A 71,281-nucleotide genomic window follows, 5' to 3' on the forward strand; every position below is an offset into this window, starting at 1 on the left:
ATTGTATCAAGGCTTAAAAATCATTCTCTAACTTGTCTCCTTCCCTTCATCTGCAATGATTGAAGTAGATTTAACAAGTGACATCAATTAGGGATCGTAGCTTTCACCTGGATTCACCTGGTCAGTCTATGTCATGGAAAGAGCAGGTGAGCCTAATGTTTTGTACACTCAGTGTATAAATACACTCTACTAGTCAGCAATGGGCTACAAATATATGTAAAATGTACTAACAAAATTAGACTTTAACTCTGTCAGACAACAGCCTTTCCCACATTCCCTATAAAAATTTAAGACATGCCATTTAACTGTAGTTAAATTAACGGACAGACATTTTCACAACAGAAAAAAACATGGTCAAGACAAACATGTCAAACAAGACCTTGCTACAGTAACCTGCAAGTATATAGTCACGATAGACCATCGTAACGATGTCGCGATTGTAACGAGTCGTGGGAAACAGTTTGGTCTTTCACTTTGCACAATCTGAAAATTGTAGCATATGCTGGCTGGATTGTGTGACATGTAGAAAGAAATGACACCGCGAGGGGCATGGCCAACAACTTGAATAACATCTACAACTGACACTTGTGGAAGCTTACCCGTGTTCTTTCTTGCATTCAGCCATTGAGGTCCAAATGACCTGAATTATTACATAAATCTAATAAATAAACATTGGAATCAAAGTTCATTTTACATGACCTGTCATAACAAAATGTTAACTTCCTGGTTCTCTGTACCGCCCCCTACCCTTAAAATTAGAAGTCTCTTTCAAAATAAAATGTTACAACTGGTTTAACACTCCTGTTGTGTTCTGGTCGATTTGGACCGATTTACAAGTTCTCTCTCTCTCTCTGAAAGAAATGTAGTTCATTTAATCGGATTGTCACAAGATTCCACGACTTTGTCCACACAGGGCACACACAAAATACATTTAGATTATTTTCATTACATTTTGGGTCAGAATTGACCGGCCATTAGATATAAATGGGTGAGACTACAATTAGTGTATAAAATTGAGTTCAGGCACATGCCCATTCATCAGATGGTCACACTTCCTCTCCCAGACGCCCATATGGATGTGTGTTTGAGCATGCACATACCTCACTCCACTTCTTGGCTTCCATGGCAACCCCCACAGGAACCATTCCCCAATAGAATCTTTCCCCCATGCCACACATGTTGACATTCTCACAAACAATCACAACTTTTCTCACAGCTCTGGCACATAAAGCTTTTTTGAGGCCTTGCTCACAATTCCCCGGATATTGTGAGGCGGTACAGAGGATAGGGGGCGGTACAGAGAACCAGGAAGTTAACACATGACACAGGTCATGTAAAATTAACTTTGATTCGAATGTTTATATCCTTCCTGTTTGGCCCTTCCGGGGGTATCATCGGATGGGCCACAGTGTCTCCTGATCCCTCCTGTCTCAGCCTCCAGTATTTATGCTGCAGTAGTTTATGTGTCGGGGGGATAGGGTCAGTTTGTTATATCTGGAGTACTTCTCCTGTCTTATCCGGTGTCCTGTGTGAATTTAAGTATGCTCTCTCTAATTCTCTTTCTTTCTCTCGCTCGGAGGACCTGAGCCCTAGGACCATGCCTCAGGACTACCTGGCATGAGGACTCCTTGCTGTCCCCAGTCCACCTGGCCGTGCTGCTGCTCCAGTTTCAACTGTTCTGCCTGCGGCTATGGAATCCTGACCTGTTCACCAGACGTGCTACCTGTCCCAGACATGATGTTTGCAAGTCTCTAGAGACAGCAGTAGTGGTAGAGATACTCTACCGGCTATGAAAAGCCAACTGACATTTACTCCTGAGATGCTGACTTGCTGCACCCTCGACAACTACTGTGATTATTATTATTTGACCATGCTGGCCATTTATGAACATTTGAACTTCTTGGCTATGTTCTGTTATAATCTCCACCCGGCACAGCCAGAAGAGGACTGGCCACCCCACATAGCCTGGTTCCTCTAGGTTTCTTCCTAGGTTTTGCCCTTTCTAGGGAGTTTTTCCTAGCCACCGTGCTTCTACACCTGCATTGCTTGCAGTTTGGGGTTTTAGGCTGGGTTTCTGTACAGCACTTTGAGATATCAGCTGATGTACGAAGGGCTATATATCATTTCATTCTGTGGCAGCACAATGACCAAACAATATACTGTATGTGAGGCTCTTGATCATATCTTCGATCATGACACTGGTGAGGAGGAGAGAGGCCAGGAAACTGACAGTGAAGATGCATTAGAGGAGGAAGTGTCAGAAGTTGAAGACAACACAGAATATGATCCAGACCAAGAGACAACCGATGTGGAACAAATCAGTAATGAGGAAGAGGGCCCTGCTGAGGTTGTTGTTACATGTATTTATTTACTTTTCTTCTCTTTTGCGCACCAGTATCTCTACCTGCACATGACCACCTGATTATATCACTCCAGTGTTAATTTGCTAAATTGTAATTATTCGCCTACCTCCTCATGCCTTTTGCACACAATGTATATACTCTCTTTTTTTTCTACTGATATTGACTTGTTAATTGTTTACTCCATGTGTAACTCTGTGTTGTTATCTGTTCACACTGCTTGTGTGTTGTGAATGAGAACTTGTTCTCAACTAGCCTACCTGGTTAAATAAAAAAAATACAAAATAACATTCCGGACAAAGAATGGGAATTTGTCCTGGTCTTCATCCCCACCTGAGAGGAGAGGTCAGCTGAAAATGTTATCAGGATGACCCCAGGGCCAACGAGATACGCCATACCCCGGGTTGATGACATAATCCTGCTTCGAACTGTTTCTGACAGAGTCAATCGAAGCTATAGCGATGAACATGACCAACTTGGAGGGGAGGCGCATTTACAAAGACAACTGGAAGGAGGTAGAAAGACGTGGGTCTCTTGATTTGGCTGGTGTGTACAGATCCAGAAACTAATCGAACACCAGTTTGTGTGATAAATAGCACAACGTTTCATCTGAGTATTTGTTATAGTCAAAATAATACATTCATTAAGCTTTTTTTTAAAACTCAAAAACAAGTTGTATGAGTTCAGGTCAATGAGGCCTATAAATAGCAAATAGAAGTTCAAAACTTGTAATGTTCACAAGAACTTAAGTTGATTAAAAGAGCTAACACAACATTAGGTGATAATATATGTATCATTATGGATTTACAATCAGCTATAATGGGGCGGTCATTTTGGACCGGGAACACAGAATTAACGAACACAACAAGAGGGTTAATGGAGCAAATTATACACATGTTACAGGTAATATTATTTCTTATAGCACTGATTTTCAACTCACCTTACCTCGTCCATTTGATTAAAATGCAGCTTTCAAATCATTTAGCAATTCAGCCGTGTGGAACACAAACAAAGAACACAACACTGCAAAGAAGGATTTCTGGTTTACATTTATTGAACATGTGTCAATTTCACTGCTGTAATAAAATGCCTTTCGAACAAAAAACAGAAAATGTGCACAACCACCTTACATCCCATGTGGAAACAGCATAATATCTTTGGCATGATGTCCATGATTCACAATAGAATATCGTCACATCATTCAATAGGTCATTTAATCTGTGCATCGAGTTCCCTGTATCTTCACCTTCACACTCGTTTGATTGATTGAAGGAGATTGAAGGTTTCAAGACTACAACAATTCTATACACAACAAGAAAATAAAAATGAATCATTCACTAACTAAAAAAACTAATGATTGTAGACTGACATTTTGCTATGACAGATTTAAATGTAGCTCGTTTGGTTCATTAATGCGTTGTATGATATTATAATACACAAATTTTCCAATGTCGATCAAAAGCTTTACAATTTCATTAGACAAGTTGACAAAGACATCCGTCCAAAATGCAGAATAGTTGACCTTTGTTGTACCACAATTCTAGAATATTCTATTTGTTTCTACAAAATGCATAATAGGCCTATATAAAGCACTTATGATAGCTTGGTTCGTTTCTCCTACGGACCTGTAGGTTTCACTAACGCACAATCATTGCGGGCGATCGCAAACATGACAGTTTCTCAGAGATGCACACTACAATCATGTAATCAATATCTCTGAGAAGAAGAACCAATCACGTCCTAGACTCCGATAGAGGCCCATACTGTGTGGTAAGCGTTGTTGTTTTTACCCATGTAGAATTCATCTTAACGACACATTAGAAAACCATCCTTTACAAAACAAATAGTAACATTCAATTTCAAAGAAAAAAAAAAGGAAAATAAAGACAAGATTCACAGATACAACTTTTTTTTTATGTTTGATTAATTTCTTTATCTCCATTATTAGAGTTACATATATTCATGTGCAAAATAAAATGATTGTGTCACACAAAATGTGTTAATGCACTTGGGTCCCTGTGACAACAGGGTTGTAGGAGAGTAAAAAACAACATAAGGCTGAAAGGTCTTATGTGGAACAGTAACATTCACACACAGTGTTTAGCGTCAGGCTCTTCCTGTACAGTATACTCCGAGTCAGTATTCATGTCATAAGAATTAACGGTCCTCGACAACGCCCACCAACTGGGGAAAACAAACGTTCTTTCCCCCATTGACCCCGACTGTAAAAGAGCCAACTTCGTAGTACATTTTTTGTTATACAAATGTAATGTAGGTCAAAAATTTCGACCTACGGTTCACGATGCTCCCACTTAGGGAAATAGAGCCAGCGTATTCAGTGTGGAAGAGTGAGAAATTGTGGGGACCCGGTGTCAAAGGAGGCTACACTTTAGCTACGTGTGTGGAAGATATTTTATCACAGGTAAAACATTTAACTTGATTAGTACAGTCCGTTTGGAACTCCACTCACTTCTTGTAGCTTTATAGCTAGTCCGTGTGTGTTGCCTAGCTTAATGTTCTGGTTCAGGGCTCCCCAACCCTGCTCCTGGAGAACTAGGTTCACTCCAACCCTAATCTAGCACACCTGATTCTAAAAATGAGCTGTTTATAAACTGAATCAGATTAGTTACAACTGGGTTTGCGATTGAAAACCTACAGGAGGGTAGCTCTCCAGGAACAGGGTTGGAGAGTCCTGTTCTGGTTGGTAGCTAGCTAGCACGCAGTCACTCACGTGGTTAACATTAGTGCAGTCATGAAAACGAAGCAAGCGCCGACAACATTACATTTTTCTAAGTAGTGAGAACGCTCAGGAGCAGGAAAAGTTGACTAGTAATCTTTACACATGTTGTACTTTTCTTAAATGTAGTTTTGTAATTGACTAAAACAAGCAGACAAGAAAATAGCTTTTGGAAAAAGGTCAAGTTTTTGCTGTGAGCCAACGGGGTAACCAAAGTAACCATGGGTTGTTTTCCCCACAGGCAGGCAGGGCCACCACGTTCTACTTCATACCGACTGGGACTATCACATTACATAAGCACACATCGTCGCCATGACGATCCACACTGCACTGCTTGACAATGTTCCTGTACCGCTTCAGTGTATTTGTCCAGGATGTTACTTCCTGTGAACAGACACAGGAAGTAGCTGCAATGATTTCCAGTAGCTTGGTACACTGAGCATAGGAGTTGGCAAGACAGCACAAACTGATCTGGGACCAGGCTAGAGTTGCACAAGTGTGTACTTACACTATACTGCAGTCGCACCAAACGTCAGGTCAGCATCCACTGACCAGACTATCAATCTCCTCCAGCTTGCATAAGTCTTTACACAATCTCCTTTCGCCTCCTCTTGGCCAAGGCAGTCCAGACTCTGGGATAAAATACAACTTCCTACTCGTCACACACACAATCTCAGACAGTCACACACACACACACTAAAGTCTTGACTCCCACTCCTGGTTCTCTCTCCCTCCTCTGTGAAGATGTGCTTTAGCCTAGCGTAGCTCAGCCCTGGGGTTCTGTGCTGTTGCCATGGTGAGGGGGCCCCTCAAGCTCATTGATGGTGTGGAGGAGCAGGCACACCGGGGGCTGGGTGGGTTGTGTCATGGCGGGTGGTGGCAGGGAGGTGGAACCTGTCGCCGACCCGCACTCCGACCTACTTTCGGGTCCATCCAGGGCTAGCTCCTCTTCTACTCCCGGAGCGGGATGACCGCACCCATCGCAGAAGTCTCCTTCTTCCTGCTCCTCAACCTCCTCCCCCATTAGGCTATCCTTCTCCCTCAGCTCCTTGCCCTCCTGGCTTCCAATACTTGTACTACCACCACGGTCACATACGCACACCTCGATACCTGAGTCACCCGTGAAACGGCGCCGCCGCCCAAGGGCCCCCCTATTATCCTTGTCCTCCTGGGCACCGCTCTCGGGCCCCCCTAGGTCCCTGAGTAACAGGGGCTCCTTGCAACTCTTCTCTGAGCCTCTAGGCTCCTCTGTAGAGGCCTCCTGGGGTCCTAGCCCTGGTCCACCATCCTGGGGCTCCTGAGGCTTATTGTCTACCTTGTGTCTGTTGTAGCCAATGGTGGGAGCCCCAATGCAGTGGGGCTCTTCCAGGATCGGCCTGGAGCAAAGGGTGTCGGACACTGGGGGGACCGGAGTGGTCTGGATGCTCGGGCAGTGTCCCAGTCCGTCCTGTGGGTCCGTGGGCAGGGGGCTGACTGTATGGAAGACACTGTAGGGAGGGGGAGGGGTGGGAGGGCGGTTCACCACCTCCTCATAGTCAGGTAGGAGGGAATTTGGAAGAAACCCTGGAAGTGAAGAAGAGAGGGACACAAAGGACAGTTAGGATTAACTGAAAATGATTGCAAGGAAAACATGTTGCAAGGTTGGCATTGAACCAAGACCCGGTGGCATTGAACCAAGACCCGGTGGTATTGAACCAAGACCCGGTGGCATTGAACCAAGACCCGGTGGCATTGAACCAAGACCCGCTGGCATTGAACCAAGACCCGCTGGCATTGAACCAAGACCCGGTGGTATTGAACCAAGACCCGGTGGTATTGAACCAAGACCCGGTGGCATTGAACCAAGACCCGGTGGCATTGAACCAAGACCCGGTGGTATTGAACCAAGACCCGGTGGCATTGAACCAAGACCCGGTGGCATTGAACCAAGACCCGGTGGCATTGAACCACAACCCGGTGGTATTGAACCAAGACCCGGTGGTATTGAACCAAGACCCGGTGGTATTGAACCAAGACCCGGTGGTATTGAACCAAGACCCGGTGGCATTGAACCAAGACCCGGTGGCATTGAACCACGACCCGGTGGTATTGAACCAAGACCCGGTGGTATTGAACCAAGACCCGGTGGCATTGAACCACGACCCGGTGGCATTGAACCACGACCCGGTGGTATTGAACCAAGACCCGGTGGTATTGAACCAAGACCCGGTGGTATTGAACCAAGACCCGGTGGTTAAGGTTTCCTGCAATCTGGGGCATGAAACAGGGCTGTGTTTCATCCCATACCAAAACGAAACCGCAACTCCTAGTTCAAACAAAGGACTGGAGTTGAGTCAAGGTAGCGCTGCCAGGCAGTGACTGAACTCTGTTTGATGCAATAATTGCTATTGAGAAATATCCCCCCTAGCTGAGAGGGAAAACCACAAAAATTCACCCAAGGTACAATGTTTGAGTAAGCTTCAGCACTGGGGAATAACAATGTAATGTATTCAGACAGAAACGCAGAAGGAGAGAACTACTGTGGCTGAAGTTGAGTATGCATGAAGCGTTAGTGCTCGTGTTTCACTGCGCCACGGTAACGATAGGACTGAAATAGAAGGGCATTGCGCAATAATGCCATGTTGTTGACTACTATCAGTATAACACTGTATCTGTGCAGGTCCTCCTAAGCTGTATCACACCGTGCCATGTTGTTGACTACTACCAGTATAACGCTGTGTATCTGTGCAGGTCCTCCTAAGCTGTATCACACCGTGCCATGTTGTTGACTACTACCAGTATAACACTGTGTATCTGTGCAGGTCCTCCTAAGCTGTATCACACCGTGCCATGTTGTTGACTACTACCAGTATAATGCTGTATCTGTGCAGGTCCTCCTAAGCTGTATCACACCGTGCCATGTTGTTGACTACTACCAGTATAACGCTGTGTATCTGTGCAGGTCCTCCTAAGCTGTATCACACCCTGCCATGTTGTTGACTACTACCAGTATAACACTGTATCTGTGCAGGTCCTCCTAAGCTGTATCACACCGTGCCATGTTGTTGACTACTACCAGTATAACGCTGTGTATCTGTGCAGGTCCTCCTAAGCTGTATCACACCCTGCCATGTTGTTGACTACTACCAGTATAACACTGTGTATCTGTGCAGGTCCTCCTAAGCTGTATCACACCGTGCCATGTTGTTGACTACTACCAGTATAACGCTGTGTATCTGTGCAGGTCCTCCTAAGCTGTATCACACCGTGCCATGTTGTTGACTACTACCAGTATAACACTGTATCTGTGCAGGTCCTCCTAAGCTGTATCACACCATGCCATGTTGTTGACTACTACCAGTATAACGCTGTGTATCTGTGCAGGTCCTCCTAAGCTGTATCACACCATGCCATGTTGTTGACTACTACCAGTATAACACTGTGTATCTGTGCAGGTCCTCCTAAGCTGTATCACACCATGCCATGTTGTTGACTACTACCAGTATAACACTGTATCTGTGCAGGTCCTCCTAAGCTGTATCACACCATGCCATGTTGTTGACTACTACCAGTATAACACTGTGTATCTGTGCAGGTCCTCCTAAGCTGTATCACACCGTGCCATGTTGTTGACTACTACCAGTATAACGCTGTGTATCTGTGCAGGTCCTCCTAAGCTGTATCACACCGTGCCATGTTGTTGACTACTACCAGTATAACGCTGTGTATCTGTGCAGGTCCTCCTAAGCTGTATCACACCGTGCCATGTTGTTGACTACTACCAGTATAACGCTGTGTATCTGTGCAGGTCCTCCTAAGCTGTATCACACCGTGCCATGTTGTTGACTACTACCAGTATAACGCTGTGTATCTGTGCAAGTCCTCCTAAGCTGTATCACACCATGCCATGTTGTTGACTACTACCAGTATAACACTGTGTATCTGTGCAGGTCCTCCTAAGCTGTATCACACCGTGCCATGTTGTTGACTATTACCAGTATAACACTGTATCTGTGCAGGTCCTCCTAAGCTGTATCACACCGTGCCATGTTGTTGACTACTACCAGTATAACGCTGTGTATCTGTGCAGGTCCTCCTAAGCTGTATCACACCATGCCATGTTGTTGACTACTACCAGTATAACGCTGTGTATCTGTGCAGGTCCTCCTAAGCTGTATCACACCCTGCCATGTTGTTGACTACTACCAGTATAACGCTGTGTATCTGTGCAGGTCCTCCTAAGCTGTATCACACCCTGCCATGTTGTTGACTACTACCAGTATAACGCTGTGTATCTGTGCAGGTCCTCCTAAGCTGTATCACACCGTGCCATGTTGTTGACTACTACCAGTATAACGCTGTGTATCTGTGCAGGTCCTCCTAAGCTGTATCACACCGTGCCATGTTGTTGACTACTACCAGTATAACGCTGTGTATCTGTGCAGGTCCTCCTAAGCTGTATCACACCCTGCCATGTTGTTGACTACTACCAGTATAACACTGTATCTGTGCAGGTCCTCCTAAGCTGTATCACACCGTGCCATGTTGTTGACTACTACCAGTATAACGCTGTGTATCTGTGCAGGTCCTCCTAAGCTGTATCACACCGTGCCATGTTGTTGACTACTACCAGTATAACGCTGTGTATCTGTGCAGGTCCTCCTAAGCTGTATCACACCGTGCCATGTTGTTGACTACTACCAGTATAACGCTGTGTATCTGTGCAGGTCCTCCTAAGCTGTATCACACCAAGCCATGTTGTTGACTACTACCAGTATAACGCTGTGTATCTGTGCAGGTCCTCCTAAGCTGTATCACACCGTGCCATGTTGTTGACTACTACCAGTATAACGCTGTGTATCTGTGCAGGTCCTCCTAAGCTGTATCACACCGTGCCATGTTGTTGACTACTACCAGTATAACACTGTATCTGTGCAGGTCCTCCTAAGCTGTATCACACCGTGCCATGTTGTTGACTACTACCAGTATAACGCTGTGTATCTGTGCAGGTCCTCAAAAGCTGTATCACACCGTGCCATGTTGTTGACTACTACCAGTATAACACTGTGTATCTGTGCAGGTCCTCCTAAGCTGTATCACACCGTGCCATGTTGTTGACTACTACCAGTATAACACTGTATCTGTGCAGGTCCTCCTAAGCTGTATCACACCCTGCCATGTTGTTGACTACTACCAGTATAACGCTGTGTATCTGTGCAGGTCCTCCTAAGCTGTATCACACCGTGCCATGTTGTTGACTACTACCAGTATAACACTGTGTATCTGTGCAGGTCCTCCTAAGCTGTATCACACCCTGCCATGTTGTTGACTACTACCAGTATAACGCTGTGTATCTGTGCAGGTCCTCCTAAGCTGTATCACACCGTGCCATGTTGTTGACTACTACCAGTATAACGCTGTGTATCTGTGCAGGTCCTCCTAAGCTGTATCACACCGTGCCATGTTGTTGACTACTACCAGTATAACGCTGTGTATCTGTGCAAGTCCTCCTAAGCTGTATCACACCATGCCATGTTGTTGACTACTACCAGTATAACACTGTGTATCTGTGCAGGTCCTCCTAAGCTGTATCACACCGTGCCATGTTGTTGACTACTACCAGTATAACACTGTATCTGTGCAGGTCCTCCTAAGCTGTATCACACCGTGCCATGTTGTTGACTACTACCAGTATAACGCTGTGTATCTGTGCAGGTCCTCCTAAGCTGTATCACACCATGCCATGTTGTTGACTACTACCAGTATAACGCTGTGTATCTGTGCAGGTCCTCCTAAGCTGTATCACACCCTGCCATGTTGTTGACTACTACCAGTATAACGCTGTGTATCTGTGCAGGTCCTCCTAAGCTGTATCACACCCTGCCATGTTGTTGACTACTACCAGTATAACGCTGTGTATCTGTGCAGGTCCTCCTAAGCTGTATCACACCGTGCCATGTTGTTGACTACTACCAGTATAACGCTGTGTATCTGTGCAGGTCCTCCTAAGCTGTATCACACCGTGCCATGTTGTTGACTACTACCAGTATAACGCTGTGTATCTGTGCAGGTCCTCCTAAGCTGTATCACACCCTGCCATGTTGTTGACTACTACCAGTATAACACTGTATCTGTGCAGGTCCTCCTAAGCTGTATCACACCGTGCCATGTTGTTGACTACTACCAGTATAACGCTGTGTATCTGTGCAGGTCCTCCTAAGCTGTATCACACCGTGCCATGTTGTTGACTACTACCAGTATAACGCTGTGTATCTGTGCAGGTCCTCCTAAGCTGTATCACACCGTGCCATGTTGTTGACTACTACCAGTATAACGCTGTGTATCTGTGCAGGTCCTCCTAAGCTGTATCACACCAAGCCATGTTGTTGACTACTACCAGTATAACGCTGTGTATCTGTGCAGGTCCTCCTAAGCTGTATCACACCGTGCCATGTTGTTGACTACTACCAGTATAACGCTGTGTATCTGTGCAGGTCCTCCTAAGCTGTATCACACCGTGCCATGTTGTTGACTACTACCAGTATAACACTGTATCTGTGCAGGTCCTCCTAAGCTGTATCACACCGTGCCATGTTGTTGACTACTACCAGTATAACGCTGTGTATCTGTGCAGGTCCTCAAAAGCTGTATCACACCGTGCCATGTTGTTGACTACTACCAGTATAACACTGTGTATCTGTGCAGGTCCTCCTAAGCTGTATCACACCGTGCCATGTTGTTGACTACTACCAGTATAACACTGTATCTGTGCAGGTCCTCCTAAGCTGTATCACACCCTGCCATGTTGTTGACTACTACCAGTATAACGCTGTGTATCTGTGCAGGTCCTCCTAAGCTGTATCACACCGTGCCATGTTGTTGACTACTACCAGTATAACACTGTGTATCTGTGCAGGTCCTCCTAAGCTGTATCACACCCTGCCATGTTGTTGACTACTACCAGTATAACGCTGTGTATCTGTGCAGGTCCTCCTAAGCTGTATCACACCGTGCCATGTTGTTGACTACTACCAGTATAACACTGTGTATCTGTGCAGGTCCTCCTAAGCTGTATCACACCGTGCCATGTTGTTGACTACTACCAGTATAACGCTGTGTATCTGTGCAGGTCCTCCTAAGCTGTATCACACCATGCCATGTTGTTGACTACTACCAGTATAACACTGTGTATCTGTGCAGGTCCTCCTAAGCTGTATCACACCGTGCCATGTTGTTGACTACTACCAGTATAACACTGTGTATCTGTGCAGGTCCTCCTAAGCTGTATCACACCATGCCATGTTGTTGACTACTACCAGTATAACACTGTGTATCTGTGCAGGTCCTCCTAAGCTGTATAACACCATGCCATGTTGTTGACTACTACCAGTATAACACTGTGTATCTGTGCAGGTCCTCCTAAGCTGTATCACACCATGCCATGTTGTTGACTACTACCAGTATAACACTGTGTATCTGTGCAGGTCCTCCTAAGCTGTATCACACCTTGCCATGTTGTTGACTACTACCAGTATAACGCTGTGTATCTGTGCAGGTCCTCCTAAGCTGTATCACACCGTGCCATGTTGTTGACTACTACCAGTATAACACTGTATTTGTGCAGGTCCTCCTAAGCTGTATCACACCCTGCCATGTTGTTGACTACTACCAGTATAACGCTGTGTATCTGTGCAGGTCCTCCTAAGCTGTATCACACCGTGCCATGTTGTTGACTACTACCAGTATAACACTGCATCTGTGCAGGTCCTCCTAAGCTGTATCACACCCTGCCATGTTGTTGACTACTACCAGTATAACACTGTGTATCTGTGCAGGTCCTCCTAAGCTGTATCACACCGTGCCATGTTGTTGACTACTACCAGTATAACGCTGTGTATCTGTGCAGGTCCTCCTAAGCTGAATCACACCATGCCATGTTGTTGACTACTACCAGTATAACACTGTGTATCTGTGCAGGTCCTCCTAAGCTGTATCACACCATGCCATGTTGTTGACTACTACCAGTATAACGCTGTGTATCTGTGCAGGTCCTCCTAAGCTGTATCACACCGTGCCATGTTGTTGACTACTACCAGTATAACGCTGTGTATCTGTGCAGGTCCTCCTAAGCTGTATCACACCGTGCCATGTTGTTGACTACTACCAGTATAACACTGTATCTGTGCAGGTCCTCCTAAGCTGTATCACACCGTGCCATGTTGTTGACTACTACCAGTATAACGCTGTGTATCTGTGCAGGTCCTCCTAAGCTGTATCACACCGTGCCATGTTGTTGACTACTACCAGTATAACGCTGTGTATCTGTGCAGGTCCTCCTAAGCTGTATCACACCCTGCCATGTTGTTGACTACTACCAGTATAACACTGTATCTGTGCAGGTCCTCCTAAGCTGTATCACACCGTGCCATGTTGTTGACTACTACCAGTATAACGCTGTGTATCTGTGCAGGTCCTCCTAAGCTGTATCACACTGTGCCATGTTGTTGACTACTACCAGTATAACACTGTATCTGTGCAGGTCCTCCTAAGCTGTATCACACCCTGCCATGTTGTTGACTACTACCAGTATAACGCTGTGTATCTGTGCAGGTCCTCCTAAGCTGTATCACACCATGCCATGTTGTTGACTACTACCAGTATAACACTGTATCTGTGCAGGTCCTCCTAAGCTGTATCACACCATGCCATGTTGTTGACTACTACCAGTATAACGCTGTGTATCTGTGCAGGTCCTCCTAAGCTGTATCACACCATGCCATGTTGTTGACTACTACCAGTATAACGCTGTGTATCTGTACAGGTCCTCCTAAGCTGTATCACACCCTGCCATGTTGTTGACTACTACCAGTATAACACTGTATCTGTGCAGGTCCTCCTAAGCTGTATCACACCATGCCATGTTGTTGACTACTACCAGTATAACGCTGTGTATCTGCGCAGGTCCTCCTAAGCTGTATCAGGCAGCACACCGTGCCATGGTTAATACGGGCAGCACACCGTGCCATGGTTAATACGGGCAGCACACCGTGCCATGGTTAATACGGGCAGCACACCGTGCCATGGTTAATACGGGCAGCACACCATGGTTAATACGGGCAGCACACCATGGTTAATACGGGCAGCACACCGTGCCATGGTTAATACGGGCAGCACACCGTGCCATGGTTAATACGGGCAGCACACCGTGCCATGGTTAATACGGGCAGCACACCGTGCCATGGTTAATACGGGCAGCACACCGTGCCATGGTTAATACGGGCAGCACACCGTGCCATGGTTAATACGGGCAGCACACCGTGCCACGGTTAGGTTAATACGGGCAGCACACCGTGCCATGGTTAATATGGGCAGCACACCGTGCCGTGGTTAATACGGGCAGCACACCATGCCACGGTTAGGTTAATACGGGCAGCACACCGTGCCATGGTTAATATGGGCAGCACACCGTGCCGTGGTTAATACGGGCAGCACACCGTGCCGTGGTTAATACGGGCAGCACACCGTGCCGTGGTTAATACGGGCAGCACACCGTGCCGTGGTTAATACGGGCAGCACACCGTGCCATGGTTAATACGGGCAGCACACCGTGCCATGGCTAATACGGGCAGCACACCATGGTTAATACGGGCAGCACACCGTGCCGTGGTTAATACGGGCAGCACACCATGCCATGGTTAATACGGGCAGCACACCGTGCCATGGTTAATACGGGCAGCACACCGTGCCATGCTATGGTTAATACGGGCAGCACACCGTGCCGTGGTTAATACGGGCAGCACACCATGGTTAATACAGGCAGCACACCATGCCATGGTTAATACGGGCAGCACACCATGGTTAATACGGGCAGCACACCATGCCATGGTTAATACGGGCAGCACACCATGGTTAATACGGGCAGCACACCATGCCATGGTTAATACGGGCAGCACACCGTGCCATGGTTAATACGGGCAGCACACCATGGTTAATACGGGCAGCACACCGTGCCGTGGTTAATACGGGCAGCACACCGTGCCATGGTTAATACGGGCAGCACACCGTGCCATGGTTAATACGGGCAGCACACCGTGCCATGGTTAATACGGGCAGCACACCGTGCCATGGCTAATACGGGCAGCACACCGTGCCATGGTTAATACGGGCAGCACACCGTGCCATGGTTAATACGGGCAGCACACCACGCCATGGTTAATACGGGCAGCACACCGTGCCATGGTTAATACGGGCAGCACACCACACCATGGTTAATACGGGCAGCACACCGTGCCATGGTTAATACGGGCAGCACACCGTGCCATGGCTAATACGGGCAGCACACCGTGCCATGGTTAATACGGGCAGCACACCACACCATGGTTAATACGGGCAGCACACCACACCATGGTTAATACGGGCAGCACACCATGGTTAATACGGGCAGCACACCGTGCCATGGTTAATACGGGCAGCACACCGTGCCATGGTTAATACGGGCAGCACACCGTGCCATGGTTAATACGGGCAGCACACCGTGCCATGGTTAATACGGGCAGCACACCGTGCCATGGTTAATACGGGCAGCACACCGTGCCATGGTTAATACGGGCAGCACACCGTGCCATGGTTAATACGGGCAGCACACCACACCATGGTTAATACGGGCAGCACACCATGGTTAATACGGGCAGCACACCATGGTTAATACGGGCAGCACACCGTGCCATGGTTAATACGGGCAGCACACCGTGCCATGGTTAATACGGGCAGCACACCGTGCCATGGTTAATACGGGCAGCACACCGTGCCATGGTTAATACGGGCAGCACACCGTGCCATGGTTAATACGGGCAGCACACTGTGCCGTGGTTAATACGGGCAGCACACCGTGCCGTGGTTAATACGGGCAGCACACCGTGCCGTGGTTAATACGGGCAGCACACCGTGCCGTGGTTAATACGGGCAGCAAACCGTGCAACAACGCAATATGACGGTAACGACATCAATGATGGACTACCACGAGTCTGACACTGTGTACAGAACACGGCGCTCTCTCGTGTTGTGGGTGTCGCGCCGTGCCACACGGGGAGCTCTGATAGGCGGGACTCTTACTGAAGTAGAACGGAAGGGAGGTGTAGTTGTGCGCCTCGCGGTAGGCGATGAGGTTGATCTCGTGCTGGCGCTGCTGCTGCTGCAGCCGGTGCTTGGTGCGCCGGTGGTGACACACGCAGCAGCAGCTCAGGATGAAGATGATGACCCACACCAGCCAGAACCCTGCCGGAGACAGAGACACAGTAGAAAGACTGTGAAACATAGACATATGTTAATACGTGTTATTCATATCTCTATGGTGAAACTACTGTAAAAGTACTGCTGAATAGAAGGAGTGACATATTGTTTTTGAAAGCAACAGAGAGCTACAGTACATTACTACTGTAAACATCTAGTGCCTGTACAGTGAATGCCAGTAGTGACAAATTGCTAGTGAAAGCAATAGAGAGATATAGTGCACCACTACACAGTAACAACATGGAGGCAGAGCCATAGATATTGGCCAACGACCCTCCAGGTTTGTTCTAAACGTTGTTCCATAGCAAGGATGTAACTACATTGGAACTTTTGCTACCAACAGTGTACCATGGTGTCGATTGGTATTCTACATCCCAATCGGAGTTCACAGTTCATGTTGTAGCTCATTCATCACGGCAAAAATCAGAGGACCTATCTCCTGGGATGGGGGATGGGGAGGCAGTGATATGCAGAGGACCTATCTCCTGGGATGGGGAGGCAGTGATATGCAGAGGACCTATCTCCTGGGATGGGGAGGCAGTGATATGCAGAGGACCTATCTCCTGGGATGGGGAGGCAGTGATATGCAGAGGACCTATCTCCTGGGATGGGGAGGCAGTGATATGCAGAGGACCTATCTCCTGGGATGGGGAGGCAGTGATATGCAGAGGACCTATCTCCTGGGATGGAGGAGGAGGAGGCAGTGATATGCAGAGGACCTATCTCCTGGGAAAGGGGGAGGAGGAGGCAGTGATAGGTCCTCTGCATATCTCCTGGGATGGGGAGGAGGAGGCAGTGATATGCAGAGGACCTATCTCCTGGGATGGGGGAGGAGGAGGCAGTGATATGCAGAGGACCTATCTCCTGGGATGGGGGAGGAGGAGGCAGTGATATGCAGAGGACCTATCTCCTGGGATGGGGGAGGAGGAGGCAGTGATATGCAGAGGACCTATCTCCTGGGATGGGGGAGGAGGAGGCAGTGATATGCAGAGGACCTATCTCCTGGGATGGGGAGGAGGAGGCAGTGATATGCAGAGGACCTATCTCCTGGGATGGGGGAGGAGGAGGCAGTGATATGCAGAGGACCTATCTCCTGGGATGGGGAGGAGGAGGCAGTGATATGCAGAGGACCTATCTCCTGGGATGGGGGAGGAGGAGGCAGTGATATGCAGAGGACCTAGTACAGTAAATAAGCTTTAAATGGGTGTCAGAACTGACTTGTCTTTTTGAAAAATGTGTGGCGTGCATTCAGAACATGTACTGTATGTTCAGTACATGCATGTTCACGTGCAGTGGTGTAAAGTACTTAAGTATAAATACCCCCAAAACTACTTAAGTAGAACTTTAAAAAGTATCTGTACTTTACTTTTTACTCCACTACATTCCTTAAGAAAATATACTTTTTACTCCATACATTTTCCCTGACACCCAAAAGTACTTGTAACAATTCAAATGCTTAGCGGGACAGGAAAATGGTCAAATTCACACACTTCTCAAGAGAACATCCCTACTGCCTCTGATCTGGCCGACTCACTAAACACAAATGCTTCATTTGTAAATGATCTGTTAAGTGTGCCACTGGTTAACCGTAAATAAATAAAAAACAAGACAATCGTGCCATCTGGTTTGCTTAATATAAGGAATGTGAAATGATGTACACTTACTTTTGATACCTAAGTATAATTCAAACCAAATACTTAAGACTTTTAGTCAAGTAGTATTTTACTGGGTGACTTTCACTTGAGTCATTCTCTGGGTGACTTTCACTTGAGTCATTCTCTATGAAGGTATCTTTACTTTTACTCAAGTATGACAATTGGGTACTTTCTCCACCACTGTTCAGGTGTACAGGTGAATGTGAGGGGACACTGCTATATGACTAAAATGCAAATGTATTTCAGAGCGGGAGAATGAGAGTGAGAGGTAGAGAGTGTGTGTGTGTGTGTGTGATAGCGTAGAGAGAGAGAGAGTCCTTACACCAGAGTTCATAGTAGTAACTGCAGCACTGTGACTGCCCGCAGCAGTGTCCTGATTCGCAGACGTAGCTCTGGTTGTTCAGCCCCTCACAGTGCAGAAGGCTCTGGAAGACAAGAAGAGACAAGTCAATAACAGGAGTGTAAAAACCGTATGTCCACCACCTGGGTCGTGTTCATTAAGTCACAACGTAGCGAAACCTTTGCAATGAACAACGGAAATAAGCGTTTCATATCGGACAAGCCCAGGTAGTCTCTTGCCGTGTCAGTCTGTGTTCTTCCGTCTGTTGCCTAGTGAATATGACCCAACACCCGCCACTCAAATACTGATGTTCATTTTTGTTAGTCATCATCATCATCATCATCATCATCATCATCATCTTGATAAAAGGTGCTACCCCTAGAATTTCTCAGAATTTCTTCCCTATGTGGAAGCTAGGTGTATTGCAACATCACTAGGCTGCATTCAAAACAAATCTCCCCCTCATCCCCTTTTCCTGTAACATGGCAGAGACTCGCGCTCGAGCCTTTCACTTTTGGTCCACCAGCTTCAAACAGCTGGAAAAACTATACTGAACAAAATATATATATATATATATATATATATAAAAAAATGTTTTAAATCGCAACATGCAAAAAGGTCTAACATTTTACTGAGTTACAGTTCATATAAGGAAATCAGTCAATTCAAATAAAATTCCTTATGCCCTAATCTATGGATTTCACATGGCTGGGAATATAGATCTACATCGGTTGGTCACAGATAACAAAAACAAAGTAGGGACTGGATAAAAAACGGTCAGTATCTGCTGTGTGTGACCACCATTTGCCTCATGTGACATCTCCTTCAGAATTGACCAGGCTGTTGATTGTGGCCTGTGGAATGTTGTCCCACTCTTCTTCAATGGCTGTGCGACGTTGATGCATATTGGCGGGAAGTGGAACAAGCTGTCATCCATGTTGATCCAGAGCATCCCAAACAAGCTCAAAGGGTGACATGTCTGGTGAATATGCAGGCCATGGAAGAACTACGACATTTTCAGCTTCCAGGAATTGTGTACAGATCCTTGCGACATGGGGCCGTGCGTTATCATGCTGAAACATGTGGTGATAGCAGCAGTTGAATGGCAATGGGCCTCAGGATCTCATCACGGTATCTGTGTGCCATCGATGAAATGCAAATGTTCGTTGTCCGTAGCACATGCCTGCCCAAAGCATAACCCCACAACGTTGACATCAGAAAACCATTTGCACACAAACAACACTATACAAGTAATGTGCAGTTGTGAGGCTGGTTGGACATCTGCCAAGTTCTCTAAAACAACATTGGAGGTGACTTATGTTAGAGAAATTAACATTCAATTATTTGGCAACAGCTCTGGTGGGCATGCCTGCAGTAAGCATGCCACTTGCACACACCCTCAAAACTTCAGACATCTGTGGCATTGTGTTGTGACAAAACTACACATTTTAGAGTGGCGTTTTATTGTCCCCAGCACAAGGTTCACCTGTGTAATGATCATGCTGTTTAACCAGCTTCTTGATATGCCACACCTGTCAGATGGATGGATTATCTTGTTAAAAGGAGAAATGCTCGCTAACAGGGATGCAAACCAATTTGTGCACAACATTTTAGAGAAATAAGCTTTTAGTGCATATGGAACATTTCTGGGATCTTTTATTTCAGCTCATGAAACATGGGACCAACACTTTACAGGCCGTGTTCATATTTGTCTTCAGTGTATATATTTTGTTGTTGAAAGTATATTTCACAGCGATTTAGATTACACAATGATTCCATACACTTTTTAATGCTTGTTTTCACAAACTGAAATAGAGCGAACAGTGTAGAATTTTAGCAACCAGGAAAAAAGTGATTTCTACAATGGCCACTTGACTCCATTTCCACTAAATACACAGTCAAAGTCAAAACAGCGTTCCTATTTTGACAATCGATGTCACTCCGCGGGAGAAATCAATGGGGTGAATATCACAGCTATTCACAACACTGATGGGTAAGTAATACTGTGAAACACTATCATTCTACTATCACTGCATGCATATTTTATATATATATATATATATATATATATATATATATATATATATATATATATATATATAAAAATAATGGACATCTCCTGAAATTACAACGCAAAAATAAATCCTGTGTGTAGCACCTTCAACTCATGATAGCATTATGGAGCATTAACTGAAACATCAACTATAAGATCGCAACATACAGTGGTTGAGCTATCTTTACAGAAATTGCTCTGGCGATTAGACCTAGGTCACCTGAGTACTACACTCTCACAGACACTGTAACTGTACGGGACCTGAATAACAAATATGTATTCATCAAACAACTGGTTAACAACTAGTTAGTATAGCCTATAGACTATATCAAGACGTTCAGACAGTTGATAGACTAGTGATCGCTCATATTTGTATGTTGCCCTCTAGGGTTTAGGCTAGGTCGCTTTATCAGCACTCACAGATACTGTACCTGACCAGAATAAATAAATAATGAAATAAGTCTCTCTAAAATAAAAACAAAGATCAATAACTGATTAGTCGTGTTCAATGTAACCTATAGGGTCTGGAAGAACTGGGTCCAGACATAAGTGGTAGTATTGAACCTCTCAATCATCCCTCTTATACATGGGTGCTAAGCTGCTAGAATGTCCACGGCTCAGATTTCCTCATCACTTACCAATCAGGCGCTAGTAGCCTCAGCCTCATACAACATTCAATACAACAGAGTGAACAGACAGACATGGCCCACACTGGAACAAACACACCAAGTTAGTCTAGCCTAGAGAAACACAATGTACAAGACACAAGCTGCTTGTTTGCGTAGATGACGGCCTAAATGTGCCTCCAGTCAAACAGGACAAACAAACAAACAGCCTGTTAGCCTACATCAGAAGCTTGTAGAACCTGACACATCAAAGACACACTTAAAAATCAGTGGCAATACAAACATTCTTTCAATCATTCAGTTTCTACTTTCCAAGGGGACAGCAGGAATAGCCATTGATAAAGAATGAACTAAAAACCAGAAACCAGACAAGGAAGACAGCCAAGGAAGCCTCTCATCAAAAATGGCTTCAGAATGTATATTGATTTATCAGGCAACCCCTACCAGGCTACACATTATCTACAAGATTAGATTATGGATTAAATCCTGAGGAGAAATGTTAGCCAAGGTTTTCTATACCCGTTTCATTTCCAGCTGGAGAGGCATAGCTGTCCAAAATTCCTAAATCCCAAGGAGCGCAAGTGCTTTCAACTCAAGGGTCGTTATCCTTCCAGTCCACAGATGAAAAAAGTGAAAGAGCGCACACACACACCAAGCAAAATAGGGGACAAGGATTTCTCTAAGGAAATGTCCAAGCGGCAGTGGAGTGTGAGCTGCCAGCCAGAGTAGAGGACTGCATGGTAATGAAGAGTGGAGCACCCTCTGTATTCAAAACGGCAGGCGGAGTTTGTGTGTCCGAGTGAGGACAGTTATAACACAGGAATAGTGAAACCCAGCCACAGATCAACTTCACGCACACACTAGCCTATGCGTTTCCACTAGGAAAGTCTGGAGCATTTCCACAGTGCATCTTTTTAACAACCTCCCACAAAATTGTTTACACCATACAACTACATTGTATGACATGGCATAAGCCCATCACACAAAAAAACAAACAGGTTAAAGCAGAAAACTGCAGAGAAACTAGGCTACTGTTTGGTTTGGGGGCATTTTCAGTTCTTGCGCTGAGGAGATTACACAGTCTCAGGTCAGAGACCTTTGGCTTTAGAGGAGATCAAGAACTCCCTGGCTCCCAGGGGCTGTTGTCGAGAACCGAAGTGCAAAGATATAACCCTTAGGCCTATGACGTGATGTTTTTGTTACTTGTTGTTGTATTTGTGCTAGGATGTTGGATCCAGTCCAGTTAGCACGATAGGCTAGGCCTAGAAAAAAAAAACTAAAGCCAAATCCATGTAAAAATACTATTTGGACAACAAATTGCCTAAGCCTAGGTTAAGAGATAAAAAAAGCCAAGGTTAAGAGATGAAAAAGCCAAGGTTAAGAGATGAAAAGTTGTTTTTTTAGGCGTCTGAATTTTCTATCGCCTAGGAGACGTATCAGACAAGACATTGAGCCAACAAAGAATCTCGACAGACAACATTCCTCAGTCTCTCAGCCTTCGACAATAGGCTGCTGCAGGATGGAACAACCATCCCTTCTCGTACTACAGTAGAAGATTAAGGACGGGTGGATTGTGTTACTAACTCTGCCAGAGCCTACAGGCATAATAGAGATTCATTAAATGTAAAAATCGACCATAATGAGAAGGTGCTGAAACAACCAGACATACAAGAACAGCCCGGTGTCACTGCTTGACTATCAGAACATGTTCTCTCTTGGACAGCTGCTAAAAAGTGACTAAGTGGATTCTTGACCGTGTGCATATGATATAGCATTCGATCTGGCATGAATATGCACAAACCTGCCATACTATTGATGCTGTATACTAGCGTCTAAGCTCAATTATTTATGGAGGATCTCTACCTTTTCATGCAAAGAAGCATGTTAGTTTCAAATTCTTAGTAGGCACATCGCTAAAAACTACAAAATGTCTTGAATGAAAAAGAAAACCCAACTGAGTCTTTCTTAGGCCTGCAAGCTACATGACAGGCAAAGAAGTCTCAACCAGCATAGCATTCTTTTGGACTGACATATTGCATAGAGGGTTCGCTACTGCGGCCAAACCAATCGGAGATGTTTTATTACCTGGTAACGTTAGTATTAGGTTCACTATTAGCTTTCTTATTATTAGCAGGATTTATTCAAACAGTAATGTGCAATTGAGCAGAAATATAGCTTTCTGAAGAGGCAACAATGGCACAGGAATGCCCCAGTCTGTGTCAGGGCTTGACATTCAGGGGAGGTTTAGGATGCACTCGTCAGTGGCTTGCTTGGGCCAGTGATTATTTTTTTTATAACGCTATTTTAATCTAGGCTATATAATTGATCTATAGAAAAACAAAAAGATGGATTTCCAAAGCTGTTTGTTCGATATGTTGATTATTTACCACACACACGCTACACACATATAGCCCACAGATAATCTGTCGGGGCAGAGAGCTTGCGGAGCTCAAATTGCTGGTCGTTGCGTGGAGCCAAGACCGACAGTCACCATGGAAGTCTGCCTTTAAAAATCAGACATTTCCTCTAGAGCAAGGCTCTCCAACCCTGTTCCTGGAAAGCTACTCTCCTCAATGTTTTCGCTTCCAGGTAACTTCCAATTCCAGGTAACTCCGGATTCAGTTAAGCAACCAGCTAATTATTCCAATCAAGTGCACCAGATTAGGTTTGGAGCAAAAATATACAGTAGCTCTCCAGGAACAGAGTTGGAGTGAAAATCTACAGTAGCTCTCCAGGAACAGAGTTGGAGTGAAAATCTACAGTAGCTCTCCAGGAACAGAGTTGGAGTGAAAATCTACAGTAGCTCTCCAGGAACAGAGTTGGAGTGAAAATCTACAGTAGCTCTCCAGGAACAGAGTTGGAGAGCCCTACGTCTATGCTCTTTGGTCCTTGAAGTTATGGTAGTTGATTTAATCCAGACTTCATTAGCGTGTGCGTTGGGAACATGACTATTTAGGAGGTCAAAATAACCCAAATGTCAATGCATAAGGCCTTTAATAAAATCCTTATTCTTAAAAGTGGTAATGCACACTTTTTTGCATAGATTTTTTTCTATACGTTATCAAATGTAGGTCCTTCACATTTCTTATTTAAAGATGCACTATGTAGAAATCACTCTGGCATGTCCTGGTTGATAAAATTCTATTAGTTCACCTAAATTCAGTTTGTGACATAAGTATAGTGTAGGGAATCATTGTTCAATCTAAACCATTGTGAGAAATATTTTCCATAACCAAAAATATTGTATTTTCAGCTGTTTCAAGCTGGTGTACAAAACTGAAAGTAAAAGACGCAAGAGCAAAACTTAAAACGGGAAGCAAAGAAATAGCGCACATAGAACCGATCTACCGCTTCTTAGACTTGCTTTCAATGAGGGATCTTTAACTCATATTTCTATGCGAATTTGGTCTGGTCACTCAAAAACATACATCTTGCAGCTTTAAGTGCTTGGAAAAAGTCCTTGAATTTGTCTGTATGAACCCTGTATAGGCTACTTGCTCAGGCCGCAAATGAATGATAAGTGCATAATTTCAATAGCAGCTGATTTTAACATTCGATTTCCTGTCAAATCTTGACCCGTGTAGGTATTTCTCGAAATTGGGTCAGTAGCTTTCAGTTGGCTTTGGCCCGGTGTTCCACTGGCAAATTTACCTGAATGTCAATCCCTGCTGTGTGTGGTACGTGTAGGACCTATGTGTCTACCACTTTATGTAGCCGTTAGCGATGCTAATGACACCCTTACTGTTTTCGGGTAGATGGAAAGACAATTAAAAGTTGCCTTCTTGGCAGAATCATGATTATTTGCATCAATCCAGTGGTCATTTGTTTTGAAAACAACATCACAAGTGCGCTGCAGAAACACAGCTAGCTGGTAAGCACCTGAATTAAAGGGTAACTACACAAAAATCTAAATTTCACAAATTCTCTCAACAATGGTCTGCAAATATGTTTTAAGAATTGTTGTGCATTTTGTAATTTTTTTGCCGTGATATTGTTTTGGTACAGTATCAAGTATCGTTTTTCCAAATTCTGCCCTCTAGATGATTTCACAGAACACACGCCACTTTGAAATCTGCAATAAATACATTTAGCATTTTATTTTAAGTCTCTTTTCTGTTACAGTAAATATATCTACATCAAAGAACAAGGGCATACTAGTTTAAAAGATGACTAGTCATTTTACGGGACACCGGCCAGGTCATTGTCCATTATCTTTTTTTAAATGAAAAGTTTGGTGTGACTAAATCGTGTGCTGGTGCCACCAACTGAAAAAGGTGGTAGCTGGAAAAAGTTAGTGTAGAACCCTGGCATAGTTCACTTCCTATTTTGCAGATTCAATACTGACACAGAGCTGACTGGCAAGGGGAAAGTAAAGCAACAGTGTTCTAGAAGAGATATGTTCTGAAGTTCAAGGTTGGGACAGTTCGTGCTGAACAGAACAGTGGTGACAAAAAAAAAATACATTCTCGACCACCACACATATTCAGCACTACTTTTCAAAGGGAAAAGAGGACGTGCTCAGGGAACTAGCCTATTTTTGGTTGATGGTTCGCCAACAATACTTCCACGTGAAGAGTAAGAGATCTGTCTTGCAAGAGATCTGTGTTGTCTTTGCAGACAGATATTAGGCTACACGTCTAATCTTGAAATGCAATGTACGGACAACCTGGGTTTGATACCTGGTCAGTTAGCCTCGGCCTACAGAGTTTGGGAGTTTGAAAAATGAGGGTGACTGATGTCGGCCTAGGCCAAAACCACGCAGGACAATGCAATCAATGTATTGTGTCACTCAATATTTCTCTCAAACAGAACTTGACAAATCCAGAGGTTAAACAAGACATTGGGATTGACATTGGCACTTCCACTCAGCAACTGGTGACCATATTCAGTCACCCAGAACTAAGGCAAGATGCCAGATACAAAATTAAGGTCTCAATGATGTAGCAGCAAACGGGGAGAACGTTCAGATATCTGCGAGGGGCTGTAGCCCCCTTCCTAGAAATAAAGAAAAACATTGTTAAATTAACTTTAGACTTGTGGGTGATTCCTCACAAAAATGGACCATGATTTTTTTGATTTTCACAAAATGTTATGCATAGAAGGGTCCTTTAGAGGGAGGATTGTTGACGGAGATGACTATACAAAACATTAAGAACACTTTCCATGATCGACTGACCAGGTGAATCCAGGTGAAAGCTATGATCTCTTATTTATGCCACTTGTTAAATCCACTTCAAATCAGTATAGATAAAAATGGGAGGAGACGGGTTGAAGGACTTTTAAGCCTGGAGACATTTGAGACATGAATTGTGTTTGTGTGCCATTCAGAGGGTGAATGTGCAAGACAAAAGGTTTAAGTGCCTTTGAACGGGGTATGGTAGTAGGTGCCAGGCGCACCGGTTTGTGTCAAGAACTGCAACACTGCTGCATTCTTTCCTCACTCAACAGTTTCCTGTGTGTATCAAGGACATCCAGCCAACTTGACAACTGTGGGAAGTATTGGAGTCAACATGGGCTAGCATCCCTGTGGAACGCTTTTGACACCTTGTAGAGTCCATGCCCAGACGAACTGAGGCTGTTCTGAGGGAAAAGGGGGCTGCGCAACTCAATATTAGGAAGGTGTTATTCATATTTTGTACCATCAGTGTATATTTGACATTTGTATCTTGAAGCATAATTGAGAAATAATGAATTTAAGTTGGAGCATGTGACATTTTGCCATTAACCAGGCCTTCTTTAAGACTCAATAATGTTTAAACTGCACTACAAAGGAAAATTTGGTGTCAAAGCTTTACTGCCTGCTCTGTAATATGAGTGGTACTTTAATTAAAATTCTCACATATGAATATTGAAAAATATAAACATGAATATATAATATTTTTGGGGTTGAATGCCAGTTGTGAGAATTACCCAAAAGGAGTGCTGTGATTGGCTTCTATATCAATGTCTTTGTATAAAATGGGCCATAACTTAAATAACTTTACTTGTAGTAATAATTAGTAATAATAATTGTAGTAATAATTATCTGAACCTTTTGCAGGGATATCTTTCATTATCTAATGATAATGCTTACAATGCTCTTGTATATGAGGGGGGACTTTGTGTGTCATGACATGGACTGAATTTAAGCCAGGTTCAAAACAACTGGGCACTTTAAAATGTCCAACTTCAGTGTGTTCAAGACAAATGGGGAAAAAAAAGAAAAAAAGATCTCCAACTGATTGGTCATCCAACTTCGCATCTTTCTAGAGCTCCGACTTTCCGACCTGAAGATCACTGACGTCGTGATGTGACGTCGTTTTACCCCAAAACATTTCCAGTGGTCTTGAAAGCACAAGAGCAGGTTAGCGTTTTTCGATATGAATTTTGTTCTGGAGGCAGCTCTGCAGAGTGGTAACTAGCTGGCACAGCCGCAAAGTCATACACATGTGTTTTCATCAATTTTTACAATTTTGACTTTGCAGATTGTCCATCTAGCGGAAATAGCTCAGTTCTGCCTCATCCCAATAAACGTCAACCTGCGAATTAAGACCAGCGATAGCTAATCTGTTTCACTGATAACCTCTTGTATTAATGACTACAGGGACATGAACGATGATGAATCCCCGTAAACTACTTCAGTGTATTCCATAAAGTAAATTACAGTACAGACAGGTTGGTTGTTTAGCAACAAAATCGACGCGTGTGCAACGTTTATTGGAAAAGTAATGCATTTGCACAATGAGCACTTGTCTCAAATACATCGTTACAGTTGTTGGTTAGGTAGCAAACATTTGTTTTGTACATATTAGCATTGACATGAAATCAGTAAAAAAAACTGAAAACAAGACACACATAAAGAACAAGATAACACTAGCTGAAACGAGACACCCACGATTCCCTTCATTGCAGCTTCTTGTGATTGGGTGGATTCGATTATGCTGAGCCAAGGGGCACCGGTCTATGGCCGGTGACGTGAACGGGCAAAACGGTGAGGGAAGAGCTCCTTTCTCAAATGGAATAGTAATCTGCGCTGCTCGGTCCTGGTGCATCGTCCAGAAACATACCTCTTTTCCAGAAAATATGTGCTTTAAAACTAGTTTTTTTTCATTGGGAAGGCAGATACATATTTTTTTATCAAAAGCGAACACCTTCGCATGTTAAATCACGTTCTTAATTACGTCGTTTATTTGAGCCGACTTCAAAGTGAGCTATGACTGGAGCATCTGGCTCATGACGGGAGACATTATGACATGACATTATGACATTATGCAAAACACGCCTACCCGTGCCAGATGAACCGAATCTCCTCATTGTTACTGTTGGCTGTTCAGAATCATAACGCAGATTCCGGTCACATCGATGCACTCTCATCATTTTCGTTACAACAGCCAACCCGTTTAAAAAACAGCACTTACACATGCAGTTTCAGTTTAAATGCAAATATATAAACAAAACATCAACTAATCATTGTTTTTAATAAGACAGCTCCTGACTTGTTGGCTAGTAGGATGATAATGCTGTGCTAGTATGTGGCGAGATATTTGATAACTCAACCATTTAATTAGACAGCTGTCAATGGGTGCGGCTAGAGACGTTTGCTTAACACTAAGGTTATTAAGGTTAGTGACTAACAGTAGCCCATGTAGCTAACGTTAGTTAAAGCAGCACATACTTTGTCGAGTTCAGTCAACGCTAGCTAGCAAGTGCCTGTGATGCCAACTAAATAGCTGACTGAACAACTAGCTAGCTAGATAGCTAAAGCTAGCTACAGCGGTCGAACTTAGAAGTTATAAAGTTATACCCAACCGAGACTAGTTAGCCAGTAAACGTGTAGGAAAAAAGCTGGCCAAATTAATAACTAGCTACCTAACAAAGTAGCTAGCCGTATATGCAACTTTACTAGCTACCCAAATAAACATGCACGACCCGAACCAAAAACAAATCCTGGCAGATTTGAGTCCAAATCTTACCTCGTCTAATGTCGCGTCGGAGGGGCTGACAGCTACAACGTGCAAAAACAATCCCATTTTAAGACCCACACCTAAAATCTCGTTCATTCCTCCGACCGGACTCGTGTAAAAACATAAGCGTAGACTTGTGTTGTTCACTTCACTAATCTTAGCGAAATGTCAAACTAGTTTACGGCTCTACCGGACGCACTGAAAGACCACGCATGCGCTGCCTCCTTGCTACAGCGTAATTTGATATTTCAAGGAGGCACATTGGGCGAATTCGATTAACCTGGCCCGGGGTACGCCGAGCGTAGAACTTGAATACTATAATGTTTTGAACCTTCTTGTGACGGTCCAAAGATCAGCCATGTTGGTTAGGGAGTTATTAAACCATAGTTTGGTTTACCAGTGCTGTGATAAGATGCCAGTAGCATACCACTGCTGGCTTGCTTCTGAAGTTTAGCAGGGTTGTCCCTGGATGGGAGACCAGATGCTGCTGGAAGTGGTGTTGGAGGGCCAGTAGGAGGCACTCTTGTCTAAAAAAATAAAGTACATTTACCTGGTAAAAATAACAGGGGGAAAAAGACTGTGTAAAACAATGAATGTGAAGAATTTATCTGCACTGTATGTGTGTTAGCCAGATAGTTTTAGAGGAATGGTTCCATAAATGTAGCTAATTAACTGCCAATATGCCAACGTTCCATTTAAATAATGCAGTCAATCCACAGCCATACTCTGGCTCAAATCAGTTGATAGGACTTAGATCAATTGTAAATGCAACAATTACTAATATTGCATCATATAATAGCACTCACAGCTTTCCAAGAAAACAAAACCAGACATTTATGGTCTTTTTACATATATTTGAGGCGAAAGCGGGAGGGAGCAACAGCCTTCTCAAATGAACAGTCAAGTTGATTGCATTTGTTTTGAAACTGGGCTGTCTCCCGGGCGTCAGCCAGGTGCCCCGTTCAAAGCCCATGGCAAAGTCAGCTCAGAACAAAAGTGATGTAATTAAGCACGTGGAGCAATGGGTAGGATTCTGTGTTTTCACATGCAAAAGTGATTGCTTTTTGCTAAAAACACTTTATCTACCTTCCCAATGAAAACTGTGTAAAACAATGTGTAAAACTATTTTATGGAAAAGAGATGTATGTTTCTGGACCATGCTGCCTTGTCGACTACATGATAGAGCAGCACAGATTACTGTTGGATTTGTGAAGGGTGCTCCTCCCTCACCACTTTTGCCCGTTAATGTCAATGGCCATAAACCAGTGCCCCGCAGCTCAGCATCATCAAATCCGCTCATTGGTTCCTTCGAAATGGGGACTCTGGCTCGGGCTGGGTGTGGCGTGCTCGGTCACATCTTTTGTTCCATGTGCGCAACGTGATGGGTGTTGGGTTGCGTTGATCACCACCACTCACTTTGCAGGCTGACCTATGGCTTACCTCAGCCAATAATATTTGACAGCGAGGACAGGCATTCATGAAAAAGAAGAGGTTTAATATTCAATTCTTTATAGTAATAAACCAATAATAAACAACAAAGTTGTAAAAACAAGGATTACCTAAGTGATTGTTAAAAGTAGTGTTTAATATTTCTGTAATCACCATTATCTTTATAAAAACATACCAAGCAGTCACCATGCATCTTAAGTGTTTTTCCTTCTGTAAAATGAGATTATCATACAATTCAAGTCTAAAATCACAGTTGACATGTTGATACGACACCTCTGAAATCTGCATACATAAGCATGATCTTCACCTCACCACTATCACCATCATAATTTTTCTGTAAAAATATATAACTTATGCATCGACTCATACCAACAGTGTTAAAAACATCAACATCACCAGTCTCTTTCCTGAGGTTCCCTGAAAGGTATTCCCAGATGGGTGAAGACATCCTTCTCAGTGAGCGTGGGTAGTGGTGTCCCCCCATACACCTTCAAACTTCCTTGTCTCAACACGTCGCTGTTCAATGAGTGCTCTGATAGGCTCATGCGTTTTGTCTTGGCCAATGCCCTCATAGAGCGGTTAAAATGTGCCGAGCCGGTGAAGTACATGAGGGAGCAGGCGAACTCGCCGTAGGGCACCACGATGACGTCGAGGCGGCGGTGGAGCCGGCCAGGTCCTGGCAGACGACACACACCCATGTACTTCTTCTGCTCGCCACTCTCCTCATGGCTGACTAGGTCGTCCGTCAGAAAGCCTGAATAAAAATGTTTTTTAAAAAAGAACAAGAACCGGGTCGCATTCATTAGGGCACACCATAGCAAAATGTTTTGAAACAGAAAACACAAACGATCATGCTCACGATCAGCTTATCCCACTATTAAATACTTTAAATGAAAAAATAAACGATGAATAATATCATGTTGAAAGAAGATGAATTGTCAATACAAGAGAGAAACTATTAATGTAGCTATAATTGGTTTGGGAATTCACCGACAGTTAATAAATCAAATGCCCTGTGTTTGGACGTGTCCTCCTACCGCTCTGGTGGAGGCTCTGTAACACTTTGCTAAAGACACCCCGGTGGGACTTCCCGTCTGGGTGAGAGATGAGGACGTCAACATCTCCACATGTGTCCTTCCCCCGGCGGTACGAACCACAGGCCATGGCCAACAGGCCAGGGTCCAGAAACTGAGCTGCCTCCTTCACCTATACAGTAGAAAAGTACAGGGATATGTTACAGTTTGTCATGGAATAACAGGGCTGCCTTCTTCACATATAGATACTGTACATCTACAACAGGAGAGGAACAAAGTAACAGTTTGCGATATCCAATAATAGTTTTGATTTAGTAGCCCTTTACACTCGTACCTGTACCCATATTCGTGTTAAAAATGGCAGATTTGGGCACTAATAAGCGGATAAATTGGGATGTAGTAGCTGTACAGTAACTATACATGACGTCAGAGCTCAGGCTCTGCGCTTCACAGCGCTGTATGGGTTTGGACTGACAGCCGTTTTGAACTTGAACACCGCGCTGGTTAAGAAGTTGCCCCCATCTCTCCCAGTACTTGCGCAACATTTGCACATGTTTTTTTGTTCTCTTAGTGAGGGAAATGCTTTAAGTTAAGAGGACTCTATGTACTATGAAAGATGAGACGTTGAAGAGGATTATAAATACCACTTTGATGTCACACAAGCAAGCCAAACACCCGTGAGTCCAAATGTGCACTTCACATCTCCATATCATAAAACTCATGGCATATACAGTGTCAGCGTTTATGATCACTAGATGACATGGCGTCATACCCTGAGTTGTTCTGAACAGAATGAGCCTAAGCTTGTTTATTCTGAAGATAATTTGCCACCTGAATGCACTCATGACTCCTTTCTATGCGCACCAAAATGACAATCCGTTTCTCTGAATCAGCTGGTGAAAGCCTAACACTAAGATCGTATATATTAACTTAGCTAGTCATGTTGGCAATAGAACAAGCTTTCAAATCAGGCCCACCTGACCCAGTGATTTATAAGACTTTGGGGATTGTGTAAACAACAACAGTAATTGTGTGATGGCAGGAATGCAAGGTTGTGTTTTAAATGAAACAATTACAAGTTTGCTTGCTCTAGTTTCTCAATGTTACAGCTAGGAGAGGTATATAAAAAAAAGTACCTTATAGTTGAAGACTTTTTCATAAAAGTGCATTGAAATTGCTTAGGAACTGTGCACACCTTGGATAGGTGTGTGGCAACTTGGAGACACCAGTTAGTCCTCTCACTCAAACCCTTGTCATTTTTTTGTCTTACGTTGCACCTACCCCACATTTTTCAGGAATAGTGTTATGTTACAGAATGTATCCAGAGTATTTTCAGATTTCGTTATCAACAAATGAGAAGTACAGTAAACATAAAATGCACATAAAATCAACAGTGTAATGTTTGGATTCAGTCTTGTCAGGTGAACTGTTGTGTGCTCACCTTTGGTTCTCATCATTTCCCCATGATCTCCAAACTGTTCCCTTTCAATTGCTACCATGGTTATGCATATGCTTTTCATACTTCTTCTGTAAGAAGCATTTCAATTTAGCCCTATCCATGTAGGCCAATTCCCACGAGTGTAACGGTTTAATGACTGAATCATTCCAGACTGGGCCATTTTTGTGCTTATTTACGATATTGTAGTCGTATTCTCATGAAATATTCATTGTATGGCAAAAAAAAATCAAAATAAGGCTTATTTCGTTCATTTGGACTACATTTTCAACATGGTGATTCAACCTAACTGATAAAACAGCACAGTTTTGATTTGTAAAGCTCAATTAGAGTATAGTCTTGCACATCATGATATATCATCATTAATGTCAAATATCACAATATTCAATTGAATCATAGAAATCGCCCAAATCTAGACCACACTGAATTAGCTTGTTTCACATACAGTGAAACATGTTACCGTTTGGGATACAATACATAGCCTGGAAATCCAAATTGAATCGTTGTTTCACTATTGTTTTTCTGATACACTATTGTGTTTCACTATTGGCTCAGTTAAAAAACAACTGTGAAAAATAACAATTCAGCTTGGATCCCAGACCAGTGGTGGGGAGGACCACTTTGCATACAATGTATTTATCATGAATGGTTATGGGTTCTAGACGACGTTTCAAAGTTTTCCCCAGTAATGTTCTCTCAGGGGCCTTCATTATAACATATTACAGAACGTTTGGATTGTTTCTCGTTCATATTTGGACTCAAAATAACATGCTGTACACGTGTTGAATCTTCAAGACACGTCCTCAAGTTGTATTCATATTACCTACTTGAAATTAGAAAAGAAAATGGTGTATTTTCATAAAGCCTTGCCGGTCAACAGGTAAGCATTAACCGCATTCAAGCAGGCCAGATACATTTTGACGACACTACCTATTATTTTGACAAGCCACAAGTCAAAAGGACACATGCTATAGTCATCTTTCTAATCTGGACTTTGTATCTGGCAGCCACGAAAGCAACAGGGAAATCCAAGTAATACTATATGAAAACAACTGGCTTTGTACCCGGTGCTCCCAGTGACCAGGGCCGCGTTTCATTCCAGGATTATGTTCCCTCCCCTTCACAGATCTCATAGGCCTTGACAGGTGAAAGCAATAAGGCGGAATCACAGAGCTAGATAGAGGACTCATCTTTGTATCTGTGCCATTATACATGCAACAATCCCCATTTTAAAGTAGTCCATTTTCTTCTTCTTCATTGGCTGATTGCGCCCAACTCATAGGACTCCCCACGCAGTTGACTACTTTAAAGCGGTGAAAGCCCTCAATGGCAATGTCCATGCTAAAACGGGTTATATCCACAATGAGTCCTCTATCTGTATGGGCGGAATCTACAGTAGATGAGTTCTTGCTTTACAGCCACCCCGTTGTCTCAGATCCATCAAAGGGAGAGAACGGAGGCAGGGAGAGGAAACACCTTTCTGGAATGAAACACAGCCCTGGTATCTGCTGACATATGACGCGCCAAGTTTCTAAGAGTGAGTTCCCCCCCTTTGGGATGCGGCCGGCAGGACTCTGACAGTGGGATGTCTGCTTTCTCCATCACACACAGACCAGGCTAGGAGAACTGGACTGACAGTCTGCTTAGGGGCCTTGGCAAACTTAAAACATCTGAACTTGGCTTTGAGGTCCCATAGCATTTCACTTTACAAGATCTCTTGTTCGCAAGGGGGTTAGAGTACTGGACTGGAGACACTTTTCTAAAGAAACTCTCTTAACCCCACTAGATGAAGTGAGAAGAAGAGGCCTGTTTAGTCTATAACTAATATAATGTTAGAATGTTACATTTTAACATTGATTGACCTTTAATGTGGGTGCTTGAGACAATAAGAGGTATTACCGTTTTTTCAATGGCGGCTGCCTCTTCTCTGGGCATCCGGTCCAGAAAGTCGTCGTAGTGTTTGAGTCCAATTATTTGGTTGTGGTTCAGATTGGCCTTGGTGCGGATGTCCTCCAAAGTGCGGAACCCCTAAGATGGTAAATATATATTTTTTCATATCATGTCAAATCAATTTGTATCACACTATCACACACTAAAATTAACTGCACACTCCACAATACAAAAATAACAAATTTTACACAGTCATGTGTTGCATGCAAAAATCAGAGAGCGAGAAAGAGAGACACACACAGACAGAGAGACTGACTGTGTGACAACCAACACCCTCTAAGATCAATCCATCTAACCTGTGTGTACCAAAGCTGGGCAGTCTTGGCCCCTGCCCCCCAGATATTGGTGAACATCTCCAGTACTGGCACTGCCTCTCCCAAGTGATCTATCTTACGGAGGTGCCCACTCTCCATGATCTCCATGACCTTGTCAGCCATCTTCTTGCCAATGCCCTGGATCTTACAGGCCTCCTGAAATTTGAGGCATGGTTTAGTCAATTACAAGGAGTTAAAAGGCCCACTGCAGCCATTTTTATACTAATATCAAATCTTTCTGGATAAAAATGATGTACCTTACTATAATAGTTTTCCATTCAAATGGTCAAAAATAAACAAAAATTGCTTTTAAGCAATTTTATCAAGGACTGTCACAGTGGTGAGGGAAAAACAGAAAACCAACTGTTATTGGCAGAGAGGTTAGGAACTCTGTTACTGGTCTACTAACTAATTTACCAAGCTGAAACTCCCATTCTTTGGGGAAAAACCTGGGTGAAGAGAGGAGCTGTGCCAGCATATTTTATTTGTGTTACATTAATTGCTATAATTTTTGTATTTATATTGCAAGAAATGGCAGTTATAGGTGTTAAAAAACGCAAAAATCTCTAAGTTAGAAACGGGGGGGCACTAGCCTCCTCCAGGCCTCCCCCCGCCGGTACTCAGCAGCACAACGTTATTAAAAAAACCTTGTCAAACCATGCAGATTAGAAGGTCCTGTGTAGTTTGTGTTTTCAACAAATGAAGCAACTATCAGGAAATAACATTGATCACATTGTCACACTAACTCCACTATACACGTCACGTTGCTTTTCCATCAGCATCTCGTCAATGTGACGTTTTACTTGCTACACAGAGCACGTTGTTTTGAGAGCGGAGAGGAGCATAGGGGGAGTGTCTGTATTCTATTTTTTCTACTGTACTATACATATTAATTGATAATGCATAAGTACAATAGCTTTGGCCCAGTTTTTTGCAGGTACTAATGGTTGAACTAAATGATCCTCTAATGATCCTCTAACTTTACAAGTTGCTACATAGTCAATGTAGCTAGCTAGCTAGTAGTAGCAGCTTCGTGACTTCAGAAATCTATGTAAAATAACCATTGGTGTATAGCTGAGGCAATATGCAACAATAATCAACTATTTCTCATTATTTAAATTCACAAGATAGAATGAACACGATTCTTGAACTTGACGCAACACGCAGCTTTCATTGATTTAAAAGGAAGCATTTCCTCAATGGCTTCATTAGCTGTTATACAATATGTTACAAAACACGGTAAAAACAGACTTTTTTTATGCACTGGGCCTTTTCAGGCCACCTGAAATTGAACCAGCAGCAATCAATTTATGCATCCATCAATACACGGTTTATGCACCCAACTTGGAATGCAGTTGCGTAAACCAACCAAACACATTTCACAATGTTTGCAATAGTGTGAATAGAGAGACAGGAATGAATTATGATGACAAATACAAAATGGCCGGCCATAATCACGAACTATGCAGATATGGGACTAAATAACCTACCTCATAGGACGTGATAGGCTTGTGGTAGCTCTTGAGGGCGCTGACGGCTTTGGAGTAGCCCAGCGCTCTCCATCTGTCCCCCTGGTGCGTGTAGGCCTTGGCCAGCACCTCCAGTTTATCTGTGATGTGCTTGTTGTGGTTGTCAACCTTGGACTGGGAGGACTGGGCACACACCCACTTCCCTGAGAGAGGCTTCTGTTGGGGGTCTGAGGGGGCAGTGGCGGTACTGGGGGTCTCGTTCTTGGGGTGCAGGCCACTGATCAGAGCCTCCAGATCACTCTGGGAGACGCCATATTCGTCTTTAGTGTCTTGGACCTATGGATACATGAAGTAATGAAGTGTATGATTAGGGCCAGAAGAAGCTATCATGCAGTAACAGGGTTATGGTTAATGGTTATGTGGTCGCCAACCTACAGTCTCTGTTGACTCATTTGGTTTTGTTTCATCAGAGATTGGCTGCTTTATGTCCTGTGTGGCTGGAAGTGGGATACTGTTGAGCACGTCTTCTTTGACACCGTCCTTTGTAGTTTCCATGTCTTTGTCTGGGTTGAGTAGGCTGTAGTCTGCTGTATCCAGCAGTCTCTGCTCACTGATGCAGGTGCTGAGCCAGGTGCACTTCAACAGATAAACTCCAGAGGGCAGCCTGTCCACTTTGAGCAGCCTGAGAGCCCTGTCACAGTCCATACTGTCATCCACTACTACATGGGTGACTGTGGGACAGAGGGAACTCTCAGTTTGGCCTCCATTCTGGACAATCTGTTTCTGGAAGATCTGACATCTGGCATTCCCGATGCCGGCTGGTAATATGTGTACGGTGACGCCCTGGAAAGCACTCCCTGAAATGGGATTGTGAAAAATGAGTTTTACACACACACACACACACACAGGGCTTGTTCAACATCGACTGCTGACTGATCTACAAATCTAGCGTCATAAAATCATTATTATTTGTAGATCTGTCAATCAGTCACAATGTGTCCAAAATGCATTACGAATGTGATGCTCTCAAACACGGTCCACACCTGTAACAGGTACAGTTTCATCAGTCTTCCTCTTTGGTGGGGGGACATCCTTTCCTTCACGTGCCCCTGCTCGCTTCACTTTGGGGAAAGCTTTCATAATTCCGTAGGCAGACATTTCGCCAGGGAAAGGGAAGCCCTGGAAAATATAGAACAGAATGTGACAACTGACACCGGCTAGCTAGCTAACTTTAGCTGACTAGCTAAATTAGCTAGCAAGTGGACAACAACAACGGCATTTAACTGTTTTGAACAGCTGGGATTCACTCACTCCACTGAAATATGTTACGTTATATATTTATTAAACTAATTTCTATCATTGTTCGATAAACTCTTGAAAATACATATGTTTTACCCCTTTGGACGACCAAAACACAAACCAACGTTACAATGTAGATGGCTAAAAATAATTTAACTTCCGGTTCGTTATAGACCTATTTTTAGTTCTTGCACGACAAAGTTAAATATTTTTCGAGAAAATATTGTAAAAAAATATGTATTATTTATTGAGTAAATGTAAACATGTTTTTGACATATTATGGAGTTAAAACTTAATTATACGTTTCACGATGACCTCCGTTGCCGTGGCTACACGTGATGTTTCAGGAAGTGTCCGTTTTTTGCAATATGGCTGTGCAGAGCTGGTCAGATCTCCTAAAAGCATCCACCAAAACCGCTTTAATACACGATGGTGAGTGAAACAGAGAGATATAGACAAGTTATCATCATTATTTTGTTTTGTATCACAACATTTACCCTTGCATTCATCTAGTAAGACTTCAGTGTCAATTATAAGCTCGCTAGCATTATCTGCTAACTAACACTAATGTTCACTTTGCCTAGCAAATCTGTTTAACAAAGATGAAAGCTAGCTAGTTCACATTTAAGTGCATTTCTATTGGTGCTTTGCAAACCTCTTTCCAGGGAAAAGGAAGATACACTATCTCTTTACAGATGGGAAAGAAATGGCAGAAGAATATGACTTGACAACAGATGAGCTCATTGGTAAGCTTGTTTCAGATTAGACATCTTCTAAAAAGTATCCAGCATTAGCTACATTGCTTCCTGTGCATTACATTATTTCCACTCTCAGCTGATGTATTCTTACTTTGCAGTACGAAAGTGGCGTTCGAAAAGCACCTTGAAGGGACAGGGACCATGGGAGATAGAAGTTGGAGAGCCAGTCCCATCTACTGTAGCCTGTTTGGAATCAGATGTTATCAAGGAAAACTGTTCAAACGTGAGTTGTATTATACAATATTTACATCTGTTATGTTTCAGGCCATGATCTAATTTGCTAATTGATTTTAGTTCAATATCACCAACAGTACTCATCCAAATGTGTCAACTAATACTTTTACGATCGTGGAATTAACTTCATTTTCATCATTTCACTATTCAATTAATCATAAATAAACCACATGCATTTAACAGTACAATGCTCTGTTGTATTTCCTCAGCCTGTATTTATGCGCAAAGACACAAAGACCAGTTTCCTGTGGAGAGTCCGGAACCTTCCGTACCCCAAAGAGGTCTACAACATTTCAGTGGAGCCTGATCAACGATGCTGCATCATACGAACAAATAACAAAAAGTAACATCCGAATAGCCTCTATTCAACTCTCATGCCCAAATGCTGTAATAGTTATGCATACAGCTGATATCTTTCCCCTCCTTAGAAATCTACTGATAAACTGCTAGGCCTATATCACTTCAGATATCATTAACTACAGGTCCCTGAAAAGTGATACCACATTCAAAGTCTATATAATTTCTACAGTTGTAACATCTTCACAATGGAGAAGGCCTCCTATATTTTCCTTTATTTTCTTTGTCAGTGCTTGTTACAGTTCCGCATATGTAAGTGAGGCTGGCTCTCCTATAGGTGGCACTGTTGACAAAAATATTGATCTCAAGAAACCCTTTTCTCACTGCGGTGTGTTTATCCTTTGCAGGTACTACAAGAAGTTTAATGTTCCTGATCTGGACCGAAGCCAGCTGCCAATGGATAGTTCCGCGCTCAACTTCACCCACGCCAATAACACGTTAATCGTCAGTGTAAGTACTCCTGACAACAACAACAACAACTAACAAACCAACTACAGTACTTCTCAAATCCCACCTTGGGTGATTTTACACTGCAAGTCTTATATCCAATATACAGAGACTGATGGGCAAACTTGAGGCTAAACTATAAGTTGATACTGGAGACTAGATTGAAACTATATTTTTTGTATTCGTCTCACTTGTATCAGAACACGCCTGTAAACTTAAGGGATCGAATCATTGAATTAGTTAGTAGGCTATCCTAATGTTTGTTCTAAGTATCTGATGAAGAGATTGACTGTTACTTTATGTGTATACCTATCATAATCGGTTTCTCTGTGCTATTCGATTTCTTATTCCTTGCGTTTGTTCAAATTGGCACCCTATTCCCTATATAGCGTACTATTGAGCCCGACTCTGGTTGAAAGTAGTGCACTATATAGGGAATAAGGAGCCTCTGTGTTATCCCACTTCAGGCCAAACATTACACTACAGGATGTACATGGAAGGGAAAGGTGTTTCAGTAGAGGTAATTACCTATTCTGTCTTTCCTTTCAAGTACAAGAAGCCCAAGGAGATATTAACCCTTGAGCACGAGCTACTCCGGGAGGTGAAGAAACTGAAGGGAACCAATGAAGAGGACGTCGACTGCAAAACTCAATGAAGTGCCAATGTGGATCTGAGGGGATGTCACTCAAACAAGTCGTTTTTGATTTGCACTGGTGATGCAGTATCCTGTATGTTTTCTACTCTGATTTCTGGTTCTCAATGGGATTCCACTATTGGAAAAATTTTGCGCACTGCCTTTTCCATACTTTCCATTGTGTTTATTGCCGTCGAGGCGGGGGGATGTGGAATTGAGACAGTGAATTACAAACATAGTTACTTGTTCAAACTTGTTCTGTCAAAAAGATATTTGAGAAATGTCACTGCTGTTCTGTAAAAAGTTCTGAATTGTTGTTGTCGAGATAAACTCAATAATTGTTTGTAATACGTGATCGTGTCCTTTGAAGATGAATACAATTCCATAACATTGTTAACAACTGTCTCTACATCTCTCCTTTCCTTTAACTATGCAAACTATTAGTTGTTAAAATACTCCAAACGCAGAGAGTTCATCCCCCTCCCACAATTTTTGGTCTCCTTCCCTTGTAAAACACTTTAATACACAATGCCTTTTCCCTATTCTTTCCACACACACAAACACACACACACACACTGTTCTCGACGGGGTCGCCCTTACAAGCACGTCCCATTTGTGTTAACTGAATACCCTTATGCTCATGATTGTGCAGCCCAGAGTAGGCCACCCTGAAAGCCATTATGGCCGAGCTAGCCAGTACTAGCAGGTCTTACTGGTCCCCTGAGCCTCGCCCAGTCCTCCAGGGGGTGACTTTACTGGTCCAGAGTCCTCCAACAAATCCTTTCGCAAACCCCAAGACTGGGGATAGCCAAGGATAGGTATGGAGCTTGGATGACAGAAGCACTATATTACTGGGAAGTGAACAAGTCGTATGCTTCTTTGTAAATCTAGGTTCTTGCATGGCAGTAGTACTGAATTACCGCAAAGTGGGAACAGGTTGTAGGCTCTTTTGTAAATCGAGTACCACGGTGAGCCACAATGAGAAACGTTATCTGACTGAATGCTTGCTAACTTTGACCATCAAACTCTAGGGAGATGAGTAACAAGACATTATATCTGACTAAGCTAATATGACTGAGGTTTGACCATCAAAGTTTGATTGAATGAAATGAAAACTGAAGTGAAATTTGACTGATTTACTTTTTAACACAATGTGTTATTGCCATAGCAGCTGACCTAGAGCAGTTCAAAACAAAACATAGATGCTGCGTGAAGAGAAAACAATGCTGCAAAAAAAAGGAACAATTCCATTTAAATATAGATTCCTCTAACCTAGTGGTGATTCCTTGCATTTCTGGGACTCTATGTGCCTAACCAAGTGAGCAGTACAAGGGCTAAACACGGCGACTAAACCACAGGTCACTTGCTATTGTGCTTTGCGTACTTCCTAAAGGGGAGGAGATATGTCATGGGATTTGGGAACCAGATCCAACCAAAGCATAAGATCTGAGAAAAGAATTCTCAACTAATTTCTCAAATCAAGAGTTGCTGTTGGATTGCTTTGACTTTGTGTTGTCCAAATAAAATCTTGGACACGGAATGAAACGACCATTTGGAGGGTGATTTGCGTACACTGCTGTCTTTTCTCATTTGGCAGAGCAGGATAATGCTTCAATTAAAGTGCACGATGTGTCCTAGTAGCCATGAGGATAGCCATTCATTTCTCAATAGGAGTAACAATAATAACACAACAAGTTCAGAGTTTTTATCCTGTCAGATTTATTGAACCTTTTTGATCACAGCTTTCAGTTGTTCATTCGTTTGCAAGTCCTCAAAGCTGGCGGCGCTTGGCGCTTGGCGCTTAGCTATACTGAAAAACCATTCCTCATATTTGGAATCCGACCTTTAGCAAACAACCAATAGGACATCCAGACTTCAAACAGTGAGAAAGAAGAGAGGAAGGGAATATAGAGGGTCTGCTCTGATTCTGTTGTGCAGCCTTGCCGAACTGGTCTTCTTCCCTGTCATCTGATTCTGTGGTGCAGCCAGGCCGACCGGGTCTTCTTCCCTGTCATCTGATTCTGTGGTGCAGCCAGGCCGACCGGGTCTTCTTCCCTGTCATCTGATTCTGTGGTGCAGCCAGGCCGACCGGGTCTTCTTCCCCGTCATCTGATTCTGTGGTGCAGCCAGGCCGACCGGGTCTTCTTCCCCGTCGTCTGATTATGTGGTGCAGCCAGGCCGACCGGGTCTTCTTCCCCGTCGTCTGATTATGTGGTGCAGCCAGGCCGACCGGGTCTTCTTCCCTGTCATCTGATTCTGTGGTGCAGCCTTGCCGAACTGGTCTTCTTCCCTGTCATCTGATTCTGTGGTGCAGCCAGGCCGACCGGGTCTTCTTCCCCGTCATCTGATTATGTGGTGCAGCCAGGCCGACCGGGTCTTCTTCCCTGTCATCTGATTCTGTGGTGCAGCCAGGCCGACCGGGTCTTCTTCCCCCTGTCATTTGGCCTCTGCCGGTCATGCTCAGTTGCTCCTGGGAGAGAGAGGGTTTCTTTCTGCCTCGTCCTTTCATTCCCGAATGCCTCTTCCCAGCCATTCCCCCTCTTTCAGCCGGTGCCACATTTTGCCACACTGAGCCCCGGTGCTCTTTCGCTTTCCCTCCCTCCCTCCCTCCTGTGAGACTAGCTTCTTTTTGATAACTGACCCCTCCTTGTGTTATTATTCGAACCCACTATTGTATAACATGTCCTTTTATATGAGGGCCACAAAGGGCCCATTTGATCACAGGGTTACGGTGTGTGATCGTGAGAAATGCAACTACATGGTGGTAACCTTTGTCTCGAAACAAAATTGTGGGCTGACCTCGTCTGCTTTTAATGCATAGCCCCAGCTATTCAGGCCCAAGTCTCAGTTGCTGAGCACATTGAATTGCAGTAGCCTGTCACAGATATCGCCCCTTAGTTATCTGGGTCTCCAATTTTTTAGGCAACGTTAGAACCTTTGGGACCCCAAAGTGACCCAGCTAGAAAAATAGTTAGAAACGGCGCATTGACTCAAAATTATTTTGTGATTTTAATATACACTCTACAATAAATATTTCCATCATTTAAAAGTATTTTTACAAATCTTCCAATTAAAAATATATTCATATATGTAGAAAACAGACTAACGAAAATGAACGCAAATGGCCTCCTAAATGCAAAATAAAGTGTTTTACGTGTATTCACTGTTAATTAGTTGATGCAACCACATGATGATCCAAAGATAGCTGCCATGTAATGTGTATTCATTATTTCTCTCTCATAACATCCTCTCTTTATAGCTGAGTAGGGTTATCACTAAGCCCAAGATGTCCTTTCATTCATTCAAATCTCATCGAGTGCTTGAGCACTAAAATCGTCCTCTGGTTATAAAAACTCTTTCCTGCAAATAAACCTCGGTCTGACGTAACAGATTAGATAGTCTACTCATTGTTTTAGACACAATCCAGTACAAAACACAACAAAAAGGAGTCCTTGCAAGGAGCAGAAATGTGGTAGTGGTATTTTTGTTTGGTGTGTTCCCCTCCCTCCCTATGCTTCCTCTTCTTCTTCGTCTGTTCTTTCCTCAGTGGGCCCCTGAGCTGTGGTGATGGGTATGTTTAGTCCTCCGGGGGTGGAAGGGGACCACGGGGAGGGGGAGGACATCAAAGGGCTGGGTGTCACCCAGGAGGTGGCCCTTGGGCTGGCGTTTCATGAAGTGGGCCTCCCTCTGGTGTTGCTTGGTCCTGGAGGCCTTGCGGGGCCTTCCTTTACGCGTGAAGGCCATGTACCAGCCCTCATATTTAGCGTTCTGGAGAGCAGTGTAGTTGTTCTCCAGAACGATCTCTGTGAAGATGCAGTCTTTACCACGACCCTTCCGCTGTTAGAGAGAGGGGTGTGTGTGTGTGTGGGTGGGGGGGGGGGGGGGAGAGACGGAATGACAGAATGAGTTAAGGGGTCAGTCTCTGAGGATGTTAAAATATTGTTTTGACAGGTAAATGTCCTATCAATCCTTCAAGTTTCTTCCCAAATCATGTCCAACTCCCTACAAGGGCTTTTCTGGTCATAACTCAGGTGAAGAGCCTTACACAGGACAGACATAACTTTTCTCTGAAACTTTGTACTCATGGTCACAGTCAAAATGATGACAGAACTTATTGAACTCAACCGACCTCCAGGGCTCACATGAAAAGAGATGTACATTTCAATGTGTCTTCCCTAAATAAAGGATTCATAAGTAAATCTAATGTTTACCTTGCCAATCAATTTCCCCGTCTTGTTCATGCAGATGTAGTAGCCCGTCTTTGCCCCTTTGATCCGAATACGACTACCAAACGTGTCCGTCTCCACCACAAGTTTGGCTAGAAAAACACAAAACACGTCATATCTTTATTCAGCTCAGACACAATGCACAATCATTCTCAAGCGTATGAGGTTATTCTATTTGGTGAACACGATATGCATGCATTCGTAACTTTGAGATAAAACCCTTGTGACAAAATAATCCAATAGCGGTATCATTTGAGACTGAGTTGAACTTGAAGACTGTGAGACTCTGCCGGCCCAGTAGTATTGACGTGATGACATCAGAAAGGGTGTTAAGTTATTGTAATGACTGGTTTCGGAGGACTACATTTAACCTGGATCTAATATCCTTTAAGTTATGTATTATATTATGATGACTTTAGCAGAGTTGTACTACTCGTTATCATGGCATCAACCTTGCATGCAGCGGGGAGACAAGTATTGTATATGGCAAAACATTCAAACATAAATTACATTCGAAACATTGGCTAAAAACACTCAAGTCTTTTAGAATAGCAGCAAGTGGCTTTGACTTCGCACTGAGCCATTGTCATTGAACGGCTATAAAATGCCGCGCTTCGCTCCACTTAGATGATGGGGAGGAAGGAGGAACGAGGGAGTGAGAGAACATAGCGGTCAGCGACACAGCCACAAAAGCACCGAGCAGTGGTCAGATTTGGGCCTGCTACAAGAGTGACACCCACTTAGGACATGCACGCTCGAGCCAAGGCGAGGTGTGTGTGTGTGTGTGTGTGTGTGTGTGTGTGTGTGTGTGTGTGTGTGTGTGTGTGTGTGTGTGTGTGTGTGTGTGTGTGTGTGTGTGTGTGTGTGTGTGTGTGTGTGTGTGTGTGTGTGTGTGTTTGAGGGAGAGGGAGATGAAGAACAGAGAGAGAAAAGATGGGATAAAATGAAGATGCTGACTTCACCGCTCTTTATAAACCGAGTCATACATTGAGTTGTAAAGCAATGAACATTCCTCATTAAATTACAATCCAAAAAGCAGGCAGCAGGCATTGGGAGAAATAGATTGTTGTGGTGGAAAGATGGCTAGACAGACCAAAAAAAATACTTTGGTGACAGGAATTTGCTCCCTTTAAAATTTCAGACAATTTTTTCCATGTGGGGAGAAACAATTCCCAACCTTGCATAGATTTCATCAAAACAGCTGTCTATATTGTACACTTTGTCCATAGGCTAAACTAAAAAAAAAAAAAACTTTTGGTCCCAGGTAGAACCATTTTGGGTTCCATCTAGAAACCTCTGTAGAAAGGGTTCTACATGGAACCCGAAAGGATTCAATCTGCAACCAAAAAGGGTTCTTCAAAGGCTTATCCTATGGGGACAGCCGAATAACCTTTTAAGGGTCCAGATAGCACCTTTTTTTTCAAATAGTGCACAGGAGGCCTATGAATACGTCTAAACCACCACTGTTGGGAAATACAACGTGTTAAAACTTCATGTGGATGAAACAGTGCGATGAAGTTGCCCTGAGAAATGTTGTGCTAATTATTCCACTTGGCAGAAATGCAGTTTACCCAAACCCTTCCAAAGACAATGCCTTGTCTCTAAGGGACATGCAGCACCACTCTGGATAAGTGAGTTAAAACAATTCTGTTTTATCAATGACATTTATCACATTTTTGTAATTCTCGTGGCAAATGTCAATCAGTCACTGATATGTTAAACCACTAAATCGTATGTAAAAATGTCGTATTTTTGGGGGGTATGTTTAACTTAAGCAGATATGAATGAATGTATGTTTTGTTCAAAGGATGGACTTGAGAGAGCTACTGTATATTTATAACATTTAAATATTTCGCTATTTGAATATTCATTGACATGTGTCCATCAAAGACCAATGGGGGACAGAATTAAATAAAAACACATTCGCCTCAAATAACTTTGGGTAAAAAATAGGGCATCTCAAGGTTATGGAAATTGCAAGTCATATTTATTTCTTTCAACCGCTTCTGAGAGGCTAAGCTACTCAGTAAATGTTAAGAAGGTAGAAAGTAAGACGAGTTCTGATGTGTTTACCAGATATTCTGAGTGGGTTTCTCCCCAGAATCCCAGTCCTGAACAATACTATAGAATCCATTTCGAATGCATTTTCTCTTTCCCGCCGCCTACTCAAAACCTAAAATTCTTCATGCTAAATAGAACTGTTTGCTTTTTAAATGGTAACATTTTCATAATATTTTCAACTCCAATAGGCCTACATGACTTGTAAATTGACGTGTCCATAAATAGATTTAAGTCATTTCAAAATCTGGAATAGGCCAGTTAAATCCTATAATTATTTCGAAGATGCCTAGGCCTACTTGAAGGCACCCATTTCGTGCTAGGCGTGATTGATTTGTTTCTTACCGTGCACAGCTCCGTCGTCGCCCATGGCATTCACTTTCTTATTTCCCAGAACCTGGACATGTTTACCGCTGGTCCGGCTGTAGAGCTGGTAGGTCCGAATCAACCGGCGGCTCATCCGGTCAGACAACCGGCACTGCTCGTTCACATGGTGCTTGAAATTAGGAGGTGGGGAGTGGGACTGCACTGTGTTCTATCAAACAAGAAAAACACACAATAAAAATGCATGAATAAAAACATTGAAGTATAAAAATAAAAACACCAATGAGAGCATAGCCGAACTGATAATTAATGCTAATTGACGTTCAGTCTAAATTAATGAGAAGCAGATCAAGTTATTTTCCAACTAAAACATATTTATATATTTCAATGAACACCAATCATATGCTATTCATATGGAGTTAGGCTATAGGCATTTCAAAGGGAATTACGGGCACATGGCTTTTTGAAGAGAAAAAGTGCCCTTGCACGGTGAGTGTTTGGGGAGATGCACGCAGCGAGTCCGCTGTCCTCACTCGAGATGACATGCCTATGATAGGTTGTTTTACCACGAATGATCTTTCACCCCCATCTCCCTTAGCTATATCCCTTAACGATTATTTTTCAATTCAGCCATACGCCATCCCCATATGTTTTAACAGTTACCTTTTAGGCTCGCGTTTACGTCTTTTCAAGATGTTTGACTTGTTGCCAACTGCTTAGGCCTCGTAATAAAATGTTTTCATGGTTATTACACATTTACTGCAGATATGCAAACGAATTGGATTAATATCAATAAGAATAAAAACGCTTGTAAATGGGTATAATTAGTTGCGTTGATGGACTGAAATCTTTTTAAGGGGCTATGAAATGTTATTGTATGCCCATTGCGCTGCAAACGCCATAAAAATGCATGCAAGTTCGTACCTGTGTGTAAAAACACAGCGCTAAGAACTGAAGTAACCTGAAACATAAAAAAGAAAAAATAATCATATTTATGTTTCATATACATTTCCAAATATGTCAAGTAACTGTATAGGCCTATATATCCAATTCCTTAAATCTTCAATTCAGTTCAGTAGTATAATAACTCACAGGTAGCCTAATCTCGATGTTTTAAGCCTCATATTGAAATAAGTCAAATATTTCTTCATGAATTCCACTATTCCACATGAGTTCTCTGGGAAATAACAGTCCTTCCCAGCGGCAATTTCAGCTTGGATTTGATCTCCCTTCTGTTACAGTTTATAAATTGATAGCCCGACGATGGAGATCCAGAAACGGTCCAATGTTCCAGGTAGGATTCACATTCACTCATTGACAGTATTCACAATAAAATGTTCCGGGACGATTTAAAGACGTTCAGGTGGCCATCCAGAATTACAAGTCCCAGGGATAGAGATCGCACTGTGATCAAGCGACCACCGTTATTCCACAAGTCGGTCAATTCCCTCTCGTGTCAATCATCCCTCCTCTGAAGAATTCAAGGTCTTCTTTGATGTTGCTTAGTAGAGATAATGTATATCCCGGTTGCTTTCGTGGAATTGTAATACATCCGTATGCACTGGTGGGATGGAATTTTTACGCGCATGGAGATTAGCCTATTTGTATGCATATCTCACGCGCGACAGTGAGGAGATGCAAGTCCATTCAATAATTTACAAAAAAATGGAATCTTGCATAGATATGAATAAAAAATGGTAGTAAAATGTATAGTTCTATGTATTTGTAGCCACTGGTGATGTTTGCCTCTCAAAGAAACGCTGTTAGATGGTCGGTATAAGCGGGGCTCCAATGTCAACCTCCCACACGTGTGTTTCTTGTGGTCCGGTTTACTTCAGAATACAGCGGCTCCTGCCCTCAACATTTAAATACTTTCACTTGCGAGAAAGGCAATATACTTGCAGAGAGCAGGCGGAGCCTTTGGTGGGAGATAGTAACAGGCTGAGGAGGACTGAAAGTGGCATGTATTGATTGACACCTGACCATGTTGAGGTATTTCACAAATGTGAGCCACATTAATTGACTTGGCTTTGTGCCTTATTAGGCTACTTACAGTGTTGGGATTGTTTCACAAGTTATCAAACATTCATGTTTCAGCTCAATTCTTGATAATATAAAACATGAACAATCACGAACAAACCTATTCATTGTTATTTGTCAACAAATCAATCAACTAATTAATTTCCAATAAACCACGAATAAAGGTTAAATACAAATATGAATATAATGTTGGCCCTGCTGCATCACACAAGAGAATAGCAAGGAAACCAAGCCTCTGTTCCCTGGAATCTAATTAAGAAAATATACAGCTACATTAACCTCTTTCCCTACTGCAGGTTAGTGGTTGTTTCATACTGCAGGTTAGTGGTTGTTTCATACTGCAGGTTAGTGGTTGTTTCATACTGGAGGTTAGTGGTTGTTTCATACTGGAGGTTAGTGGTTGTTTCATACTGCAGGTTAGTGGTTGTTTCATACTGCAGGTTAGTGGTTGTTTCATACTGCAGGTTAGTGGTTGTTTCATACTGCAGGTTAGTGGTTGTTTCATACTGCAGGTTAGTGGTTGTTTCATACTGCAGGTTAGTGGTTGTTTCATACTGCAGGTTAGTGGTTGTTTCATACTGGAGGTTAGTGGTTGTTTCATACTGCAGGTTAGTGGTTGTTTCATACTGCAGGTTAGTGGTTGTTTCATACTGGAGGTTAGTGGTATTTTCATACTGCAGGTTAGTGGTTGTTTAATACTGCAGGTTAGTGGTTGTTTCATACTGGAGGTTAGTGGTTGTTTCATACTGCAGGTTAGTGGTTGTTTCATACTGCAGGTTAGTGGTTGTTTCATACTGCAGGTTAGTGGTTGTTTCATACTGGAGGTTAGTGGTATTTTCATACTGCAGGTTAGTGGTTGTTTAATACTGCAGGTTAGTGGTTGTTTCATACTGGAGGTTAGTGGTTGTTTCATACTGCAGGTTAGTGGTTGTTTCATACTGCAGGTTAGTGGTTGTTTCATACTGCAGGTTAGTGGTTGTTTCATACTGCAGGTTAGTGGTTTTTTCATACTGGAGGTTAGTGGTATTTTCATACTGCAGGTTAGTGGTTGTTTCATACTGCAGGTTAGTGGTTGTTTCATACTGCAGGTTAGTGGTTGTTTCATACTGGAGGTTAGTGGTTGTTTCATACTGCAGGTTAGTGGTTGTTTCATACTGCAGGTTAGTGGTTGTTTCATACTGGAGGTTAGTGGTATTTTCATACTGCAGGTTAGTGGTTGTTTAATACTGCAGGTTAGTGGTTGTTTCATACTGGAGGTTAGTGGTTGTTTCATACTGCAGGTTAGTGGTTGTTTCATACTGCAGGTTAGTGGTTGTTTCATACTGCAGGTTAGTGGTTGTTTCATACTGCAGGTTAGTGGTTGTTTCATACTGGAGGTTAGTGGTATTTTCATACTGCAGGTTAGTGGTTGTTTAATACTGCAGGTTAGTGGTTGTTTCATACTGGAGGTTAGTGGTTGTTTCATACTGCAGGTTAGTGGTTGTTTCATACTGCAGGTTAGTGGTTTTTTCATACTGCAGGTTAGTGGTTGTTTCATACTGCAGGTTAGTGGTTGTTTCATACTGGAGGTTAGTGGTATTTTCATACTGCAGGTTAGTGGTTGTTTCATACTGCAGGTTAGTGGTTGTTGTTTCATACTGCAGGTTAGTGGTTGTTTCATACTGCAGGTTAGTGGTTGTTTCATACTGCAGGTTAGTGGTTGTTTCATACTGCAGGTTAGTGGTTGTTTCATACTGCAGGTTAGTGGTTGTTTCATACTGCAGGTTAGTGGTTGTTTCATACTGCAGGTTAGTGGTTAATTCATACTAGAGGTTAGTGGTTGTTTCATACTGCAGGTTAGTGGTTGTTTCATACTGGAGGTTAGTGGTTAATTCATACTAGAGGTTAGTGGTTGTTTCATACTGCAGGTTAGTGGTTGTTTCATACTGGAGGTTAGTGGTTAATTCATACTAGAGGTTAGTGGTTGTTTCATACTGCAGGTTAGTGGTTGTTTCATACTGCAGGTTAGTGGTTGTTTCATACTGCAGGTTAGTGGTTGTTTCATACTGCAGGTTAGTGGTTGTTTCATACGGCAGGTTAGTGGTTGTTTCATACTGCAGGTTAGTGGTTGTTTCATACTGCAGGTTAGTGGTTGTTTCATACTGCAGGTTAGTGGTTGTTTCATACTGCAGGTTAGTGGTTGTTTCATACTGCAGGTTAGTGGTTGTTTAATACTGCAGGTTAGTGGTTGTTTCATACTGCAGGTTAGTGGTTGTTTCATACAGCAGGTTAGTGGTTGTTTCATACTGCAGGTTAGTGGTTGTTTCATACTAGAGGTTAGTGGTTGTTTCATACTGCAGGTTAGTGGTTGTTTCATACTGGAGGTTAGTGGTTAATTCATACTAGAGGTTAGTGGTTGTTTCATACTGCAGGTTAGTGGTTGTTTCATACTGCAGGTTAGTGGTTGTTTCATACTGCAGGTTAGTGGTTGTTTCATACTGCAGGTTAGAGGTTGTTTCATACGGCAGGTTAGTGGTTGTTTCATACTGCAGGTTAGTGGTTGTTTCATACTGCAGGTTAGTGGTTGTTTCATACTGCAGGTTAGTGGTTGTTTCATACTGGAGGTTAGTGGTTAATTCATACTAGAGGTTAGTGGTTGTTTCATACTGCAGGTTAGTGGTTGTTTCATACTGCAGGTTAGTGGTTGTTTCATACTGCAGGTTAGTGGTTGTTTCATACTGCAGGTTAGTGGTTGTTTCATACTGGAGGTTAGTGGTTGTTTCATACTGCAGGTTAGTGGTTGTTTCATACTGGAGGTTAGTGGTTGTTTCATACTGCAGGTTAGTGGTTGTTTCATACTGCAGGTTAGAGGTTGTTTCATACTGCAGGTTAGTGGTTGTTTCATACTGCAGGTTAGTGGTTGTTTCATACTGCAGGTTAGTGGTTGTTTCATACTGCAGGTTAGTGGTTGTTTAATACTGCAGGTTAGTGGTTGTTTCATACTGCAGGTTAGTGGTTGTTTCATACTGCAGGTTAGTGGTTGTTTCATACTGCAGGTTAGTGGTTGTTTCATACTGCAGGTTAGTGGTTGTTTCATACTGGAGGTTAGTGGTTGTTTCATACTGCAGGTTAGTGGTTGTTTCATACTGCAGGTTAGTGGTTGTTTCATACTGCAGGTTAGTGGTTGTTTCATACTGCAGGTTAGTGGTTGTTTCATACTGCAGGTTAGTGGTTGTTTCATACTGCAGGTTAGTGGTTGTTTCATACTGGAGGTTAGTGGTTGTTTCATACTGCAGGTTAGTGGTTGTTTCATACTGCAGGTTAGAGGTTGTTTCATACTGCAGGTTAGTGGTTGTTTCATACTGCAGGTTAGTGGTATTTTCATACTGCAGGTTAGTGGTTGTTTCATACTGCAGGTTAGTGGTTGTTTCATACTGCAGGTTAGTGGTTGTTTCATACTGCAGGTTAGTGGTTGTTTCATACTGCAGGTTAGTGGTTGTTTCATACTGCAGGTTAGTGGTTGTTTCATACTGCAGGTTAGTGGTTGTTTCATACTGCAGGTTAGTGGTTGTTTCATACTGCAGGTTAGTGGTTGTTTCATACTGCAGGTTAGTGGTTAATTCATACTAGAGGTTAGTGGTTGTTTCATACTGCAGGTTAGTGGTTGTTTCATACTGGAGGTTAGTGGTTAATTCATACTAGAGGTTAGTGGTTGTTTCATACTGCAGGTTAGTGGTTGTTTCATACTGGAGGTTAGTGGTTAATTCATACTAGAGGTTAGTGGTTGTTTCATACTGCAGGTTAGTGGTTGTTTCATACTGCAGGTTAGTGGTTGTTTCATACTGCAGGTTAGTGGTTGTTTCATACTGCAGGTTAGAGGTTGTTTCATACGGCAGGTTAGTGGTTGTTTCATACTGCAGGTTAGTGGTTGTTTCATACTGCAGGTTAGTGGTTGTTTCATACTGCAGGTTAGTGGTTGTTTCATACTGCAGGTTAGTGGTTGTTTAATACTGCAGGTTAGTGGTTGTTTCATACTGCAGGTTAGTGGTTGTTTCATACTGCAGGTTAGTGGTTGTTTCATACTGCAGGTTAGTGGTTGTTTCATACTGCAGGTTAGTGGTTGTTTCATACTGGAGGTTAGTGGTTGTTTCATACTGCAGGTTAGTGGTTGTTTCATACTGCAGGTTAGTGGTTGTTTCATACTGCAGGTTAGTGGTTGTTTCATACTGCAGGTTAGTGGTTGTTTCATACTGCAGGTTAGTGGTTGTTTCATACTGCAGGTTAGTGGTTGTTTCATACTGGAGGTTAGTGGTTGTTTCATACTGCAGGTTAGTGGTTGTTTCATACTGCAGGTTAGAGGTTGTTTCATACTGCAGGTTAGTGGTTGTTTCATACTGCAGGTTAGTGGTATTTTCATACTGCAGGTTAGTGGTTGTTTCATACTGCAGGTTAGTGGTTGTTTTATACTGCAGGTTAGTGGTTGTTTCATACTGCAGGTTAGTGGTTGTTTCATACTGCAGGTTAGTGGTTGTTTCATACTGCAGGTTAGTGGTTGTTTCATACTGCAGGTTAGTGGTTGTTTCATACTGCAGGTTAGTGGTTGTTTCATACTGCAGGTTAGTGGTTGTTTCATACTGCAGGTTAGTGGTTAATTCATACTAGAGGTTAGTGGTTGTTTCATACTGCAGGTTAGTGGTTGTTTCATACTGGAGGTTAGTGGTTAATTCATACTAGAGGTTAGTGGTTGTGTCATACTGCAGGTTAGTGGTTGTTTCATACTGGAGGTTAGTGGTTAATTCATACTAGAGGTTAGTGGTTGTTTCATACTGCAGGTTAGTGGTTGTTTCATACTGCAGGTTAGTGGTTGTTTCATACTGCAGGTTAGTGGTTGTTTCATACTGCAGGTTAGAGGTTGTTTCATACGGCAGGTTAGTGGTTGTTTCATACTGCAGGTTAGTGGTTGTTTCATACTGCAGGTTAGTGGTTGTTTCATACTGCAGGTTAGTGGTTGTTTCATACTGCAGGTTAGTGGTTGTTTCATACTGCAGGTTAGTGGTTGTTTAATACTGCAGGTTAGTGGTTGTTTCATACTGCAGGTTAGTGGTTGTTTCATACAGCAGGTTAGTGGTTGTTTCATACTGCAGGTTAGTGGTTGTTTCATACTAGAGGTTAGTGGTTGTTTCATACTGCAGGTTAGTGGTTGTTTCATACTGGAGGTTAGTGGTTAATTCATACTAGAGGTTAGTGGTTGTTTCATACTGCAGGTTAGTGGTTGTTTCATACTGCAGGTTAGTGGTTGTTTCATACTGCAGGTTAGTGGTTGTTTCATACTGCAGGTTAGAGGTTGTTTCATACGGCAGGTTAGTGGTTGTTTCATACTGCAGGTTAGTGGTTGTTTCATACTGCAGGTTAGTGGTTGTTTCATACTGCAGGTTAGTGGTTGTTTCATACTGGAGGTTAGTGGTTAATTCATACTAGAGGTTAGTGGTTGTTTCATACTGCAGGTTAGTGGTTGTTTCATACTGCAGGTTAGTGGTTGTTTCATACTGCAGGTTAGTGGTTGTTTCATACTGCAGGTTAGTGGTTGTTTCATACTGGAGGTTAGTGGTTGTTTCATACTGCAGGTTAGTGGTTGTTTCATACTGCAGGTTAGTGGTTGTTTCATACTGCAGGTTAGTGGTTGTTTCATACTGCAGGTTAGTGGTTGTTTCATACTGCAGGTTAGTGGTTGTTTCATACTGGAGGTTAGTGGTTGTTTCATACTGCAGGTTAGTGGTTGTTTCATACTGCAGGTTAGTGGTTGTTTCATACTGCAGGTTAGTGGTTGTTTCATACTGCAGGTTAGTGGTTGTTTCATACTGCAGGTTAGAGGTTGTTTCATACGGCAGGTTAGTGGTTGTTTCATACTGCAGGTTAGTGGTTGTTTCATACTGCAGGTTAGTGGTTGTTTCATACTGCAGGTTAGTGGTTGTTTCATACTGGAGGTTAGTGGTTAATTCATACTAGAGGTTAGTGGTTGTTTCATACTGCAGGTTAGTGGTTGTTTCATACTGCAGGTTAGTGGTTGTTTCATACTGCAGGTTAGTGGTTGTTTCATACTGCAGGTTAGTGGTTGTTTCATACTGGAGGTTAGTGGTTGTTTCATACTGCAGGTTAGTGGTTGTTTCATACTGCAGGTTAGTGGTTGTTTCATACTGCAGGTTAGTGGTTGTTTAATACTGCAGGTTAGTGGTTGTTTCATACTGCAGGTTAGTGGTTGTTTCATACTGCAGGTTAGTGGTTGTTTCATACTGCAGGTTAGTGGTTGTTTCATACTGCAGGTTAGTGGTTGTTTCATACTGGAGGTTAGTGGTTGTTTCATACTGCAGGTTAGTGGTTGTTTCATACTGCAGGTTAGTGGTTGTTTCATACTGCAGGTTAGTGGTTGTTTCATACTGCAGGTTAGTGGTTGTTTCATACTGCAGGTTAGTGGTTGTTTCATACTGCAGGTTAGTGGTTGTTTCATACTGCAGGTTAGTGGTTGTTTCATACTGCAGGTTAGTGGTTGTTTCATACTGCAGGTTAGTGGTTGTTTCATACTGGAGGTTAGTGGTTGTTTCTTATTTCAGGTTAGAGGTTGTTTCATACTGCAGGTTAGAGGTTGTTTCATACTGCAGGTTAGTGGTTGTTTCATACTGCAGGTTAGTGATTGTTTCATACTGCAGGTTAGTGGTTGTTTCATACTGGAGGTTAGTGGTTGTTACTTATTTCAGGTTAGAGGTTGTTTCATACTGCAGGTTAGTGGTTGTTTCATACTGGAGGTGAGTGGTTGTTTCATACTGCAGGTTAGTGGTTGTTTCATACTGGAGATTAGTGGTTGTTTCATACTGGAGGTTAGTGGTTGTTTCTTATTTCAGGTTAGAGGTTGTTTCATACTGCAGGTTAGTGGTTGTTTCATACTGCAGGTTAGTGGTTGTTTCATACTTCAGGTTAGTGGTTGTTTCATACTGGAGGTTAGAGGTTGTTTCATACTGGAGGTTAGTGGTTGTTTCATACTGCAGGTTAGAGGTTGTTTCATACTGCAGGTTAGTGGTTGTTTCATACTGGAGGTTAGTGGTTGTTTCTTATTTCAGGTTAGAGGTTGTTTCATGCTGGAAGTTTAGTGGTTGTTTCTTACTGGAGATTATTGGTTGTTTCATACTGGAGGTTAGTGGTTGTTTCTTATTTCAGGTTAGAGGTTGTTTCATACTGTAGGTTAGTGGTTGTTTCTTATTTCAGGTTAGAGGTTGTTTCATACTGGAGGTTAGTGGTTGTTTCATACTGGAGGTTAGTGGGTGTTTCATACTGGAGGTTAGAGGTTGTTTCATACTGCAGGTTAGTGGTTGTTTCATACTGCAGGTTAGTGGTTGTTTTATACTGGAGGTTAGTGGTTGTTTCATCCTGGAGGTTAGTGGTTGTTTCATCCTGGAGGTTAGTGGTTGTTTCATACTGGAGGTTAGTGGTTGTTTCTTATTTCAGGTTAGAGGTTGTTTCATACTGGAGGTTAGTGGGTGTTTCATACTGGAGGTTAGAGGTTGTTTCATACTGCAGGTTAGTGGTTGTTTCATACTGCAGGTTAGTGGTTGTTTTATACTGGAGGTTAGTGGTTGTTTCATACTGGAGGTTAGTGGTTGTTTCATCCTGGAGGTTAGTGGTTGTTTCATACTGGAGGTTAGTGGTTGTTTCTTATTTCAGGTTAGAGGTTGTTTCATACTGGAAGTTTAGTGGTTGTTTTATACTGGAGGTTAGTGGTTGTTTCATTCTGGAGGTTAGTGGTGTTCAGTGGTGGAATAAGTACCCACTTGTCATACTTGAGTAAAAGTACAGATAGCTTAATAGAACATTTCTCAAGTAAAAGTGAAAGTTACCAAGTTAAATTCTACCCGAGTAAAAGTCTAAAACTATTTGTTTTTAAATATACCTAAGTATCAAAAGAAAAAATATAAATCATTTCACATTCCTTATATTAAGAAAACCAGATGGCACAATTGTCTTTTTATTTTTTATTTATGGATAGCCAGGGGCACACTACAACACTCAGACATTATTTTCAAACGAACCATGTGTGTTTAGGGAGTCTGCCAGATCAGAGGCAGTAGAGATGACCAGGGATGTTCTCTTGATAATTGTGTGAGTTGGACCATTTTCCTGTCCTGCTAAGCCTGCGAAATGGATTGAGTACTTTTGTGTGTCAGGGAAAATGTATGGAGCAAAAAGTACATTATTTTCTTTAGGAATGTAGTGGAGTAAAAGTAAAAGTTGACAAACATATAAATAGTAAAGTAAAGTACAAATACCCAAAAAACTGACTTAAGTAGCACTTCAAATTATTTTGACCTAGGTACTTTACACCACTGGTGGTTGTTTCATACTGCAGGTTAGTGGTTGTTTCATACTGCAGGTTAGTGGTTGTTTCATACTGGAGGTTAGTGGTTGTTTCATACTGCAGGTTAGTGGTTGTTTCATACTGCAGGTTAGAGGTTGTTTCTTATTTCAGGTTAGAGGTTGTTTCATACTGCAGGTTAGAGGTTGTTTCATACTGCAGGTTAGAGGTTGTTTCATACTGCAGGTTAGAGGTTGTTTCATACTGCAGGTTAGTGGTTGTTTCATACTGCAGGTTAGTGGTTGTTTCATACTACAGGTTAGTGGTTGTTTCATACTGCAGGTTAGAGGTTGTTTCATACGGCAGGTTAGTGGTTGTTTCATACTGCAGGTTAGTGGTTGTTTCATACTGCAGGTTAGTGGTTGTTTCATACTGCAGGTTAGTGGTTGTTTCATACTGCAGGTTAGTGGTTGTTTCATACTGCAGGTTAGTGGTTGTTTAATACTGCAGGTTAGTGGTTGTTTCATACTGCAGGTTAGTGGTTGTTTCATACAGCAGGTTAGTGGTTGTTTCATACTGCAGGTTAGTGGTTGTTTCATACTAGAGGTTAGTGGTTGTTTCATACTGCAGGTTAGTGGTTGTTTCATACTGGAGGTTAGTGGTTAATTCATACTAGAGGTTAGTGGTTGTTTCATACTGCAGGTTAGTGGTTGTTTCATACTGCAGGTTAGTGGTTGTTTCATACTGCAGGTTAGTGGTTGTTTCATACTGCAGGTTAGAGGTTGTTTCATACGGCAGGTTAGTGGTTGTTTCATACTGCAGGTTAGTGGTTGTTTCATACTGCAGGTTAGTGGTTGTTTCATACTGCAGGTTAGTGGTTGTTTCATACTGGAGGTTAGTGGTTAATTCATACTAGAGGTTAGTGGTTGTTTCATACTGCAGGTTAGTGGTTGTTTCATACTGCAGGTTAGTGGTTGTTTCATACTGCAGGTTAGTGGTTGTTTCATACTGCAGGTTAGTGGTTGTTTCATACTGGAGGTTAGTGGTTGTTTCATACTGCAGGTTAGTGGTTGTTTCATACTGGAGGTTAGTGGTTGTTTCATACTGCAGGTTAGTGGTTGTTTCATACTGCAGGTTAGAGGTTGTTTCATACTGCAGGTTAGTGGTTGTTTCATACTGCAGGTTAGTGGTTGTTTCATACTGCAGGTTAGTGGTTGTTTCATACTGGAGGTTAGTGGTTGTTTCATACTGCAGGTTAGTGGTTGTTTCATACTGCAGGTTAGTGGTTGTTTCATACTGCAGGTTAGTGGTTGTTTCATACTGCAGGTTAGTGGTTGTTTCATACTGCAGGTTAGTGGTTGTTTCATACTGCAGGTTAGTGGTTGTTTCATACTGCAGGTTAGTGGTTGTTTCATACTGCAGGTTAGTGGTTGTTTCATACTGCAGGTTAGTGGTTGTTTCATACTGGAGGTTAGTGGTTGTTTCTTATTTCAGGTTAGAGGTTGTTTCATACTGCAGGTTAGAGGTTGTTTCATACTGCAGGTTAGTGGTTGTTTCATACTGCAGGTTAGTGATTGTTTCATACTGCAGGTTAGTGGTTGTTTCATACTGGAGGTTAGTGGTTGTTACTTATTTCAGGTTAGAGGTTGTTTCATACTGCAGGTTAGTGGTTGTTTCATACTGGAGGTGAGTGGTTGTTTCATACTGCAGGTTAGTGGTTGTTTCATACTGGAGATTAGTGGTTGTTTCATACTGGAGGTTAGTGGTTGTTTCTTATTTCAGGTTAGAGGTTGTTTCATACTGCAGGTTAGTGGTTGTTTCATACTGCAGGTTAGTGGTTGTTTCATACTTCAGGTTAGTGGTTGTTTCATACTGGAGGTTAGAGGTTGTTTCATACTGGAGGTTAGTGGTTGTTTCATACTGCAGGTTAGAGGTTGTTTCATACTGCAGGTTAGTGGTTGTTTCATACTGGAGGTTAGTGGTTGTTTCTTATTTCAGGTTAGAGGTTGTTTCATGCTGGAAGTTTAGTGGTTGTTTCTTACTGGAGATTATTGGTTGTTTCATACTGGAGGTTAGTGGTTGCTTCTTATTTCAGGTTAGAGGTTGTTTCATACTGTAGGTTAGTGGTTGTTTCTTATTTCAGGTTAGAGGTTGTTTCATACTGGAGGTTAGTGGTTGTTTCATACTGGAGGTTAGTGGGTGTTTCATACTGGAGGTTAGAGGTTGTTTCATACTGCAGGTTAGTGGTTGTTTCATACTGCAGGTTAGTGGTTGTTTTATACTGGAGGTTAGTGGTTGTTTCATCCTGGAGGTTAGTGGTTGTTTCATCCTGGAGGTTAGTGGTTGTTTCATACTGGAGGTTAGTGGTTGTTTCTTATTTCAGGTTAGAGGTTGTTTCATACTGGAGGTTAGTGGGTGTTTCATACTGGAGGTTAGAGGTTGTTTCATACTGCAGGTTAGTGGTTGTTTCATACTGCAGGTTAGTGGTTGTTTTATACTGGAGGTTAGTGGTTGTTTCATCCTGGAGGTTAGTGGTTGTTTCATCCTGGAGGTTAGTGGTTGTTTCATACTGGAGGTTAGTGGTTGTTTCTTATTTCAGGTTAGAGGTTGTTTCATACTGGAAGTTTAGTGGTTGTTTTATACTGGAGGTTAGTGGTTGTTTCATTCTGGAGGTTAGTGGTGTTCAGTGGTGGAATAAGTACCCACTTGTCATACTTGAGTAAAAGTACAGATAGCTTAATAGAACATTTCTCAAGTAAAAGTGAAAGTTACCAAGTTAAATTCTACCCGAGTAAAAGTCTAAAAGTATTTGTTTTTAAATATACCTAAGTATCAAAAGAAAAAATATAAATCATTTCACATTCCTTATATTAAGAAAACCAGATGGCACAATTGTCTTTTTATTTTTTATTTATGGATAGCCAGGGGCACACTACAACACTCAGACATTATTTTCAAACGAACCATGTGTGTTTAGGGAGTCTGCCAGATCAGAGGCAGTAGAGATGACCAGGGATGTTCTCTTGATAATTGTGTGAGTTGGACCATTTTCCTGTCCTGCTAAGCCTGCGAAATGGATTGAGTACTTTTGTGTGTCAGGGAAAATGTATGGAGCAAAAAGTACATTATTTTCTTTAGGAATGTAGTGGAGTAAAAGTAAAAGTTGACAAACATATAAATAGTAAAGTAAAGTACAAATACCCAAAAAACTGACTTAAGTAGCACTTCAAATTATTTTGACCTAGGTACTTTACACCACTGGTGGTTGTTTCATACTGCAGGTTAGTGGTTGTTTCATACTGCAGGTTAGTGGTTGTTTCATACTGGAGGTTAGTGGTTGTTTCATACTGCAGGTTAGTGGTTGTTTCATACTGCAGGTTAGAGGTTGTTTCTTATTTCAGGTTAGAGGTTGTTTCATACTGCAGGTTAGAGGTTGTTTCATACTGCAGGTTAGAGGTTGTTTCATACTGCAGGTTAGAGGTTGTTTCATACTGCAGGTTAGAGGTTGTTTCATACTGGAGGTTAGAGGTTGTTTCATACTGGAGGTTAGAGGTTGTTTCATACTGCAGGTTAGAGGTTGTTTCTTATTTCAGGTTAGAGGTTGTTTCATACTGCAGGTTAGAGGTTGTTTCATACTGCAGGTTAGAGGTTGTTTCATACTGCAGGTTAGAGGTTGTTTCTTATTTCAGGTTAGAGGTTGTTTCATACTGCAGGTTAGAGGTTGTTTCATACTGCAGGTTAGTGGTTGTTTCATATTGCAGGTTAGTGGTTGTTTATACTGCAGGTTAGTGGCATTTTCACACTTCAGGTTAGTGGTTGTTTCATACTGCAGGTTAGTGGCATTTTCACACTTCAGGTTAGAGGTTGTTTCATACTGCAGGTTAGTGGCATTTTCACACTTCAGGCTAGTGGTTGTTTCATACTGCAGGTTAGTGGTATTTTCATACTTCAGGTAAGTGGTTGTTTCATACTGCAGGTTAGTGGTATTTTCATACTTCAGGTTAGTGGCATTTTCACACTTCAGGTTAGAGGTTGTTTCATACTGCAGGTTAGTGGTATTTTCATACTTCAGGTAAGTGGTTGTTTCATACTGCAGGTTAGTGGCATTTTCACACTTCACGTTAGAGGTTGTTTCATACTGCAGGTTAGTGGTATTTTCATACTTCAGGTAAGTGGTTGTTTCATACTTCAGGTTAGTGTTTGTTTATACTGCAGGTTAGTGGTATTTTCATACTTCAGGTAAGTGGTTGTTTCATACTGCAGGTTAGTGGTATTTTCATACTGCAGGTTAGTGGCATTTTCACACTTCAGGTTAGAGGTTGTTTCATACTGCAGGTTAGTGGTATTTTCATACTTCAGGTTAGTGGCATTTTCACACTTCAGGTTAGAGGTTGTTTCATACTGCAGGTTAGTGGCATTTTCATACTTCAGGTAAGTGGTTGTTTCATACTGCAGGTTAGTGGCATTTTCACACTTCAGGTTAGAGGTTGTTTCATACTGCAGGTTAGTGGTATTTTCATACTTCAGGTAAGTGGTTGTTTCATACTGCAGGTTAGTGGTATTTTCATACTTCAGGTTACTGGCATTTTCACACTTCAGGTTAGAGGTTGTTTCATACTGCAGGTTAGTGGCATTTTCACACTTCAGGTTAGAGGTTGTTTCATACTGCAGGTTAGTGGCATTTTCATACTTCAGGTAAGTGGTTGTTTCATACTGCAGGTTAGTGGCATTTTCACACTTCAGGTTAGAGGTTGTTTCATACTGCAGGTTAGTGGTATTTTCATACTTCAGGTAAGTGGTTGTTTCATACTGCAGGTTAGTGGCATTTTCACACTTCAGGTTAGAGGTTGTTTCATACTGCAGGTTAGTGGTATTTTCATACTTCAGGTAAGTGGTTGTTTCATACTGCAGGTTAGTGGTATTTTCATACTTCAGGTTACTGGCATTTTCACACTTCAGGTTAGAGGTTGTTTCATACTGCAGGTTAGTGGCATTTTCACACTTCAGGTTAGAGGTTGTTTCATACTGCAGGTTAGTGGTATTTTCATACTTCAGGTAAGTGGTTGTTTCATACTGCAGGTTAGTGGTATTTTCATACTTCAGGTTACTGGCATTTTCACACTTCAGGTTAGAGGTTGTTTCATACTGCAGGTTAGTGGCATTTTCACACTTCAGGTTAGAGGTTGTTTCATACTGCAGGTTAGTGGCATTTTCATACTTCAGGTAAGTGGTTGTTTCATACTGCAGGTTAGTGGCATTTTCACACTTCAGGTTAGAGGTTGTTTCATACTGCAGGTTAGTGGTATTTTCATACTTCAGGTAAGTGGTTGTTTCATACTGCAGGTTAGTGGCATTTTCACACTTCAGGTTAGAGGTTGTTTCATACTGCAGGTTAGTGGTATTTTCATACTTCAGGTAAGTGGTTGTTTCATACTGCAGGTTAGTGGTATTTTCATACTTCAAGTTACTGGCATTTTCACACTTCAGGTTAGAGGTTGTTTCATACTGCAGGTTAGTGGCATTTTCACACTTCAGGTTAGAGGTTGTTTCATACTGCAGGTTAGTAGTATTTTCATACTTCAGGTTAGTGGTATTTTCATACTGCAGGTTAGTGGTATTTTCATACTTCAGGTAAGTGGTTGTTTCATACTGCAGATTAGTGGTTGTTTCATACTTCAGGTTAGTGGTTGTTTATACTGCAGGTTAGTGGTATTTTCATACTTCAGGTAAGTGGTATTTTCATACTTCAGGTTAGTGGTTGTTTCATACTGCAGGTTAGTGGTATTTTCAAACTTCAGGTTAGTGGTTGTTTCATACTGCAGGTTAGTGGTTGTTTATACTGCAGGTTAGTGGTATTTTCAAACTTCAGGTTAGTGGTTGTTTATACTGCAGGTTAGTGGTATTTTCAAACTTCAGGTTAGTGGTTGTTTATATTGCAGGTTAGTGGTTGTTTATACTGCAGGTTAGTGGCATTTTCACACTTCAGGTTAGAGGTTGTTTCATACTGCAGGTTAGTGGTATTTTCATACTTCAGGTAAGTGGTTGTTTCATACTGCAGGTTAGTGGTATTTTCATACTTCAGGTTACTGGCATTTTCACACTTCAGGTTAGAGGTTGTTTCATACTGCAGGTTAGTGGCATTTTCACACTTCAGGTTAGAGGTTGTTTCATACTGCAGGTTAGTGGTATTTTCATACTTCAGGTAAGTGGTTGTTTCATACTGCAGGTTAGTGGTATTTTCATACTTCAGGTTACTGGCATTTTCACACTTCAGGTTAGAGGTTGTTTCATACTGCAGGTTAGTGGCATTTTCACACTTCAGGTTAGAGGTTGTTTCATACTGCAGGTTAGTGGCATTTTCATACTTCAGGTAAGTGGTTGTTTCATACTGCAGGTTAGTGGCATTTTCACACTTCAGGTTAGAGGTTGTTTCATACTGCAGGTTAGTGGTATTTTCATACTTCAGGTAAGTGGTTGTTTCATACTGCAGGTTAGTGGCATTTTCACACTTCAGGTTAGAGGTTGTTTCATACTGCAGGTTAGTGGTATTTTCATACTTCAGGTAAGTGGTTGTTTCATACTGCAGGTTAGTGGTATTTTCATACTTCAAGTTACTGGCATTTTCACACTTCAGGTTAGAGGTTGTTTCATACTGCAGGTTAGTGGCATTTTCACACTTCAGGTTAGAGGTTGTTTCATACTGCAGGTTAGTAGTATTTTCATACTTCAGGTTAGTGGTATTTTCATACTGCAGGTTAGTGGTATTTTCATACTTCAGGTAAGTGGTTGTTTCATACTGCAGATTAGTGGTTGTTTCATACTTCAGGTTAGTGGTTGTTTATACTGCAGGTTAGTGGTATTTTCATACTTCAGGTAAGTGGTATTTTCATACTTCAGGTTAGTGGTTGTTTCATACTGCAGGTTAGTGGTATTTTCAAACTTCAGGTTAGTGGTTGTTTCATACTGCAGGTTAGTGGTTGTTTATACTGCAGGTTAGTGGTATTTTCAAACTTCAGGTTAGTGGTTGTTTATACTGCAGGTTAGTGGTATTTTCAAACTTCAGGTTAGTGGTTGTTTATATTGCAGGTTAGTGGTTGTTTATACTGCAGGTTAGTGGTTGTTTATACTGGAGGTTAGTGGTTGTTTATACTGCAGGTTAGTGGTATTTTCAAACTTCAGGTTAGTGGTTGTTTCATACTTCAGGTTAGTGGTTGTTTCGTACTGGAGGTTAGTGGTATTATCATACTTCAGGTTAGTGGTTGTTTATACTGCAGGATAGTGGTATTTTCATACTTCAGGCTAGTGGTTGTTTATACTGCAGGTTAGTGGTATTTTCATACTTCAGGCTAGTGGTTGTTTATACTGCAGGATTGTGGTATTTTCATACTGCACACTAGTGGTTGTTTTATGGCCCCATTGGACCAACCTTGATCTGCTGTTTTTCATTTGACATATATATATATATATATATATATATATATATATATATATATATATATATGTAAGTAATATGTATTCCATGTGAATGCACGGCACAGAATGGTTTTCACATATAACATTCTAGAGACTGTCGCTGCCTTCGATACAAAAGGTCTCTTTCTCTCTGTCTCTCACACACAATCCATCTTGCTTCACGTTCACTGTCTATGTTGGGTTCTTTATAGTTGTGTGTGTGTAGGTGACCCACACTACCATTCAAATGTTTGGGGTCACTTAGAAATGTCCTTGTTTTTGAAAGAAAAGCAAATTTTTTTGTCCATTAAAATAACATCAAATGAATCATTGTTAATGTTGCAAATGACTTTTGTAGCTGGAAATGGCTGATATTTTATGGAATATCTATATAGGCTTACAGAGTCCCATTATCTGCAACCATCACTTCTGTGTTCCAATGGCATGTTGTGTTAGCTAATCCAAGTTTAACATTTTAAAAGGCTGATTGATCATTAGAAAACCCTTTTGCAATTATGTTAGCACAGCTGAAAACTGTTGTACTGATTAAAGAAGCAATAAAACTGGCCTTCTTTAGACTAGTTGAGTATCTGGAGCATCAGCATTTGTGGGTTCGATTACAGTCTCAAAATGGCCAGAAACAGATATAGTTTTCAGCTGTGCTAACATAATTGCAAAAGGGTTTTCTAATGATCAATTAGCCTTTTAAAATGATAAACTTGGATTAGCTAACACAGTGTGCCATTGGAACACAGGAGTGATGGTTGCTGATAATGGGCCTCTGTACGCCTATATAGATATTCCATAAAATATCAGCTGTTTCCAGCTACAATAGTCATTTGCAACATTAACAATGTCTACACTGATCAATTTGATGTTATTTTAATGGATAAAAAAAGTGCTTTCCTTTCAAAAATAAGGACATTTCTAAGTGACCCTAAACTTTTGAACGGTAGTGTATACTATATGGTAAGAACATAACACCAATGTGGTTAATAACAAAGTAATAGTGTTTTAGGAAACCCCAGAAAACCAAGTACACCCCCTAAGAACTATAACACCTCAGGTCACTTCTCAATGATCTAGACAGACCCATTTAACTTCTTTTTCAACATGGTTGGCATCATAACATGCTAATTGCCAAACCAATAAAACATGCTCTACTGTAATTTCCACAATGTCAGAAAAGGATCAGACATAAGTCCTTTACTCGCTTCTTGTAGCCCTGCTTTCTCCTTAGACCTGTGAATAATGTGGGAACCTTAACAGCTCAACAAGCTCAACAGCTGTTCAAGTGTCAAAAGTATAATTATCTGAATTTCAGTCAAATTCTTTGCAGTAAATCAGTCATTCCGGCCAATGTTAGGGATTTAGAGGGTGAAAATGTACCTGCCTTATTAGTTCCAGAGGGATACTGCAACAAGAGAGTTTGCCACCTGGAACGCTTCAGCCACTTTGTTCCTGGGCTGGGTTTTCCAACTCAGTGCCTGCCTCCCAAACGCATCCTATTCCCTATATAGTCCTCTACTTTCAACCCGGGACCGTAGGGCTCTCGTTAAAAGTAGTGCACTACATAGGGAACCGGGTGCCATTTGGGACAACGCCTATGAAACACTGATGGACAACTCGTTTGCTCATTGTGGCACTGGTGAATGCTCCCAGGAGAGTGTGGCCTATGGCCTGTATAGCATAATACATATAAAGAATGTTCAATGACACATGCTAGCCTGGTCCCAGATCTGTTATCGCTGTCTTGCCAACTCAATGCAAGTTGGCAAGGCAGCACAATCAGATCTGGGACCAGGTCACCAGGGTTGAGGAGTAACTGATTACATGTATGAGTTACATGTACAGATGTAGGATCACCCTGTTGCAGGGTAACTGTCCTGCAATGCAGTGCAAACTTGCAGTGTATTTGAGGTTTAAAAAGGCTTCTGAAGTTTGTTATTTCTTCCTTGAAACATCAGACTTCATTTTCCATTCCTAAAAATGTATCAACCCCTATCAAATGTCCATGAATTATAATCCACATAATAATTCACATTTCCTGTTGCTGCAGGATTATTACCCTGCTGTAGCAAACTGGCTCAAATTAAGATCCTACATCTGATATCTGATTACAGTTACTTCACCAGCAAAAATATTGGAATCAGATTACAGATACTGCAAGAATAGTCTATGACTAGGGTGGCTGGAGTCTTTTGGAATAGGGTGCCATTTGGGACAAAGGCTGTTCCTGCCCTGAAAAGGGAAGAAGGAGCTTTACTGCCATTCTAGAACCTCTGGAGTGTTCTACTAGGTGGGTCTGTGTACTGTACAGTGTGAGTCTTCTTCCTTATCCAACTGTCTGCCTCCTACACTGTTCAGCCCGTGGCTCAGGAATGTTGGCATGGCCTGCAGTGTACCGTAGATTCTATACCCAGCCCATCTTGTTCTACTAAAGTGTACAGTTAGTTATTCATCCCTACATCTCTCTCTCCCTCTTTCTCTTTCTCTTTCTCTCTCTCTCTCTCTCTCTCTCTCTCTCTCTCTCTCTCTCTCTCTCTCTCTCTCTCTCTCTCTCTCTCTCTCTCTCCTCTCTCTCTCTCTCTCTCTCTCTCTCTCTCTCTCTCTCTCTCTCTCTCTCTCTCTCTCTCTCAGGGAATGGTTGTCTACTCAAGTACAGAGGACAGACTTCTTTGACTCTGGCTCTCATAACATCATCATCCAACAGCTACCAGCAATTTCTGAACAATTTCCCCTCCGAGGACAAATTAAACCCAAATGACATTTAGGAGAGGTGATTTGTCAGACATGTTTGTGTAAAACTCCAGACTTCTACCTCAGCCGCCGCCTGAAACATATTCGATTCTCTAAAAACTCATCGTTTTTATTCGATCCAACCGCCGCCTAATAGTTCTCCTCGTCTCAAGTGACCAGGGGTTCTGGCCTATAACGAGTTGGAGAGGAGTTGTAGTCGAGGCTAGGAGCTGGAACATCTCCAAACATTACCCCTTGTTCCTCAAGCCTCGGACTGTTGTATTTCACCTCAGTGTTAGCCTAGTCCCCACAGCCTGTGCTGCTTTTCACATTTGGACCTCGGCTTCGTCGGCTACTAATACAAAGCCTTGGTATCAGCGCGCCACAGAAGACAGCATCACTAGAGGCTGTAAAGAAGAAGAAAGGAGGAGAAAAAAGAGAGAGAAACTTTGGCAAGAGAGCACGTCGGTTATTCTTAGAAGAGAAGTGACTGAATGTCTGAAAAGGCCCCGAGACTGCAGCCTGGAGACTCCCATTCACTCAGAGGTATTATTCCCCAGGCCTAATGCGAGACATAAAAATACACCGTGCCATGAGGCAGGGGCAGTGGAAAGGTAGACACCATAGAGAATGAGGGGAAAAAAGACAGAATGACAGAGAGAGAGAGAGAGAGAGAGAACGTTCCCATTGTGGAAAAAGAAGAAAATGTGGGAATTTGGGGACTTGTCAGTGTCATCTGCTGGTCTGGACTGTCAATCGCCACCAGCCACTGTGGTTTCCTGAACCTCACTGTGAGAGGAGAAGAATCCCATTCCACTGCTCTAGAGCTCAGATGTGTTATAATTATGTTGCAGTTGTCTGTTATAAGCAACTGTGTAAACCGCAGATGTGCATGTGACCGCACCAATGTTTTCACCTGGTGGTAACTCAGTATGGAACAGTGCCACTGTAACAGGTTTACAGCTAGTTTACACCAGTACCACTGTAACAGGGTTACAGCTAGTTTATACCAGTACCACTGTAACAGGGTTACAGCTAGTTTACACCAGTACCACTGTAACAGGGTTATAGCTAGTTTACACCAGTACCACTGTAACAGGGTTACAGCTAGGTTACACCAGTACCACTGTAACAGGGTTACAGCTTGTTTACACCAGTACCACTGTAACAGGGTTACAGCTTGTTTACTCCAGTACCACTGTAACAAGTTTACAGCTAGTTTACACCAGTACCACTGTAACATGGTTACAGCTAGTTTATACCAGGACCACTGTAACAGGGTTACAGCTTGTTTAAAACAGTACCACTGTAACAGCGTTACAGCTTGTTTACACCAGTACCACTGTAACAGGGTTACAGCTAGTTTATACCAGGACCACTGTAACAGGGTTACAGCTTGTTTGCACCAGTACCACTGTAACAGGGTTACAGCTAGTTTACACAAGTACCACTGTAACAGGGATACAGCTAGTTTATACCAGTACCACTGTAACAGGGTTACAGCTAGTTTACACCAGTACCACTGTAACAGGGTTACAGCTAGTTTATACCAGTACCACTGTAACAGGGTTACAGCTAGTTTACACCAGTACCACTGTAACAGGGTTACAGCTTGTTTAAAACAGTACCACTGTAACAGGGTTACAGCTAGTTTACACCAGTACCACTGTAACAGGGTTACAGCTAGTTTATACCAGTACCACTGTAACATGGTTACAGCTAGTTTATACCAGGACCACTGTAACAGGGTTACAGCTTGTTTACGTCAGTACCACTGTAACAGGGTTACAGCTTGTTTGCACCAGTACCACTGTAACAGGGTTACAGCTTGTTTACGTCAGTACCACTGTAACAGGGTTACAGCTAGTTTACACAAGTACCACTGTAACAGGGATACAGCTAGTTTATACCAGTACCACTGTAACAGGGTTACAGCTAGTTTACACCAGTACCACTGTAACAGGGTTACAGCTAGTTTATACCAGTACCACTGTAACAGGGTTACAGCTAGTTTACACCAGTACCACTGTAACAGGGTTACAGCTTGTTTACACCAGTACCACTGTAACAGGGTTACAGCTTGTTTACAACAGTACCACTGTAAAAACTTTACAGCTAGTTTACACCAGCACAACTGTAACAGGTGTACAGCTAGTTTACTCCAGTACCACTGTAACAAGCTTACAGCTAGTTTACACCAGTACCACTGTAACAGGGTAACAGCTTGTTTACACCAGTACCACTGTAACAGGGTTACAGCTAGTTTATACCAGTACCACTGTAACAGGGTTACAGCTTGTTTATACCAGTACCACTGTAACAGGGTTACAGCTAGTTTACTCCAGTACCACTGTAACAGGGTTACAGCTAGTTTACACCAGTACCACTGTAGCAGGGTTACAGCTTGTTTACACCATTGCCACTGTAACAGGGTTACAGCTAGTTTACACCAGTACCACTGTAACAGGGTTACAGCTAGTTTATACCAGCACCACTGTAACAGGTGTACAGCTAGTTTACTCAAGTACCACTGTAACAAGTTTACAGCTAGTTTACACCAGTACCACTGTAACAGGGTTACAGCTAGTTTTTACCAGTACCACTGTAACAGGGTTACAGCTAGTCTATACCAGTACCACTGAAAAAGGGTTACAGCTAGTTTACACCAGTACCACTGTAACAGGGTTACAGCTTGTTTACACCAGTACCACTGTAACAGGGTTACAGCTAGTTTACACCAGTACCATTGTAACAGGGTTACAGCTTGTTTACAACAGTACCACTGTAAAACGTTTACAGCTAGTTTACACCAGCGCAACTGTAACAGGTGTACAGCTAGTTTACTCCAGTACCACTGTAACAAGTTTACAGCTAGTTTACACCAGTACCACTGTAACAGGGTTACAGCTAGTTTATACCAGTACCACTGTAACAGGGTTACAGCTAGTTTACTCCAGTACCACTGTAACAGGGTTACAGCTTGTTTACACCAGTACCACTGTAACAGGGTTACAGCTTGTTTACAACAGTACCACTGTAAAAAGTTTACAGCTAGTTTACACCAGCACAACTGTAACAGGTGTACAGCTAGTTTACACCAGTACCACTGTAACAGGGTTACAGCTAGTTTACTCCAGTACCACTGTAACAAGTTTACAGCTAGTTTAAACCAGTACCACTGTAACAGGGTTACAGCTAGTTTATACCAGTACCACTGTAAAAGGGTTACAGCTAGTTTATACCATTACCACTGTAACAGGGTTACAGCTTGTTTACACCAGTACCACTGTAACAGGGTTACAGCTAGTTTATACCAGTACCACTGTAACAGGGTTACAGCTTGTTTATACCAATACCACTGTAACAGGGTTACAGCTAGTTTACTCCAGTACCACTGTAACAGGGTTACAGCTAGTTTACACCAGTACCACTGTAACAGGTGTACAGCTAGTTTATTCCAGTACCACTGTAACAAGGTTACAGATAGTTTACACCAGTACCACTGTAACAGGGTTACAGCTAGTTTATACCAGTACCACTGTAACAGGGTTACAGCTAGTTTACTCCAGTACCACTGTAACAGGGTTACAGCTAGTTTATACCAGTACCACTGTAACAGGGTTACAGCTAGTTTATACCAGGACCACTGTAACAGGGTTACAGCTTGTTTGCACCAGTACCACTGTAACAGGGTTACAGCTAGTTTATACCAGTACCACTGTAACAGGGCTACAGCTTG

General features: G+C 42.5%; 4 protein-coding genes and 1 pseudogene across 5 annotated transcripts in view; 1 reads left to right on the forward strand and 4 right to left on the reverse strand.

The window, feature by feature from the left end:
* LOC110495109 (arsenite methyltransferase-like) overlaps window positions 1-1,145 on the reverse strand; it is an 11,073-nt pseudogene extending 9,928 nt beyond the window's left edge. The window contains exon 1 of the transcript XR_016488126.1: window positions 1,101-1,145. The product of XR_016488126.1 is annotated as an arsenite methyltransferase-like (transcript). The remainder of the gene's footprint in view (window positions 1-1,100) is intronic.
* A 2,246-nt stretch (window positions 1,146-3,391) lies between these two features.
* LOC110495110 (WW domain binding protein 1-like) lies at window positions 3,392-29,224 on the reverse strand. The gene is made up of 4 exons (XM_036949431.2): window positions 28,992-29,224; window positions 18,343-18,445; window positions 16,189-16,350; window positions 3,392-6,660 (listed from the first exon to the last, which is right to left on the reverse strand). The coding sequence occupies exons 1-4, from the start codon at window positions 29,076-29,078 to the stop codon at window positions 5,864-5,866; spliced, it is 1,149 nt and encodes a 382-aa protein (XP_036805326.2). The 5' UTR covers window positions 29,079-29,224; the 3' UTR covers window positions 3,392-5,863.
* Window positions 29,225-30,546: 1,322 nt separating this feature from the next.
* LOC110493511 (polymerase (DNA directed), lambda) lies at window positions 30,547-38,130 on the reverse strand. The gene is made up of 8 exons (XM_021567823.3): window positions 38,050-38,130; window positions 37,698-37,833; window positions 37,090-37,511; window positions 36,676-36,990; window positions 35,168-35,341; window positions 34,821-34,949; window positions 31,469-31,637; window positions 30,547-31,185 (listed from the first exon to the last, which is right to left on the reverse strand). The coding sequence occupies exons 2-8, from the start codon at window positions 37,810-37,812 to the stop codon at window positions 30,824-30,826; spliced, it is 1,686 nt and encodes a 561-aa protein (XP_021423498.1). The 5' UTR covers window positions 37,813-37,833; window positions 38,050-38,130; the 3' UTR covers window positions 30,547-30,823.
* Window positions 38,131-38,281: 151 nt separating this feature from the next.
* Window positions 38,282-40,780, forward strand: LOC110493512 (protein DPCD). Its single transcript, XM_021567825.3, has 6 exons — window positions 38,282-38,385; window positions 38,619-38,699; window positions 38,810-38,934; window positions 39,155-39,288; window positions 39,650-39,752; window positions 40,300-40,780. Exons 1-6 carry the CDS (start codon window positions 38,292-38,294, stop codon window positions 40,402-40,404), a joined length of 642 nt encoding a protein of 213 aa, XP_021423500.2. The 5' UTR covers window positions 38,282-38,291; the 3' UTR covers window positions 40,405-40,780.
* Window positions 40,781-43,382: 2,602 nt separating this feature from the next.
* On the reverse strand, window positions 43,383-48,857 carry LOC110495111 (fibroblast growth factor 8b-like). Its single transcript, XM_036949433.2, has 5 exons — window positions 48,084-48,857; window positions 47,916-47,952; window positions 47,013-47,202; window positions 44,595-44,701; window positions 43,383-44,220 (listed from the first exon to the last, which is right to left on the reverse strand). The coding sequence occupies exons 1-5, from the start codon at window positions 48,140-48,142 to the stop codon at window positions 43,927-43,929; spliced, it is 687 nt and encodes a 228-aa protein (XP_036805328.1). The 5' UTR covers window positions 48,143-48,857; the 3' UTR covers window positions 43,383-43,926.
* Between the last annotated feature and the right edge of the window lie 22,424 nt (window positions 48,858-71,281).

Source organism: Oncorhynchus mykiss, chromosome 17 (genome assembly GCF_057628025.1).
Source record: "Oncorhynchus mykiss isolate SJ-2025 chromosome 17, ASM5762802v1, whole genome shotgun sequence".
In the NCBI taxonomy this organism is placed as follows: Eukaryota; Metazoa; Chordata; class Actinopteri; order Salmoniformes; family Salmonidae; genus Oncorhynchus; species Oncorhynchus mykiss.

Bases quoted from the DNA above. Each gene is read 5' to 3' on its own strand.
- LOC110493512 (XM_021567825.3), top strand. From the start codon at position 38,292: ATGTTTCAGGAAGTGTCCGTTTTTTGCAATATGGCTGTGCAGAGCTGG. The intron at 39,289-39,649 runs GTAACATCCGAA...TATCCTTTGCAG, and splicing joins ATACGAACAAATAACAAAAA to GTACTACAAGAAGTTTAATG. The intron at 39,753-40,299 runs GTAAGTACTCCT...TTTCCTTTCAAG, and splicing joins ATAACACGTTAATCGTCAGT to TACAAGAAGCCCAAGGAGAT.
- LOC110495111 (XM_036949433.2), bottom strand. From the start codon at position 48,142: ATGAAGAAATATTTGACTTATTTCAATATGAGGCTTAAAACATCGAGA. The intron at 47,953-48,083 runs GTGAGTTATTAT...TTTATGTTTCAG, and splicing joins ACATCGAGATTAGGCTACCT to GTTACTTCAGTTCTTAGCGC. The intron at 47,203-47,915 runs GTACGAACTTGC...CTTGTTTGATAG, and splicing joins CGCTGTGTTTTTACACACAG to AACACAGTGCAGTCCCACTC.
- LOC110493511 (XM_021567823.3), bottom strand. From the start codon at position 37,812: ATGTCTGCCTACGGAATTATGAAAGCTTTCCCCAAAGTGAAGCGAGCA. The intron at 34,950-35,167 runs GTTAGATGGATT...TTACCATCTTAG, and splicing joins CCCAGCTTTGGTACACACAG to GGGTTCCGCACTTTGGAGGA. The intron at 31,638-34,820 runs GTAATACCTCTT...TCTACTGTATAG, and splicing joins CAGCCGCCATTGAAAAAACG to GTGAAGGAGGCAGCTCAGTT.
- LOC110495110 (XM_036949431.2), bottom strand. From the start codon at position 29,078: ATGAACGAGATTTTAGGTGTGGGTCTTAAAATGGGATTGTTTTTGCAC. The intron at 18,446-28,991 runs GTAAGATTTGGA...CTTGTCTTCCAG, and splicing joins CCGACGCGACATTAGACGAG to AGCCTTCTGCACTGTGAGGG. The intron at 16,351-18,342 runs GTAAGGACTCTC...TGTCTCCGGCAG, and splicing joins TTACTACTATGAACTCTGGT to GGTTCTGGCTGGTGTGGGTC.